The sequence below is a fragment of the Mchenga conophoros genome, linkage group LG1 (genome assembly GCF_057382185.1).
Source record: "Mchenga conophoros isolate Kocher_MC1m ecotype Shallow Benthic linkage group LG1, M_conophoros_male_GT1.1, whole genome shotgun sequence".
NCBI lineage: Eukaryota > Metazoa > Chordata > Actinopteri > Cichliformes > Cichlidae > Mchenga > Mchenga conophoros.
Genome location: NC_140526.1, coordinates 26,958,406 through 27,025,452, shown reverse-complemented (window position 1 = coordinate 27,025,452; position 67,047 = coordinate 26,958,406). Strand labels below are relative to the sequence as shown.

General features: G+C 38.2%; 1 protein-coding gene across 1 annotated transcript; it reads right to left on the bottom strand.

The window, feature by feature from the left end:
* Positions 1-23,263: 23,263 nt before the first annotated feature.
* On the bottom strand, positions 23,264-42,713 carry LOC146583482 (uncharacterized). The gene is made up of 6 exons (XM_085283052.1): positions 42,431-42,713; positions 39,417-39,596; positions 36,999-37,067; positions 30,120-31,120; positions 29,747-29,815; positions 23,264-23,428 (listed from the first exon to the last, which is right to left on the bottom strand). The coding sequence occupies exons 1-6, from the start codon at positions 42,711-42,713 to the stop codon at positions 23,264-23,266; spliced, it is 1,767 nt and encodes a 588-aa protein (XP_085139178.1).
* Between the last annotated feature and the right edge of the window lie 24,334 nt (positions 42,714-67,047).

Genomic DNA, 67,047 nt, shown 5'->3' with positions numbered 1-67,047 from the left:
TTAATGGGGAGAACTGTAGATTTTGGCCAGTTAATTGAATAATCTGAAACTCTTGAAAACCAGTTTATTAAAGTAATTACCTCAGAGAGGTTGGTTTGTGTGTTTTGCAGAAAAAGCAACACATCATCCGCATAGAGACTGATTTTATGTTCTATGTTCTTACATTTTATGCCCTTAATTGTTGTAGCCTGTCTAAATGCTGCTGCTAGAGGTTCGATAAAAATTGCAAAAAGTGAGGGGGAGAGTGGGCATCCCTGTCTGGTGCCCCTCAGGAGACAGAAGCTGGAGGATGTCTGGTCATTTGTTCTGATACGAGCCGTTGGGGAATTGTATAATATTCTTATCCAGTTTATGAAAGAGTTTCCAAAACCAAATTTGTGTAAAGTTGCGAATAAAAATTTCCAATTAACTCTGTCAAATGCTTTTTCTGCATCTAGAGATAATATTATGGCTTCGATGTTTTTATCGTATGAGTAGTCTATTAAATTAAGTAATCTACGAGTGTTTGTTGAGGAGTGCCGACCTTTTATGAAACCAGTTTGGTCAGGATGAATTAAGAGGGGGGTCATTTTCTCTAATCTCTTTGAGAGAGCTTTGCAGATTATTTTAAGGTCTACATTTAAAAGAGAAATTGGACGATAGCTTGAGGGAAATAAAGGGTCTTTGCCTGGTTTTAGCAGGAGACTAATGTTGGCAGAGTTCATATTTGGTGGTAGTCTGCCATTTTCCTCGATTTCCTGCAACATGCCGTGGAATACTGGTGCCAAAATTGTCCAGAATTCTTTGTAGAATTCTGCAGGGAAGCCGTCTGGACCTGGGGCCTTATTATTGGGCATACTTATCAGGGCTTCCTGGAGTTCACTTGGCGTCAGTGGCGAATCCAGTTCCATTGCTTGACTGTCTAGTAATTTTGGAAGAGTTACGTTGTCAAGAAACAGATCAATTTCATTTTTAGATGGGTTTATTTGTGGTGAGTATAAGGTTTCATAGAAATCCCTAAAAATGTTGTTTATTCTTCCAGGATCATATATTGTGTTCCCCGATAAATCTTTAGCAGCACATATAGTTGTTTTTTCTTTATTTATTTTTAGCTGGTTAGCTAGAAATCGACCTGATTTGTTACTGTGTTCAAAATTCTGCAAGCGTAGTCTTTGTATAAGGAATTGTGTTTTTTTATTAATAATTTCATTTAATTCTAGTTTTGTTTTGCATATTTTGTTCAATGTTTCCTGATCTTGGTTGCACGCGTAGGCTTCTTCTAGTGATTTGATGGTTTTTTCTAATTCCTGAATATTTTTGTTTTCTTCTTTCTTTTTGTGTGATGAGAAAGAAATTATTTTACCTCTCATCACAGCTTTCCCTGCTTCCCATAGAACAGAAGCAGATATTCCGGGAGTGTCATTAAAGTCTAAATATGAAGTCCATTCCTTTTCAAAAAATTTAATAAAGTCTTCATCTTTAAGTAGTGATATATTAAATCTCCAGTTTTTACTTGGCGCCCAAAATTTATAACATGTGCGTCTAGTTAGCCTTCCATTATCAGTAGCTATGCAGGCTATTGGCTACCTGCGAAAACTGAGACGGTAAAACTATTTCTGTCTTAGTGCATCTGCGCCTCTACGTGTTTTGGTGCTCTTCTTTTGCAGCTGGTTCAGTAAAGGTCGGAACATGGTGAAACTTGGTGTTTTGGAATCTGTGAGGTCTCTGCGAGTTAACAAGCCATTGTTTACCCAATTATATGAAGTCTGACAGGCTTGGTTGTTTGTGTTTAGCGGACTTTTGCGCATTTACGTTCCATAATTACGTTACCAGATTCTAAGGTTTCTTTGGATACTACACATGTTACATGTTGATATTTGCATAAAAGGCATGGTGGGTTACATAACTCTTGAACCAGTGCCCCCGGTACCAGGGGCATTGGGACTTAACTGCAACCAAATCACCAGAAAAAAATGCCTGTATTTCCTTCATGTCACCTTTCACCTTATTTTTTCTCAAAATATTATGAGTTAAGCAGCTGCGATCTAATGAAAAAAATAATTAGCTTTTTAAAACAAACAGCAGCCCTGGCAAGACCAACAACCATCTGAACAAGTCTAACTTGGTGGCAGTGTGAACTCTTACTATAGTTGTGCTGTGACTGGAAACATCTAAAAACAACTAAAAGTTCACTCAGTATCGGAAGTTATAGCACGCTGTTTACTGTGTACATATTTTACTCGGGGCATAATGACAGGGGGAGCAGTTACTACCTTTGTGTCTGTGTTTCAGCAGCAAAGGATAACATCTTTTTCAAGACGATTTTCCACTGAGTAGTGGACAGTTACATCAGCAGGTGGAGTTTTCTATCACTCCCAGGAGGGTCATTGCTGCTTGGATTAGGGCTTGCAGTGTAGCAGCATCAGCTTTCCTTTTCATGTGCAGCATGACCGGGGCATCTATATGTCTCAGGTAGATTGGTAACATATCCAGCATTCTGATCGCGTCCAGGTTGGAAAGTTGATGATGAATTCAGTAATGGCATCTGACTTTTTCTTCTTGAAATGGACTGCCAGCATGGCCCTACCTCTCTTGATACTATGTTATACTTTTATTTTGGACCAATTATAAATATTAACTGAATAAACAGTGCAGTTCAATAAAACTGGAATTGGATGCCTTTAACTGGGTTCTCCTCAAGAACATTTTTATTTTTAAAAGAGCAGAAGTAGAAAATAATACATGGAACGTCATTAGGAGGAACAAACTGATTGTCAAAGTAAAAAAATAAAATAAAATCGGATGACACATTTAAAAACACAGACTTATGTGCAAGAACCCCAGTTGTTAGGAAGAGGATTAAATTTATTTTTAATCAAACAGCATTTCAAGCATGCATTCTTTAACAAAATCACCTCGGTCCTCTGTTTCTTTTACATGCATTTATTTACAGTCAGTGACTAATGTACGCCTGTCACATTCAAACATCTACCAAGTTAGTTTACAAAACAAGAACAAACAATATGTCTTTGCGACCCAATGACATGACTGTCTTAGATCCTGTGAAATGATGTGCTCTGATGTAGTAAATTAATTTTGTGATGTTTTAGAATCCTATATAAAGTCCATTAATATCTCTAATCACTCACCCTTGGTTTTTCAAGAGTAATTTTTCATTTGTCAGTGAGATTAACAGGAATGAAAGGGAGATAGAGCCCAATAAATACAAAAGACAACTTCACATTTGTTTATGCTGTGAACGTGGGGTTGGGGAGGGGGTGTGCAATGACTAGTCACTGGGCCTAAAACCGACAATTAACACACAGTGACAATTCAAATAAGTCTCACAGGAACTTAACAAATTTGGATATTTTTAGGCACTAAAGACTACTTTGTTAGATTCAGGAAAACTGTGACTTGGGCAACATATTTCTGCAGAAAGTAAAAGAAAACATCACAATTGCAAAAACTCTAATACAGAAACTTAAACACAAAAGCTGAAGATTCATGAAACAACTTGGTAATGAAAAATGTAAACACCCATGTCTCCAATACGTTTGTAGTTATGCAAGTTCAATTTAATTATTTGATTCACAGTAGTTTAGTGCTGCAGCAGTCGTGGTAAACATCATAACTGTGGAGGACACTGAGTGGATGGGCCTAAGGGGAGCTACCCTTCACATCCCTTTGAAACTAAGGAAAGGTCATTCGTGCAGATAGTCTTAGCACTAAAAACACCAAGGGGGTCATTTTGACCCGTTGGCATTTTAAAAATCCCGTAACTGTGATGAATTAAAACCCCATCATTTCATATTTCATTACTTTTCCTAAAATGGGCAAAATGTGTAAAATGTCTTTACACACATTTGGAGTGAAAGCTGTTACATGACCGAAGCTAGCTAACCTTGAGTGATAAATAAATATACAGGTAATTGTACAAGATAAATAATTAATGCCGTGGTGATTTTGCTCTGGCTCAAAATCCCATCTTCAGGGGCATGTTCGACCAAACACTTGAACCAGGTGAACCAGGTAGGTAGCTGACTGTTCCAGTAGCTGGAGAACCATAGCTAGACTAAACAGAAAGTACATACTATGGAGAAGTAATCTAAGCAAATAAAAAATGAAATTCAGGGCATAGAACCCAAACAGGTTTTGGGCTAGAGCTTGTTTTTTCTAAGAAAAAACAAAACAAAACATTAATGATTTTTTCCACTTCTTTTATTTCACCTGATTGTCCATGTCCTTCAAGTGGGATGTAGACAACCAGCATCACAGTTTGAGAATCACTCACAGTTTTGAGAACCATTAATGGGACCAGAGAGTTGAATGAGTATGAATACCACAACTATCTCACTGCAAACTGTAATATAGAACTGCAATCTTATCTACTTAGCATTCACTTAACGACATTAAATTGCAAACATAATACTGTTTGAATAACACAAAATTATTACTTTAGTTTACTTTTAATGTTATTTTGTATAACGAAATAACCAACAACACATGATGTAGAAATCCACTGTCTGATTAAAAAACTGGAGTTAACAAATATCAAGATTTTCACAATGTTATTTAGCGAACAGTTATCTTCTAAAAACAAAAAACATCTCATCTTTCTCTGAGAGTGAACTGCACAAAACGAAATTTGTTTGTTGATATTGGTAAAGCTGTGTGAAACTTTGCATTAGAAATCACCTACCACTTTAAACACAGTTACACAGTTTATGCTCCCCACCATTTTGCTGCTGTATCATCATGCCTAAAGCAGAATTTCCATAACTACAACTTTATTGACATCCGCATGTGTTAATGCATAGCGGAGATGAGAAGCACAATAAAATGTGTAGCTGGTCCAATGAGATCATGGGAAGATTTTACTTTCTAACTTGTTAAGCCAGTAGCTTCATGGCATCAGCTGAAAGTACCACAAGACTGCAGCACACACAAGATGAACTCACTTGACAGTATTTTGTATATAGCTGCCAGATTTAATTACACACTAACAGAAAGTGCCAGAACACTGTTCCAGATTGTTCTGGCACATTTTAACCCCTGCTTTTGTCTGCTAAAATTACAATGGAGCAGTCTGCAGCATTTGTTAAGAGGTAAGTTGTGACCATTTTCTGAACTATCAATTTTCAGTTACTTTTCAGTTTTTGAATTTTTTTCTGGTTTTCTCTGCACACAGTTTATTAATAGTCATGCCTGGCCTATCGCAGTGCCTTGTTAACTTGCATCAGTCAAGTTTCTATGGCTCATTTCCAGTTTGCCCAAAATGCTACTCATAAAACCAATTATATGGTTCCTACTACTTTGACTTTTCACACCATCTAACTATGAGATCATTCTTTGACTTTTAAATTATTTAAACTGTGTCCAAAGTGCACTGGTCATGATCCCTGTTAAACAGTTTTTTTCTGAAATATTATATCTATTAAAAGCTGTTGTAAATATAGGGTCACAAACATGAGAAATTCCTTTACTCTTTGCTCTTCTTCACTGTTGCTGACAAAACATGAAAGAAGAACATATTTCCCCCCCCAAAACTGATTTATGAGATAATTCTAGTTTCCTTATTAGTGGGATTATTTTTCTATATGTCAGCATCATTGTTGACATGAGTTTTTCCTTGAGTTTCTTTCCTTTTTTCTAGGGTGACACATGCAGTTATGTGAGCAACACACAGACCTGTGTTGCAATCAAATGTGTGACCAACTGCAGACACACATTTGTAACTTGGATGTGGAGCAGAAGCACCATCTTAATGTCTGCAAAGATATTTATTAACAAGCCTGTGACTCAGTGGTCATGAGATTTGGGTTCATAGCTACAACTTTTAGACCAAACAGCAGTTCTTCCAAGTAAGAGAACCCACTGTCTTCTTAACATTCATAGTACAATGTGAATTCACTCATCAGATGTCATAAAGTGTGTAAAGGAGTGCCCACTATCAGAACTGTGGCACAATAGTAAATGGGTGCTCCAGCAAGATAGCCCATCATGACCGACTCGTAGCACCTTATATAGTCTGTGAAAATGAAAAAAATATACCTCAAACACTCTAAGAAAAAAATAACTTTTTGTGCTAACTGTCACATCTGTTTTATTTGTAACCTATAGCACATTAAAACAACAAAAGCTGACCCAAAGTGCTTTAGAGACAGACAAATTTACATTAGAAGAAATCTGTTTCAAAATACATGAAAAACTGACAGGTGTGTTTTACTGTATTAAATAATTATTATGGAAAGTAAAAATAAGTGATTCGGTGGTTGTTGAAATGTCTTCAGAATTTGCGAATTGATGATTCATCTCACAAATCATGACAAGGTGCTCTCCCCTACATAAGCTGCATTTATAGGTTAATTCGTTATCTGAGTAACACGAAAATTTGCATTATTGAACAGCACTAGCAAAAAGATGGTGGTCAATTTTAAATCAGGTACAGTTTTGTCACTAAGCTTTTGGATCTCAACTTACATTATGCTGATTTTCCACATTGCATGTTGAATGTTTTTTATTCCTGTCCTGTCTGGCAGCTTTTACAATCAGAGTTATGATCTGAACGCACTGTTGCGCCATAAACTGTGAGAAAGTGAGTGTCTGTGTATGTGTGTTTGTCATGAAATGTATTTGACAAGGGTGCGCAGTTGCAATAATGACCCCTAGGAGCCAGAGGCAGATGGAGATAGATCCAGGAGATTCAGGCCATCCACAGTCCCCAAGAGTACCTAAGACCATCTTGGTGCCACATCTTGGTGACAACTGTGCGTCCATCCCAGCAGGAGAAGTTTGGTGGCCCCAGATGGGGTGCCCACGGCCAAAGGACGAGAGCTCCAGAGAACCAACCCCAGAACCAACAAGTACCCACATCCCAGGGAGGAGGATTGGAATCAAGCGGAGAGAAGCGGTAACTCCACCCTCTATGAACATGTCCCACAGGGGCTAAAGCTCAGCAAGCCCCAGACCAAGGACCAGCCATGCACACAGGCACACACACATACGACACACAAAGAAAAACATGCACACACATCAACGCACTCCTTAGAGAACAGGGGGTGATTAACCTTTCTTGCTACTTTTTAAGTATATAGTGTTATTTTTATTGCTGTACTGTAAAGAAAGAAAATATTAAAACAGGACAGCTCATGGAAGTGTTGATAGAAAGTCCTGAGTATTTCATCAAGACTTAATGCCTTGGTAAAGATCAATGATCACTCTGCTTTATGGCGAGCCATTCCCTGGACCCTGAGGCCGTTTACAGAGAGATCTGATGGCTTCAGTCTGTCTTGGTCCTTCCAGAAGTCTGATCCACATGGGCACAAGAGACACATCTGTATGGATTACTCCCGCAAAGCCAATCAAGGAACAAACACTCTGCCAATATTCCCTCCAGATGAGTCCTGAGCTCTCAACAGAGGACTGAGATGAAAGAGAGAAACCAGAGAGGGATTGTTGATTAACCCCTCTAGTCAGAAGTAAATCTGTACACAGTAAAGGAGAACCCCAGTCACTGGTGCAGGACTCAAACATGTCCACCACAGCAATTTGAAAAAGGCTTCTTGTCAGCACCACTTGTTTTTAAGTACAGTGTTCAAAGCAGTTTCCTTTTCACTTGTTTAACTAAATTAAAATTTATCAAAAGAAAATTTGAATTTTCTTTTTGTGTGCTGAATGATCTCAAAATTTCAAGTGAGGGTATTTGACTAATCTAATCTGTGTACTGGTTTCATAAGACACAGAAGCATTGTCATGTGTGTCTTAGTGTGTTAGCCCCCTTTCCTCCACCACCAGCCTTTCAGTTGCATTTTGCAGATTTGTTGAGATTATTAGTTGAGTTGGGACTTACCAGCACTCCTGTTTTTTTTTTCTTTTCTTTCTGGGCTTCATTCGATTTGTTATTTTATTTATTTTATATTCGTTTAGTGTAGAAGTCTGAATTCAATAGTGATTGGTTAATCTTTAGAAAGAAACGAACTTGATTAGAAAATAAATTTATTTGGGTGAAATGTAGCAGTTGCCTGGATTTTCTTTGAAATCCACCACATTTGAAAACTTTGAGTACCACAAGCAGAGTACATCCTATTGGAATAAATTGGTTTCAAAGTCACAAAATGGACATTGTGTGCCCATTTACACAAGCAGTAGACTACGTTTTCATGACCACCTCAAGTTTTGCCATCAGACAGGAATGAAAATTTCTTTTTAACTGCTGTACACGTTGGCCTTTGCTCAACATTTTGAAGTGCTAAGTGCAAAATAATCTGGATGAGGGATCCTTGTAGCTCCTTCAGTTCTCATACTTAGATGTACATGAGAGTAGACAGCTTTGTGTGCAAGTTCAATAACCAAAATCTGACAAATACTGTAGGGTCTGTGAAAGAAAAATATTTGTATGAAGCCCCATTGGGTGATCATTGTGTATACGTTTAATTAATTATTGTAAAACCTTAAATAATAATACCAATACTATAACATTCTATGCAAAAAACACTATTAAATAACTATTAGTATATAGTCACCATGATAATAAATAAATACTATCATGGTTACTGATGGGATAAGGTCCGTTGTAATCTCCAAACACTATATCCCCACACACTCACCGTCCGTATAATTGAAACCAAAATTTCATTTTTAACCACCTGCCAACATTTGAAATGCTCACTGTCGCGTCACCTTTTGGCTGAATTAAAATGGAATTAGCTGTAATTGCGCTGGCTTTGGGGATTATTTTACTTAACGTAAGGTCCTTTGAACACCTGAAAGACAGGACATAGATAAGCGATTTCCATTAAAATTCTAATGAAAAGACGGTGGTGGAGTATTACCAGAAATAAGAGCGTTTAGTCATTCACTTGCTAGTAATTGGACAAGAAATTTTCAGTAAATTCCTCGGTGACATTTGATTTAGAAGAGATTGATCAATTAAGTTGCAATACATGAGGAATCCACAGTATTGAAGTATGGGATTGACTGCTGTGAAATATTTGATTCCTTCATGTGCATGTCATTGCAATGATGTGGTAGCTGTTTGTAGTTTTAAAATTCACTTTTTGCACTTCTAACAAAATGGTTTGAGGGTACATTAATTAACAACTTGAAACAATAAGCAAATAAGTCTTTCCTTTCAGACGGAAAGAGCCAATGGGATTTTATTGTAATGTTTACATTCACGTATCATTGCTCTCCTCATTATTTGGAACTAGAGCAAAGTAGGAAAACTTGGCTTACTTAACTCAGTAGAGATCAGCTTAGACACTGGACTGCAAAGGCCCTTTCTACTCATTCTACTTATAACAATTTTTTGCTTTTCTGTACCTCACAACTCTGCATAACTGATAGGATTTTTCTCACTTAGAATTTATCTTATATCAAGTCCCAGTAACATTTTATTAGCTTGTATTGAACTCAGTGTTAGACAACTTGAATGTTCAGACCCTGAACCAGAACTCAGTGTTACATAAAGCTTTTGTAAAACACACGTATCCACCACCCACTATCTTTCACGCACATGCATACATGCGTGCACACACCTGACAGAATGTATATAAAGGAGTCATCTATTCATCTGTATGATAAATAAGGACAAGATCCCAGCTGAATTCGAGAAATCTCATTTCTATACCCCACTGACGACGCACATCAGGTTATTGATTTGTATCCATGACCTGTAACAAATCAGTAATGTCGTGCTCCCATGACCCAGTGTTAAATAATGAATGTGCTTTTAGAGTTAGAACTTTGCCATTTAAAATGAAGTACATGACTCATCAAACCTTTCTCTGGAGGTTTATTCTTACAATTCAATGACAGCTACAGTACAGGAGCAGTTCTTATTGATGTTTCACTAGAGCAAAAAAAATAGGAAGCTTCCTTTACTAAAAACACTCGAATTAAGTGGATTGATAATATGGGGATTTCACTGACAGATGGCCCACGTTCCCTAAACACACAGCTAAATCACAACCTATGTGTTAAGGTGATTTAGAATGTAAATTTTCTGCATTTAGCCATTGAAATGCACATGGCAAAACTTGTATAAATGCCAGAAATCCATATAAGGATAAATGAAACAAGTGAATTGAAGATTTCTAAAAATCTGCAGGTGTTAGTGTATTTTCCCCTCGGTTCTTAAACATTTAAAGTTGGATCATAATGTTTTCAAAAGCAAAGGAAGGAAGATTTCCTAAAGCACACATATATATGTCAAATATATGACACACACATTTTTTGTGAGACTCTTTATAATTCCGATAAGACCCGGTTAGCCATCAGTTGCTGCTTAAACACAAATGGTTTACAAAGTTCAAATGAACTCGGTCCTTTCCTTCATGTTTTCATTAACATTATTAACATATAACTCAACAGCACTCACTCTTTTTCCCTTTATCCCATCTTCATACTTAAAATACATAATCTCCGAGGAGAGCCAATGAGCGCGAGTCATTTTCTGTGCAGCATCAGCATCATCATCCTAATTGTATGCAGAGAACAGAAAGGGCTTTTCCTGACCTTGTGCTTCGTTTGTAATCTCCTTTGTGGAAATTACACTCTCACTTTATGAATATATTGTAATTAGGCATATGTATTCTAACAGGCAGTAAGATATAGTTTCTGCCTAATCTCTCATTTATATGCAAAGGAGCACCAGTTAAAGAGCTTAGACTTTCTTCCGTCTTACTGATTCCTTTTTCCCCTAATCAAGTTACTTTTTTTTATTTCTCTTTTCTTGGGCTGCTGTATCCTTTGCCTTTTTTCTGCCAGCAGAGCAGCACCCATTACCAATTCTTCTGAGGTTATGTGAGAAAAATGTAGATGTCAAATGTTCCAGACGAAAGTCCAGGGGCATGGAAGCAATTACAGCCTAATGACGTTTTGTTTTGTTTTTGCTTTTATTTTGCTTTTTTTTTTAATCTAAAACTATAGCAATAAACATGTAGCCAAGCAAGGGTTACCTTTGTTAATTCAATGAGTGGAAATTACATTTTATACAAAATATTATTTTTAAAGTGTTAATTGTGCATTTTAAATAAATATCTGTTTTTAATGGATAACAGTGTATTGTATAAATATTATTAAGTTAATACAATTAATAAAATCCTGTGAGTGCATTTCTTCACAGAGAACTACTCTTCATGTGCAAAATCATGTAAAAGGGTTGAAGTTACTTCATATTCTAAGATTAAAGTTTAAAAAGAGTGAGTGCCTGAAGGGCAGCAGGCCAGCAGACATTTTTGCTTTGATCAAAAACCACGGCAAGGCTAAAACAGGAACAAGAGACATAACACGCATAGATGATGGCTTGTTGAAAGCTAAAACTATTCAAAGGATGAAAACAAGTGTGTAGTTTGCTTTTAATAAATCCAAAGTATTGTGCCTAATTGACTGATAACCTTACACAGATTGAAAAAGCTGTTTCTGTTTAGAAAATACATTTCATTACACACAGCAGCAAAAACTAATAATAAAATAAAAGGTAAAAATGCACCAATCAAGTATCAAATTAGGATTTCAATTAGGGGAAGAAAAATCTCTAGTAGTAACAAACATTTTAAGTATTAAATAGGTAGCGTAGGCTTGTTTAATTATTGACCTATTCACTGGAATAATATTTCTCTTTCAATTTTATTGTTTTATTTCATGTAAACTTCATATTCTGGCCTAAAGAAAAGAAAAGGCAAGCAAACACTTACTTATTCATTTTAAGAGTTCGTGATTCCATAAATGTCAATGAATTCTGAGGCTCAGTTATGAAACGCATATCCCTAAAAGAAAAAACTGAATGGTCCACCTGTTCTCATAAATATCTTGGTGAAAAGCCTTCAGTCACTTGGAAATTAAGCTCCAAACAAGTTCATTTACTCCCAGACGTGTTCAATTGATTTTGCACCTCAACTTCAAAGGAGTGCCAGTCAGTCTCTGTGGGGCATGGATGGAAAGGCAGAGGCTTCGGCCGGCTGGTTTTGCAGACCTGATCAAATTCCCACCTACTGGCTACACCTACTATCCCTGCAAACACAATTAGTATTCATGGAAATGCTATTGATTTATTGTACCATTGGGTGGATACTTGAGGCATAGAAAATGAAATAATTAAATTGAGCCTTTTATATCTTTGTACCACAAGTACTGATGAAAAATGTGCAAACTGTCTAGCCTTAGGTGCTATTTACTCTGGTAAAACATCAAGCAACACATCAGTTCATTGCTGGATAGATCCATGCAATTAGCATTTTAAAATCCCATTTAAGTTGCTGTTTACACTACTCCTGAGAATTTTAACGAGTACCGAGTTCAGACACTTCTATTAGCCTTAGCACCCGAGAGTAACAACATTTTTATATGCGCTGCTTAGACAAGGTTATTATTATTCGTTTTCAGACTCACAAATGACATCACATTTCCAATGCAAGAGTCTTGATGACTATGGAGACATTTGTAATGTTACAAATGGTAAAGTAGTAATTATTCCTGAATGTGAAAGAAAGAAAACTTTAGACACTCACACAGCAAAAAGAACTGAAGCATGTGGACACTAAATAAATAAATAACAACTTGAATGTTGAATGTCTTAACCTGGGATAAATGTGCAAATTTATTTTAAACCCTGATTATGTCTTCACTGACAAAGTGGGGCTAAACTGCATCATTTTAGAGATTACATTGACAAAAGGCTTTTTTAGGCAGGTTTGCAGAAAAAAAAAAATAGCTTAAGCCAATCCAAACCCCTAATTCTTTATAAACAGTCCTTCTTTTTATGTGTTTCATTTCACATCTTTGCGCTAAAGTCCTCTTTTTGTGTAATTGTTGTGACTAGGCCATGCAATGAATAAAACTGCTCCTCTGTGCTTAGTGATTGAAGTTTGTTTTTGTGTAGATGTCTGAAGATTCCAGCTGTTATTGTTCAGAAAGCCTCACATTTTTTTTTGTCGAGTACACCTTGAAATTTATCCGTCAGCTATTTAAAGTCTAAAATCGCTACAAAAAAGAACTTAGAAGTGAATTATTAATACAACAGGTGAAGGTCACACCATTTTTATTGCACCACATCTGGTATTATGGCTCAATGCGAGAGAGGTGTTCTATACAAAAATAAATGAACAAGATAGGGAAGTTGATGAGAGCAGATTTACTAGTTGCAGTAATATATTTAAATAAAATTGTGTATCCTGAACATAAAAAACTCCCTTAACTTCCAAGTGTCAACTTTGCCTCTATTTTTTTCAATTCCAACCAAGAGTTACAAGAGTCACTTGTAACATAAATATAATAACAATAATGGTCTATAATAAATTCTTCATGGCCCATATACATGTCATGGTGTGACAGATTAAAAGCATTTCAGCATACAGGCCACTTTCCTTTTTTTCAAATAAGGTGAAAGGAGGGCATTTCAGGTTCTAGTTACATGACAGATTACAACATTTCTAAGTAGTCTTTAAGTGTATGTAGGCGATGTATTCAAAGACACTGCATTATTTAATACTTGTTAATTTGTAAAACACATACACTATCACTCAAAAGTCACTTAGGTCACATAGAAATTGTCTTGTTTTTGGTAGAAAGGTCCATTTGCTTATCAATACTATACCACAAAATTGTCAGTTGTTGGGAATTCTTATTAAAAGAGGAACAAATTCCAGTAATTTGAGTAACTGGAGCATTAATTTTCGCTACTTTAACAAAAGGTTTGTTTTCTCATGTGACTCTGTGGGAAAATTAATTGCCCATCCCTGGTTTAAGAGGAATAGTGCTTCATTTCTGAGTGTGAGACAGAGATGCTTCACTGGCAGTTTGATTAAATGGCACCCAAAAAATACCTGTTGACAGAGAAGAGATGTTGGCCTTCTAGGCAGAATTAAAAAAAAAAAAAAAAAAAAAAGGACTGGAAAAGAAAAAGAGGAAAGATTAAGATGGCAAAAAAGTCCACTCTTTTTCTGCCTGTAATTGAGTCAGTCATTGGATCGTAACCCTATTGAGCTGTTAAGGGAACAGTTTGACCAAATGCTACATTGGAAGTGTCTATCAAACCAGTCCCACTTGTGGGAGGTAAGCACGGGGTGATATTTCTCCAGATTACCTCAACAAATTGATTTTGATTGCTGCAAATGGATGATCCCTTAACAAAACTTTGAAGGATAACATTATTCTTTCAATTAATGTCTAACCTTTTCAGTGCCTACACCATAGTCCCTTTTCACTTTAAAACAGATTTTATGAATCAAGGCATTTGGAGTCTATTTTTTGAGTAACTATTCAGCACTGGTGTGTAAATAATCAATCTCATAACAACTGGCAAGCTTACAAAAAAACTGAAAAAAAAAAAAGAATCATGGGCTCATTAACTCACAAACAACTATTTTATCAGCAACCAACAACTGTGTACAAAGTGCCAAGATACAGAGTTTGCTAAGCTAGAGAAAGACTTGAGCAAAAAGAGATAATTAGGTGAAGAGGTTGAAAGTTTAAAACTATTGATTCAAAACCCAATTTCTGGGGAAAGTTTCTCTTATACAGACAGTTTTTAGTTCAAGGTCAAAACAGAAACACTGGAGGTGAGATGCATGGGAGGTGGAGGATCAGCCACATGATAAAACATGGTCTAATTATTGCAGTGCATAATATTCTCAAGGTCCTTTTTTTTGGTGTGTCCTACTCTTTGACATAGATTTAGAAAATGAAGTACAAATCCTTTTCTGTAAGTTGACAAAACTCTGGCTTGAAAGTTGTATTTCATGGTAAACTGACACACTAGCAGCAGGCGAGTTTCTTTACTGCTTGTGCTTTCCCGCATTATTTTCTTGTTTGGGGACTGCATGAAACCAAAGTGGCCAATTAAATACATGACATATTTAGAGGATTGCGATGCTGCTTTATTTAATTGTATTTCCAGTTACTGCACAAACCCACGGTCTCTAACTAGATGATACTTTGAGCTTGGTCTACTCTTATTAAATACCCTTTTTCATAATATCTGGGGAGAGTTTTGTAAGCGAATGCAGCACTTAAGCCTCTGTTTGTCCTCACCTATAACTTGCTCCAGGCTCGTCTTGCTGTTTGTAAACCTTTTGGGAGGCAGAGCAAAATTTTCTCTGCAGTTTGTATGAAAGACAAGCGCCAGATATCATGAAATTAGTAAGTTGATAATAATATGAATAATTCATATCCCAGAGTGGGATGAGTCTCCGGCTCTCATGCCACTCTGGATTAATCACAGAATTAGCTCACAAAAACACACAAAGAAAAACAAACAAATTACTGAGAGAGAATAGGACTGACACAGGGGAGAATTCGAAGCTGGTCTCAAAGTTTCTATGACTATCAGAAATATTCGCTTCCTTTCCCTTCAGCCACTTCACATACCATGATGGAGGTTATGGTCTAATAATTTGCTACTAGGAAAAGCATCCATCCCCTGTGGTGGTGACTGAAATCTCTTGGCACTGGAGGGAGTCCCCGGAAGGCGTTGAAAAGGGGTTGTCAAAAGGCAGTGGGGAATATGGTGAAATTATTAGTGGTCTATTTCAGGCAGGTCTTATATGGATATGGATGTTTAAGGCTGTCCAGCTCACACTTGGACTGCTCAGTGTGCACACTGAAGATTTCGTGTGTTGGTTTCACCTGTAAATGATTTGTTCAGAATCTGCATTTCTTCATGTACTTTTTTAGACCAATAGAGAGACGTCCAGTGTCTTTAAATCATAGCTTGATTTTCTAATAAGCAATGAAAAAGTGAAGCTTTGGCTATTTTTGAAGTAGATGGGACACATACCGGAGTTTATATCTACTTTCTATTATTTCTCTGTTTCTCTATTATTTCTATTTATTTTAGGAGTCATACTTGTCACTGGGCCAAGCTTTCAAAACACTTTGGACTGCATTAGTTTTCTGATTATTTCAGATAAGAGTAAATCTTTACAGATGATGTAATCTATCTGTAAGATGTTTTGTTGATAGCAGCAAACGAATTTGGAAAGTCTCAAAGAACCTGTGTCTTTCATGCCTTTGATCATTAATGTATGTATAGGTTATTTTCATTTCATTAAGTGTGGGAGGGCTAAAGTGTAAATTACCTTAAGGACTGCCTGACCTCTTTCTTGACCACACACCATGACAGACAAAATTTTCACAGCTAATATATTTTGGTGTTTAGCAACATATAAGGTAGGCAGACAAAGGAGACTTTGTTTAGGTAAGGGGGAGTCTCCTTGCTGACAGTTTATGATTGTGTTTCCCATTATACAGCTTTTATGCATAATTAAGCATCTGTTAAAGGTTAAAATGCTCCTCCTGTGGCAAACACGGTTTAACTGTGTTCATTTGGTGGCTTTAGCTACCCTTCATTAACGCTTAACTCTTGCCATCTTTATTTCCATGTACCACATTCCACCCTTCTTTCATATCTAAATTATGTTTTATGTATATTGTTTGTTTATGTGAGTGCTTATAAAACAACTTGATTGTGTTAAACTTTGATTATTTAAATCGTTTTTGTTTTGCATGTACAGTGCATTGAAAAAGCAATGGCCCTTTTTCTAATTTCTTAGTTTTTGCACTTGTTCAATCAGAAATCTGCTAAATAGAACCTTTCTGACAAAGTGAAGTAGGCTAAAATATCTCAAAAATGTCTCGCCCTCTGTGTGTTTATAAATCACTTTGTATTATTAAAGTCTCTCTTTTGTCCTGTTTGACACACAAGTACTTTCTAGGTTTAGGAGGTGTTTCCTTTATCACATGGGCAAGGTAGGTTTTTTAGTCCCCCCCCCCCCCCTTAATAATGCAAGATAACTCAGGCTATCTAATATTAAAAACATGTTTGCTGATGTCAAACACTGAAAGTGTGAAAAATATGTAAGAAAACAAAAAAACAAAGAAATCCTGGCCCTGTATACTGTATATATTTATCAACTCAATCTTTGAAAGCAAGTGAGGTGGGGTTGTGTACTAAGACAACAGTCTCAAATTGAAAAAAGTTTGAGAATATCAAGCCTGAAAAACTGAAATGAACCGAGCGAAGAAATATTTTTTTGAGTTTCAATATAGACAGCACCACTTGTAAAATGTGAAACTTCTCTTTACACTGTTGGTGTTAAATGAAATCCCCTGAGCGGATACAAATATTGAAAAGCAGATGGTCTGACGCTAATCTGGATTTCATATTAATGCCTTAAGTCACTAAGAAATGTATACAACAGAGAGTTTTCTTGACAACTTAAAGAAAATCTGTTGGTGTCAGTTAAAATACTGATGCAGATTTACCCCTCACTCCACCCCACCCAACACACCCATTCCTGCTTATTTTTCTTGCTCTTCCGCCGTCTCTCCACCTCCATCATTCTTTTTTCCCTCTAAATCAACTTCCACTGTCCTGAAAAACGAGTTACCCTGAGGAGAAGGATAATTATTAACAATTAATATTCATAATGATGTCTCCGTCCCTGGACAGCCTTCGCCTAGTCTCAGTCAAATGGATTTAGAATTCAATTTTTATTTTACATAATCCAATCAAAAATGTGAATGCACCCCTCAAACACATCATTCCCTTGGTGCTTGCAAATCCAAATCTGGTATTCTCAAAGTTTGACATCTGCTAGGTTTAATATTCGCCACTATATACTGAAGAAGAAAAATGAGAATGTTCATTGTTAACTAATGCATTATCATACTTCGGTGAACACAACATCAAGAGTATATGCAATAAGTTACCAAGAACAAAAGGTTCTGTTCAGAAATTTCAGGCCAAGAGGTTAAAGGTCAAAGTGTTGTTAAGCTGGTACTCTCAAAAACTAAATGCCTACCTGCATTTACCTTACAGCACAAAGGTGTTGTGCAGCTTGAACTGTTATGTTGTGTTAAAATCCGCATGCAAATTAACATTCAATTCAAATGCTAGCCTAATTTAACCATCAGTGACAGGCTCTGCATGTTAATCACAAGCTAAAAAACACAATCACTGACAAAATTTTTGAACCTTTAGCTTTTCAGTCATCAGTGCACTTTGGAAGAAAAATGAAAAATACAGCTGAATCCATTTGAAAACATCCGGTATCATCACACGCATAGGTGTAGTACATTATAGCTGTAGTTATAAACCACGTTTAAAACTGAAGTACTGAGTCTGATGTCAGACCTGGTAAGCAATGGCAGAATATGTGTTTTTGTGCTTTCCAACCAAATAAAATCTCCAGAGATTTCACAGCTTAAAGCACACGTGTAAACGAAAGCAATCAATATAGTTTACTCGCAGTTCACTAAATATCCCTTTTTGTTTGCTTTAAACGCTCAGGTATTTCATCCAATTATCACCTTGTTTCTTCATTAGAAGTTGTATTATTTGTTTTGTTTTGAAGTAATTCACTGAGGCTTTCTAATACACCATGAGTGCTGTGCATGCTCTTTCCCTGCAATCACTGAGACTTCAGTTTTGTTTTCGACAGCTTTTAAATCACTGTTGCTTTGCACCTGCTTTTTAACAGGCATGAGAAATTGCGAAAGCACTTTATCAAATGTGCACACAGCACACTACACAGGAGGGCCAAGTGATATCCCAGGATGAAGTGTTGACAAAATGCTGCAGACTCATTTCAGAATATCATTTCAACATATTTAAAATGTCTTCTTTATTTCCATTGCATAAGAAGAGTGCAAAAAAAAAAAAGGAGGTGCTCTAGCAACTACACAGTGCCAGACCCCACCAGCCTCGTTGATGGCTGCTTCTGGCCCACATATTTGAAATACATAAAATGTGCTTTTGATGAGCCAAAAACATCACAGCATGGAATTAATACTTACAGCGTTTACAGCTTAAGAGACTGTATTCAAAACTCAGGATTACTCAGATTTTCTGCAATTCTATCAAAACTTTTCCCGGAACTCCATAAAAACAATAAAATCACACATTAAAAACATCTTTTAGGTGAAATTTGTACATTGGATTAGAGAATTATACTTATTATTGTTAAAAAGATTTGAGGCTCATTTATGTTCACTACTTATGGACTATGTAATTCTGTAGTAGTTTAATTTTAATGTAGATAAAGTGCTGTCAATAGATTAAAAAAAATTAACTAACTAATCTCACAATTTTCTGTTATTAATTGCGATTAATCTCAATTACTTTATTAATAGCCTGGCTCCAATTACATTTTTTTATTCTTTATATTTTAAGTAATTATCGTTGTTCACCGAAGTCCAGTGGTCTCCGGTGAGAGCGACACTCCTTACTTGCACAAGCTTGCTGGACTGCTGAGCCCTCTGGTCCCCATACAAAGTGTGCAGTCTCGACACAATGGTTCCTCTCGAGGGCAGATTGTAACACTCATCTCCTGATGCAGCACGAATGACTTCTCTCAGTCCATCATCTTCTACTATGCTAACTGGTCGGCAGTTTTTAGCTATCCAAACAACCAAGGAATTGGTTACCTTTTCTCTCACATTTTTTGTTATTCGTCCACAAGCACCATACTCCTGAAGCGTAGACTGGCGAGGTCCCGTAGAGGTGGATTCAGTTGGGTGTTTTGCTCTCAGGTGATACGCCAGTGATGAACTGCTTCTGTGGTACTTGAATTCAGCGTTGCAAATTGTGCATCTTACTCTCCTTTTGTCCAACAAGCCATCAGGCAACTTCTTAAAGAGAAACTTTCCACCCAAAAGTCTGCCCTCGTCCATGCTTGCGTGTGTTAGCTAGTGTTAGCTAGATAGTAGCATGGTGTCACTTCTTCTTCTTCTTCTAATCATTTCTGTCAGGCCAAACGCCAGCATAGCACACTGTTGCCCCCTCCTCCAGAGGTGCTCATGAATTTAAAGGTCTTAGATTACAGGAAATTAATAAAAAAAACAAAATCAGCGTTAAATTTTTTTAATGCATTAAACATTTCGCGTTGATCTTAACAATTAACGCGATAATTTTGACAGCACTAAGATAAACCTTTTTTTTTTTTTAGCAAAAGAGCAATCCCATTATCCTTCAATTAAAAAGAAAAATCGATTTGTGTGAGATGCATCATTGACTTGTCCTTGCTGCTTTGAGAACCAAATTATTCTATAATCAAACTCTTATTGTTGCTTTTTTTATTTGCATCTGTGTGTTTTTCTGCCATTTTTCCCTCGCTGCCCTCTTTGGGGTTGATTAGACAAGAGAGGGCAAAGTTTGAATATGCAGCAAGCCTCTGCTGTGTTTTGCATCAAACTTATATCAAGACATAATTGTGATAAATGATGCATGTAATCAGCCATTAAATAATGCTAGAATATGCAACCTCCAAAGTTAAACTGTGACCAGCATGTCTGTGTCCTTCGTCCCAAGTGGATAGGTACCATCTGGCTGCAGCCATTACCACTGACCCGAGTGCCAGACTCCTTAGTGTGCAAGGAAGCTCAACATCGACCGGTCAAGCCCCTGCACACCTGACCACATGGAAGCAACCTTGCCAGAAGTGTTAGGGGACAAATTACAGATTCAGGATGGTCATATCCTAAAGGTTCCATTCAAGTCTCTGTACAGCCTCATCCATACGAACAGTATTTTTTTCCTAAGCTGTGTGTTTTTCATTGTCTTTTTGAGCATAGTGAGACCAGCGACCTGTCCAGTCTGTACCTCACCTGCCCTGTGACAGCTGGGCTAGGCTGCGTTTTTGAAACTTCACTGAAATCACAGTTTAACTTGGCTTTACAAACTATGAGGTTAAACTCTTGGCCTTGTTAAAGTCAGGGGTGATCATCTTTTTTGTCAAAACATACCAACTTCTTTTATCTTTTACTAAACTTCAAAAATAGTTGGAATAAAACAAAACGAACTTTGAATTTATAATGGGCTAATCTGACGTGTAAACACGGGGGCGAGATATGAGCGCTTACAGTATGATACAGTGTCACTTGGTAAATGCTTGCTCTTGTGATTACATATTTTTCTGCTGGTCACACTGCATTGAAAGGGATTTATCCTGTGAGGTCTTTCTGATCAACATCTGTTAATCTTGAGCTGTTTGCTGCATGTGTATTTACCACGTCTTTTTTATTGTATCTGCTCAGTGGTCAACAAAGCTTTGTATTAGAAGTTTAGCCAGGGAGGTCATCATCCCAGCACTATTCATGCAGACCTCTTATCATTTCATTAAATCATTTAAAAGATGCGTTTCTATTTTTTAATTCCTAATAAGTCCTGACCTCTCAGTAAAATACTTCAGTGTTCATCATTTTTTCAGAGCACAAGAACATGCTTCTCCATTCTCCTTGGCCTTCTTGGGCTTTAGCAATTTGCTTGTAATACAACATACTCTATGTAAAACAAGACAGTGCAGACGAATTGTAGGTGGAGGGAACATAATGTAGATAATTCATTGGACTTTATGAATTATCCACATTGAGTGGATGGTGGAAGGGTACAACACTGAACTAAAACACAGAGATAAGAAGGTTATAAAAATTATTATACTCCATATTACTGGATATCTATCCATCCATGTTTAACCACTTCTCCAGTTCAGTCACCTGCATATTACCATCTTCATTTATTTATTCAAAACTTAAGGAAGAGCTTTAATTTTCTAAAACACATGAAAGAAATACAAACACAACTTAAATCAAACAGCAAATAAAAAGAACACGTTCAACACAAACATAATTCTGCTAAAAAGAAAATGAGCCATAACTTCAATGGGGCAGTGAAGTAACCAGACTAATAATAAAAAGAAAAACAATTCTTTTAAAAGGATATCTCAAGTGTAAGGGGAAAAAATAAAAAAAAGCAGATATTTGTAACTAGAAATTTTTAGCTGTTAGCTTTTATGACAGCATATTAAACATATTGATATTTAAATTGCCCAATTCACTCTCTATTATGGTAGTGAAAGTATGACATATATCTTAGATTTAAAAAAAACTGTATATTTTTGGGTTTTAATGTTTTTATCACAATAAAGTTTCAAAAATGAATATTTGCCATTGGCAGCAAGTAAAAAATTATCAGTCCAACAAACTTCACCCTATATTTGCCCTAATATATTTATATATTTTTGTCTGTCTGTATAATGAGGATTTTTGACACAGAAGAATGCTATAGCAAAAGGTTATTTGCCTCACAGAAAATTAAGTTTCTTAATTCAGCTACTCCATTTAAGTGTCATATTTTAGAAAGATGGAAGGAAATTGGAAATGTTTCAGTATTAGAATTACCAACAGTATATGAACCACTTCTGAATTCATAACTGCTACTTAAAATGCTTTTCTTCAAACACTAAGGGTTAGTGAATATGCTACCTATGTAAAAGATCCTAAAACTGGCATAGTAAAGCTTTTACTGCTAGTCAGAAAGAACATCTGTAGTTTTAAGATAACAATTCATGCCTTTCAAGGGAGAATTGTATTGTTAACCTCGAAGAATATTGTAATTGAACAAGAAAACTGAAGTTGCAGTCAAAACATGTAACAATCAAAAGCTGGGATAATTCATTGCAATGAATTGAATCAAGTTCACTTAATATTTAAAGTTTGATGGGTCTTTTCTATTTTAGAGTTTAGCTACTCTAAGTTGCTGTTATTACTCAATAATTTCCTTGAATCAGTATTACATGAATATAAGATGACAGCTACCATGCAACTGTATGTCAGTACAGATGCTTGAAAAAAATCTGCTGCTTCTTAATGTGAACAAGTATCCACACTGAAAAAACAGGCTGAACTGGGGGACAAGCACAGAGGCTGTATACAAAAATGGAATGAATGGGCTCTATTTCCTGCAGCTGAGATTTTCTCAGCTTTGTGCATCTAAATGTTGGAGATTTTCTATGACTCAGTTGTAGTGAGTGCGATGTACTTTTTTGTGGTCTGCTGGAGGAGGAACATTGGAGGTGGTGACACCAGCATACTGAATAAACTGATTAAGAAGGCTTGTTCTGTGATTAGCTACAAACTAGATACACTTGACTGTTATCCATCCGTCCATCCATCCATCCATCTTCTTCCGCTTATCCAGACCCGGGAAAGCAGCAGCCGAAGCAGAGAAGCCCAGACTTCCCTCTCCCTGCTCACCTCCTCCAGCCTATCCGGGGGAACACCAAGGCTTTCCCAGGCCAACAAAGAGATATAATCTCGCCAGCGTGCCCTGGGCCTGCCCTGGGGCCTCCTCGGGGTGGGAAATGCCCAGAACACCTCGCTTAGGTGACAGCCAGGAAGCATACCTACCAGATGCCTGAACCACCTCAACTGGCTCCTTTCGATGTGGAGGAGCAGCGGCTCTACTCTGAGCCCCTCCTGGATGGTTGAACGTCTCACCTTATCTCTAAGGGAGAGGCCAGTCACCCTTCAGAGAAAGCTCATTCCCACCGCTTGTATCCACGATCTGGGGAGGGTGCTCGAGGGTGAGCGTCTGGTGGCCCGGCAAAGCCCACCACCCGTAGGTGGCGCTGTAAGGGTCGGGTGCAATATGTGCTGGGTGGCTTGTCGGCTACCAAGATTCATTAATGTTAACATTTTAAAATTCTGTAAAGCTTTGTTGAGTTTCAAAATGTTTAATCATTATCATTATTATTGCTGTTGTTGTTATTATTATCATCAATACTAGTAGTTGTAGTAGTAGCCTTCCAGCTGCTGTAACAGAAGTTATATTTCCTAAATAGGGGATTTTCTTTGAATCTTATTTTATATTCTATGCATGCAGAATACAATGAAACCTGGGTATAATGCTGGTATCATTAGCTCAGCTAAATTAACTAGCAACAATTAATAAAGTTTATAAAAGAATAGTAACATTAGCTTACAACAGCACTAAGACTGCCAAATAACTGGGAGGTAGCAGCCCATCAGTGGTAGAAACCTTTAAGTTATCTGAGTAGAGAAAACACTGTACAGAACAGTTACAGACATGCTAAAAATACCCATATGTAGATTCTCCTAATTTACTTGTTTAAAAGGAATTAGTAAAATAGAGCAGAATACAGTCATTTAGCTGACTGATCAAGTTCACTGCTGACAGCAAAAGGGGAATTTACCAGTAGTCTTTGAGGAAGCCACTGATAAGTGTCTTTGGTATGTTTAGCCAGAGGGATTGCTTGGCTTCTGTAATAAAATCAGTCACAGAGTTCAACACCAACCAGCGAACTGAACTTGTTTTGTTCAGTTTTGTTCTTGTTTTTTTAATATATGTTAATTTTAAAGAGTTTCATTTTTGGATTGTGGATTTTTAGAGTGTAGTTTTCACTAAAATAAGAAATATTATGTAAAAAGATCTAGTCATTAAACATTCCACAACCTCCTCCAGGGGGGTAGCATTTACTCTATCTGCAATGGCAAATGTGCCATTTCTTGGAGAGGTTAATTTATCCATTTTCACCTTTTTTTGTATTATTATAGGTCAAACTTGACAAAATAACTATTCAAGGTTCAATTTAAGAGAATCATTAGTTTTAGTTTTTAAAAATATGCCCTTGGTGGTCTAAAAATATTTGTAAACTGATGAATAAGCTAAACCTAGGAAAAGTCGGGAAAAAGCCAGATGATGGGTATGTATTTAAAAGACACAAAGGTCTATGTACTTAAAACATCAGAGGTGGAATTGACATCAGTGGTGTTTCTAGTGCTCAGTGTTTCTAAGTGTTATTTCATCTTTTTCACATTTTTAATACATAGAAAAAGACCAAAAAAGACCCAAATGCACAATATTTCTCTGGCCTGTTTGATAAGCTAAAATATTTTGAGCTTGATATGGTGGGCTCATTAAAGCTAAGACAACCCAAATGAGAAATAAGCTACAATTGCAGTTGAGTAGAAATTCTTTAAGATTATTTGATGTCAGTGTAAGCTGACCTTAATTGAATCCACTTCTTGATCAACGAATTGTGCAGTTATTTCAGTCAATCTTTACAGGGGCTCTCAAGAGGCAGAAAAAGACTTGAAGTCACTGTTTAATATTTATGGACTGTTATTATTAGACATCAAACATCAATTTTCAAAGAAATAAATTCAATATATTACAAAACTGTGACTGAAGTTATCCCAATAAAGCAAGAGATGAATTGTCAGCACTGAAAATAGTAAATAAACAAACAGCAGTTTGTAGTAGTAGGTCTGGCAAATACGAATACCTAATCATAAGAGGCCACTTTTAATGGAGTCTTTAAAGTGTATGATTTTCTTTAAAATAGAGTCTTTAGTGACAAGTTATAAAGTAATTCATCTTCAGGATGTCGAGCTACATGCTCTAGATTTTGTTTTGCAAATATAATAGAATATGTACCCGTATAAGAGATTTTCATAGGTATGTTGAAAATGTCTTTGTTTGTTACAACTCCAAAGAGAAACGCTGTAACCTGTGTGTGGTGGGGCGTGGTCTGCGGGGTCATGCACCTGCACAGCATCCGCAATCACGACCCGCCCATGCGGAAGCAGGGATTGGGGAGTGTTGTAAGGTGTGTGGAATGTGGTGTGTTGTGCAATAATAACAACCTCTGGACCCGACGTGTCTCAATTACACCAAACTGTGTTTTTTTTAATAGATTGGTCATTTAAAATCATAAACGGTATAGGATGGTCTACCTCATGTCTCTGAGGAACATCTGAAAGGATTGTTTAACTTAATAATCTGGAAGATAAAATGGGTGGAGACCTTTTCTACCAAAAAGTTTTCCCCATCCCCAGAAGATGTTCAAATAATTGATATTGTTTTAAGACACATGAGTAGAGGAGAGCTGGGAGCTCAGATAAGCGGCCTATTGAAATGTTCCAATCCACAACTTGGCAGAAGTGGGAAGTGGTTGAGAAATATATACTGTATTCTTTAATATATTGACTGTATTCAGGACTGTTGCATATTGTCATTTGTGTCAACATGAATCGTATTCATGTATACTTCTCAGTTGCAGTTTATTATATCTGGGACACTGCAATGTCAAATTCTTTGGCACCAGGATAGCAGAGAGTGCAAGGCCTTTTAACTCAAGCATTTTTTATTATGGAGTCTGCAATAATATTTGTGCTCACACGTTTATTGTGAGGTTGTAAAAAACTGGCATTGGCAGCAGCCTGCCGGCCAACAGCAGTATCCTGCTGAGTCATTGATAGCTACCCTCCCCAAGTCTAGATGCTCCCCTGAGGCTGGACCAGAAATGTAGACAGTGTATTCTGTACCAGCCAATGGTTTATGACACCTATACAGCTTTTCTCTTCACTTGGATTGCACAAAAGCACTACAGCATCAGGTGCAGAGCCGACAGTGGGGAGCAGATTGTCAGCCCCAGGAATCAATGTGCAGCTGGAATAAGTGTCTTGGGTGGTTGGGATCAAAAGGCCAGTGAAGGGAACTCATGAAGATCCAGGATGTTGAGTATCACGACCACCTGCCACTGCGTTTTATTTTCCCATGACAGACAGCAAGCTTGATATGGTTATAAGATTTTATTTTTCTTCATATCCCTGGATGATCCTGGGATGCGCACCATAACCCAGCAGGCTCCAGAGCTCTGAGTTCTGGTGGCAGGACCAGGTAATCTTGATATTGCTATTCTTACCATTGTGGTGAGAGGAATCCAGGGCAAATTGCTGTTTCAATAGCTGAGGACTCTCCAAGTTCACTCTCTAGACTGAATCTGAAATAAAAGTCAACATAGGACTGAAAAAGCAGAGTTTTAGCTTTAATCCATCCATTCATCCTTTTTTGCTCAATCCAGGGTACCAGGGGGCCTATCCCAGGCAACATTAATACTCACACCTATTGGCAATTTAATATCACATATCACCCAACCCCATTAATTGTATGTCATTGGAGTGTGGGAGGGAGCCAGAGTACCCAGAGAGAACCGACACAGAAAAGCTCCACAAAGAAAGGTCCCAGTCAGATGGTAAATTGGAGCTGCTTGCTATGAGGCAATCGCTCTAACCACCGTGCCACTGTGCTGCCCCAGCTCTAACCCAGAGAGTTTTAATATATTATTATATGGACATGCTAACATCATTTTAAATATGAGGATTGTTTTTAATATTTGGATGAACATTTTTCCACTCAATGACTGCATTAAGTTTAGAACCAGCCCATGGACAGAACCAAATACTGTATTTCTTCCTTTGATGCTCAGCTAGACCTTTACTGCAGCCACCTTCAGTTGCTGCTGGTTTGTGAGTTTTTCTGCTTTCCATTTTGTCTTCGGTAATTGAAAAGCATGCTCTATTGGGCTGAGATCAGGTGAGTGACTTGCCCATTGAAGAATATCCCTTTTCTCTACTTTGAGAAACTCTTAGATTGCTTTTGCAGTAATGCTTTGGGTCATTATCCATTTGCACTGTGAGGGACTGTCTGATCAGTTTCTGCAATTTTGCCTGTGTACTTCAAAATTCATCCTGCTACTTCTATCAGCAGTCACATCTGCAGTAAACACTAGTGACCCAGTTCCACTGGCAGCCATTCACGACCAGATAATGCCTCCAACCCCTTTGACAGATGACATGGTATGCTTCGGATCATGAACAGTTTCTTTCCTTCTCCATAGTTTTGTCTTCATGCCTCATCATTCCAGTGAAATTAATTTTGGTTTTAATCTATTGATTTTCTTCACCAGAACTGTGCATGTGCAGGTTTGTTAGGTGTCTTACATAAACACCAAAACAAAAATCTAAACCGCACCTTCCTGTTTCTGAGTGTAAATGGGGGTTTGGCTCTTGTTATGAATGCCCTGCATTTCTATTCATCGTGACTCTTGACTGAATTTAACTATGGGTATCTAGCTCCTAAAGAGTGTCCTTGATTTAAATAGATAATATCAAGGTATTTTTCTCAACCAAGAAAAGATTTTGCATCATCCACTGAAATTATCTTCATAACTCTTCGGGTCTTTTGGCATTTCTAAGCTGACTAATGCTTTCCTTGTTTAAAGAATGTTCAATCCTAAACGGTTTTTGCTGTCTCTAGGTTTGTTTTGGTTTTTCAGCCTGGTGATGGCCCCCCTTTAAATGCACTGATATAGCATTCATCTGTTGATTTATCATGGATTAAGGAGAGAAAAGGCCTCACTGGGCCATGGCATTGCTTGTCAGTAAATTGTCAAAAAAAGGTCTGCTCTTCAGTCACTTTTAATAGTGTGGTTAATGAACACACACACCTTGTCATTTAATGGTTTTTCTTTATTTTTACTACTTTCGACATTGTAGATACATAATGAAGACATCAGATATATGAAGCAATGGAATTATGTAGAAAGGAGAAAAAAAAGATAAATTACTCTAAATAGGTCTTATATTTTAGATTCCTCAAATAGGAAGTAGCGCTGCAAACTCTTGGCCTTCTCTCAATGAACTTTGTTACGACCCGGCTCAAAGCCGCAACATAAAAAAAATAAAGATGAATACCAGAGTGTTAGTGAGAAGAGGTTTTATCTAAAAATGGAATAGCAGGTTGGCTAAAATGGTTGGTGCCACCAAGGCAAAGGCAAGTGAGCTCCCAGGAAGCTTGCCTCAGGTATGCTTTTATCCACACCTGACTAGTTGTGGCCAATTAGCACCAGCTGAACACATTGAGATGATTAGGGGCTGCAGAGGGACGTAACACCTCCTCCCTCAAAAGGGTTCCTCTAGGACCCCTAAACAAATTAAAAGCCCCTCTGAAGCCTTGATCCCTCAAAAATAAGCTTTTAAACAGGGATGCCCCTGCATGAGGATTTGAAGTTGCCACACTGAACACACAAAAAGTAACATGTGACCAACACAAAGGGGTACAACAGTCAAACCCAAAATGATTATTCAACCTGCTACAACACAAAATGAGAGCAGCCACGAATAATAACACAAGTGATCTGTGGTCTCCACCACACAAACGGTCACATATAATTGGCCTCATACCACAACAAGTTATTTTAATCCACAAGGTTCAGTAAAGCAAGCATACTAGTGACCAACCACAAATTGGAGTTATGGCCACACAATGATCACATCAAGGGTGGCTCAGCACCCCACAGTGTTATTGCCATCACCTGGCCAACAACACTCACAAGTGACCTAACAAAGGTAGCCATATTCCCCACAACACTAAAGGTCACAGCACAAAACACGCACCACACGAGGATCTCATTAGCATATATCAACACTGACATATTAGATGCACACACGGTGTACACACTATGCCAACATAAAAACGACCTACCCGCCTCAGCTACAGACCATAATTAATGAATGGTCTCAAACCTCCTACCAAGTTTGGTGCCACTGATTTACTATGTGTAACTCCCAGCCTAAAATGCTAAAAACAATAAAAACCTAACTTTACCTACCTAGTCTTCAGTGGTGTACCAGGCTCGAGGCAACTTTAAATGCGAACTCGAGAGCAGGCAGTGGACCAGAGATATGGTCTCCTACCAAACTCCGAAGCATACCCCCACCCAGGATAACCACCAAACACAACAAATTAAAACAACAAACAAGTGCTTCGATGGAAGGGCAGCACAGCACCCAGCTGAAACACACTTACTAAAGGGACGTTGCTCAATCACAGTGAGCACCATCACTCACCCACTTTAAAGTAAAACAAACTGATATTCAGTCTCCACTAAAATGTCCAAAGATCCCGGACGAGCCCCCACTTATGTTACAACTCGGCTCAAAGCCACAACATAAAAAAAATAAAGATGAATACCAGAGTGTTAGTGAGAAGAGGTTTTATCTTAAAATGGAATAGCAGGTTGGTTAAAATGGCTGGTGCCACCAAGGCAAAGGCAAGTGAGCTCCCAGGAAGCTTGCCTCAGGTATGCTTTTATCCACAGTCCCTAAAACTATCAAGCGTTACCTTGAAACATGAGGACCGCTCCAGGAAAGGAAGACCAAGAGTCACCTCTGCTGCTGAGGATAAACTCATCTGAGTCACCAACCCCAGAAATCACAAGTTAACAGCACCTCGGGGTCAAAGGAGCTTGGAAAGAAAAGCGTCTGGACTTCTTTAAGTTGCTTGAAGACGTTTCACCTCTCATCCGAGAAGCTTCTTCAGTTATAAGGTCAAATGGTGGAGAGTCCCAGATATAAACCTAGTGGGAGTAACCCCCCACGGAGGGACAAAAGGACCCCCTGATGATCCTCTAATCGCCTGAGCCAAGGTGGGAAACTGGGTGTGGGTCCCAATCAGCCAGAGTTTCGGGTGTGTTCATTGTGAAACCTGGCCCCACCTTATCATGCGAATTCCTGAGGTCAGATGGCCCAGGATGTGAGTGGGCGTTAAGGCGTCTGGGAAGGGATCTCAAAACTGGATTATAGATGGCAGAGAGTTGGTGTCGTAAACCCCCGCCTCTGTTCAAAGATGGTCGCTCACAGTGGACATAGATGGCTTCTTTCACTCCTCTTTCAAACCATCTGTCCTCTCTGTCCAAAATGTGAACATTGGCATCCTCGAAAGAGTGTCCTTTATCCTTAAGATGCAGATGGACTGCTGAGTCTTGTCCTGTGGAGGTGGCTCTTCTGTGTTGTGCCATGCGCTTGTGAAGTGGCTGTTTGGTCTCTCCAATGTAGAGGTCTGGGCATTCCTCGCTGCACTGTACAGCATACACCACATTGTTAAGTCTGTGTTTTGGCGTTTTGTCTTTCGGGTGAACCAGCTTTTGTCTGAGCGTGTTGCTGGGTCTGAAATACACCGGGATGTCGTGCTTGGAGAAAACTCTCCTGAGTTTTTCTGATACACCGGCTACATAGGGGATGATAATGTTGTTGCGTCTGTCCTTCTTATCCTCCCTCGCTGGTGTCTGGTCTTCTTTTCTGTGCTTCTTTGCTGACTTTAAGAACGCCCGTTTAGGATAGCTGCACATTTTGAGTGCTTCCTTTACATGTGTGTGTTCCTTCTTTTTTCCTTCAGGCTTAGAGGGAACATGTTCTGCCCGGTGGTGTAGGGTCCTAATTACTCCAAGTTTGTGTTCCAAAGGGTGATGGGAGTCAAAGAGGAGGTACTGGTCCGTGTGTGTGGGCTTCCGGTAAACTTCGATGTTGAGTTTGTCGTTCTCTTCAATGTGCACAGCGCAGTCCAGGAAAGGCAAACAGTTGTCCTTTGTGTCTTCCCTGGTGAACTTGATGTTTTTATCCACAGCGTTAATGTGCGCAGTGAAGGATTCCACTTCGTGTGTCTTGATTTTGACCCAGGTGTCATCCACATATCTGTACCAGTGGCTGGGTACTCTTCCTTTGAAAGAGCCAAGAAACAGCACCTCATTTATCTGAGCTCTAGGCCAGATAAATGCCACACAGAGTTCCAGTAGCAGACACATCTCTACATCAACTGTTCAGAGGAGACTGTGCAAATCAGGCCTTTATGGTCAAACTGCTGCTGAGAAACGATTACTAAGGAAAAGCAACAAGAGGGGAGATTTGTTTGAACAAAGAAACGCAAGGAATGGACATTAGACCATTGGAAATCTGTGCTTTAGTCTAATGAGTCTAAGATTTGAGAGCTAAGAGCTAAGATTTGAGAACCTTCACAGACATTTTGAGAGCTTTGGTTCCACCCGCTGTAACTTTGTGTGACACAGAAAAGGTGAACGGACGGTCTCTACATGAATGGTTCCCACCGTGAAGCATGGACAAGGAGGTGTGATGGTGTGGGGGGTGCTTTGCTAGTAACACTGTTGGGATTTATTCAAAACTGAAGACACACTGATCACGCCTTCTACGTTCAGTCAATCCCATTATCAGCAACTCTGCTCTAGATCTGTGCGTGGTAAATCACTGAGTTGGAATTTAGTGGCCTGGACTAGTAAGTCCCAAGAATTAGTTACACATTAATTACACGTTATTATTATTATTTTAAGATTATCATATTAAACAAGTTACCTGATTTTAACTCATTTGTTTTGTTTTTGTTTTTTCAAATGACGGACAGAGAGCCTAAAAGGTTAGTCAGAGTAAACCATTAGTATCATGATATGATTTGATACTTGATACTTGATTTGGCATTGTTAGGAGTCAGATATGCGCAGGAAATGTATCTAGTCCAGGTTTGTCAGCTTGCAACATTTCTTCACTTTTCTCAGACTGAGAAAACTACATCAAGACACCCTTAGCAACCAATCAGTTAAACCTAGATACTTTGTGACTGTGACATGAGTCTGATAAACCCATGGTCTTCACTAATATAGTCATTATGTTAATTTTATTCTGAGGGATTTGGTGTAAAAGATTGATTTTGACAGGAAGAAGATCTCCATTTCAGCAATTTGTTGCTGAGCATCTGAGTGTTCAGACAATTTGCAAGTCCTCGAAAATGCAACACAGAGGAAAAAAAGACAAAGCTGCACAATGTAGTGCAGGAAAATTAAACCTACAATGCGACGCAATCTAAGCACTGTTTTTATATATCTTTTGACAAAAAAGATAAATCAATTTTCTTGGTTTTAACTTACATAACCACTCTGTTATAGGAAAGTCTGCAATTGTCTTTTTTTCCCCTCATTTAAAGATTTTCCATGTGTGCTTTTTGTCTGTTCAAAGCCTATTCTTGCTCTCAGAAACTGAAAGGAAACACATTTAAAACATGCAGAGTTCACCATGTGTTTAAACATTGCAAAGTGTATATTAATCTTTATATATACTTTGTATATCTATATTTTATTATCAAAGCTATAAGATTACTGATGAATGTTAGACATCATTTTTATTTCCCCGGAACAATATTAGTGCTTGTTTGCAGGACTATGGTATTGCATTTAATGTATGGTCTTCTTTTTCTTATAGCCAGTGATCCACTCCATGAACTGCCATCTTATCATGGCCCATCACTGTGGCTAAGGCTACCAAGGTAGCTTAACAATTCTCTGGTGGCCCCTAGGATTTCTGGGATTCACATAGTACTGTACTGGTTAACATGCCTCTGCAATTTTATTTGGAAGTTGAGTTGATAAACTGGGGGACGAAACAGTATATTCTAACTTCAAGGGGACCACAAACTGCATCCCTGAGAAGGTTCGTGCCACAGTACTGGAAAAAGAATTGAGCTCATTAGTTAAACCTTGTTTTCAGGAGAAACAGTGCAGTTTTAATCTTGGCTGCAGAACACTGGAAATGCGCTTTATCTTCTCTACGATATCCAAGGATGAATTTGTCCAAACACTCTACCTAAGAATTGTGCTTGATGGTTTGTTGTAGCTATGCCTGTAATCCTTACCTTTGCTAACAATGGAGAATTTCTTGTTCTTTACCTCCCACATGGTGACATTATTATTATTTACACATGTAATTGTGTGTACTTTGAAACCTTTCATCTTGGCAGCAGTGTAAGGTGAGCAATTCTCTACAATGTGCTCGTAGAATACGTTACAGATAACTACACAGACACATAGAGCTCAAGGAGAGACTTAGCCAGTTTCAGGGATTTAAATAAAGCTGCTGGGGCAAAATATGGATCACAAACCCCCAAAATTCGCAATTTGCCTTTACATCTTTGTTTTTCTTCCATGGATAGATGATCCAAGTTGTCTTCGCTTGAGACAGGTGAACAAAACAACACTTTTGTCCTGCAGTACTACTGACTTTCCACTATTACAGAACTTTTTCATTGGGGTGGCCATATGAAGGCCACTAAAAACAGGAGTGTGGCTCAGCAAAAACTGAATTTCCAGTTTTATTGTGCTGTTGTCAAATATAGGTTACTTGTAAAATATGGCAAAAAAGAGAGAAAGAATTGCATGCCTGGTTAGTTTCCAGAAACAGAATTAGAATACTTTATTAATCCCTATGGAAATTATGCTATTAAAGTTGATATCACTGAAAATAGGCACATATGAAAACCAAATAAGATTTTTAAATCCAGAATATTCTGTTTGAATTGATTGAATGATTTACTGGAAGCCCCAGCCATCACTGTAATGATTCTTAGCAGCTTAAGATTCAGTCTCCCAGAATGCAGTTGTTCAAGAAAGACAAATAAGTATTAGATCATGTAAGAGTGTGAAGTGTTGCCTGTCTCTGTGTTGGCCATAAAATGCACCAGTGATCAGTCCAGGGATTGGCAACAGCTTTTCTGCAGCCTAATATGGATAAAATACCTGAAAATAATAACACCACACAAAGACCTCCATGTGTTTCAAAACCAACTATTTACTGGTACAGAACAAAATAATCTTCTGGCATCACATTTATTCAGAACAGTTGTTTCTGTCCGTCACATTTATTAGAGTTATTACTTAAAGGACAGTCTTGTCAGGGGGGGACAATGTAACAAATTTGTGGGGGTGGCCAATGCCCCCCTGTGCTCATCTCACGTGACTGGAAACAATGGATACTGGAAAGACCACAATTCCAAACTTCCTAGAATGTCTTGGTTGTTCATTTTGATCCCATCCCACAACAGAAGTATTGACAAACAGGTTTTTGCTTGAACAAGTTAATTTGTTAATTTGGATATTCTTTTTAATGTAAGTAAGATTAGACAAAAGTACTTTAGATTTAAGGTTTTCAGGTTTTATTATTATAATAATTTTGTAAGTAAATATTAGAATAAAGATAACAAATAAGCAGCACGGTGGCACGGTGGTTAGCACTGTTGCCGCACAGCAAGAAGGTCCTGAGTTCAATTCCAACATCAGGCCGGGGTCTTTCTGTGTGGAGTTTGCATGTTCTCCCCGTGTTTGCGTGGGTTCCCTCCGGGTACTCCGGCTTCCTCCCACCATCCAAAGACATGCAGCTTGTGGGGATAGGTTAATTGGATAATCCAAACGGCCCTGCGACAGACTGGCAACCTGTCCAGGGTGTACCCCGCCTCTCGCCCTATGACAGCTGGGATAGGCTCCAGCGCCCCCCGCGACCCTGAAAAAGGATAAGCGGAAGCGAATAGATGGATGGATGGAGATAACAAATAAAGATTACAACAATAAGTAACATCTGCATAATTTAAATAATGTATAAGAAAATCATGGGTATTACCTGGGCTAAAAAAAAAAAGAGTTGCGCTTCACCGGATCTGCAGCCATTCATTCACAGTCCATGCTGTTCTTCCTCAGTCTGCAGGCCTCAGCTCTACTTCTTAGGCCTGAACAGTCTGATTTGGGTGCTCTGCTCTGGATGTCATGGTCCTGCGACCATGACTCAGTGACTTTATGTTTATGTTCTTTATTGTTATTACTTTCATTATTATTCATGGCTGTTTTGGGATGGTTTGTGTTTGGGATTTTAGACACTGGGTTCTGGGTTTGTGCTCCCTCTGTTGGTCCCTGGTGTTAGTGTTCCCCTGTCTCGTCAGGTTAATCAGGTCTAGCTGTTTCCCCCACCTGTGTGTGATTTCCCAGTGTCTCTTTGTGTACTTATAGTGTGTGATTTCCTCTGCTCCTCGTCGCGTCGTCTGTGTTCATACCCAGTGAATCCCCTGCGTGCTCTCCCTGCTGTTCTCCCTTCATGTTCAGGTTTGCCACTCCCTTTGAGTAGTTTCTCCCACTTTAGTTCGTCCTTAGTTCTGTTTTGCCATCTCCACTTTATGTTCAGTATTGTCAATAAATCACCTTCACATCTGAGTAAGTGCTGCATCTGAGTCCTCTTTTCCACTCTTCACACGGCCGCTGCCCCGGACCGTGACACTGGATTTCACTCTTTATTTACTCAGATTAGTTCTCCATGATCAAGGCTCTCTGCTTAATTCAGTTTTGGTTCAACATTCAGTCTGCGACCCATTCAGTCCTGCAGTAATTATTAAACTTTAACTAACTACAGTCCCTGATATATATATTTATTTATTATCATGTACTTTCATATCAAAATATGCGTGAACAGTTTTATTGTTATCTCACTGTATTATAAATAACTCAATTTTAGGAAAAGTCGTAGAATATCAGATGATTTTTAAAATGTTAAGGTGTCAAAATGAGTTCCTTAGTGGTTCTAATGTTAAAGAGTAGGAAGTATTGGGCCAGTTGTTCCAGGTCATATGATTCCTGTAGAACCATGGTGAAGATCTGGTTCACATTACTGAGAATAAGTGACTCATTCTGGGATAAATGGCTGTTTGACTACTTTAGTAAGAAAATAAATTATAATTACATATCCTTATAAGGTGACAGATTTAGTTGGTGGTGAAGCAACAATACACAGACACTGGCTCTGCCTTTAAAGATTAGCTACTTCAGGAACATCAAATTACAGCCCTCTCTTACTTTAGACTGCTGCAATGACTGGTACAAAGAGTACCAAAAATATGACATAAGATTTTTTGTGTAACGATCAAAATAAAATGTGTGAAAGGAGATTTTATTGGCAAAAGCATTAAAGGAATTTATAGGACATATGACACTTGTGATTCTTATCCATCACGATTCATAGGATTTAATTAGAATTACTGCCCCACTATTAAGATCTGAATAAATGTACTCAGTCAATGTTTGTGCAGTAACCTTAACTAAAGCTAAGTGTTGTCCTGCACTAATATATAGCAACTAATTTCTGATGCAACATGGATCCTCAGTGCAGCTTGACATTACAGTCATTTGGACTTGGCATATGTGTTAAAGACTAATTAGTGAGGAAAACACTGTCAAGATGCCATATGGTGGCAAAGACAAAGCAGCTTGCAGAGGTCTGGTGCCATCCAGTACACTTAAGAAATTTAAATGCTAGAAAGGCAGCCTGTGTCTACAATCGAGGTACACCATATGGAAATGAGGTCAAATATTATCAAAAAATTGACATTTTGTATTTCACATGCACAAAGAAGAAAAGTGTGTGAGTGTGTGTGTCTCTTTGTGTGGTGGTGGTGGTGGTGGTGGTGGGGGGGGGGGGGGGGGGGGGGGTTGTATGATAGACCAGTGGGCTCGGTGTGAATTGTAAGGTTAAAACAAATTTAAAACTGATGTAACTATCTAAATTACAGTAAGAACTACTAGCAACTCACATGCTCAATAATCTTAACCGTCAAAGCATGCAGTCATTTCTTAGAGCTGCTCTATAGATGAGAGGGCACAGCATTGGGTCAAATGGATCACAGGAGATTATGCTAATATTGAAAGACGGAGCACAGAGTCTTGTCCTCATTCAGCTGAGACAAATCCTTGTGCAATGCGACATTATATAACAATTCTTACCTCGTTGACTATCTCTACAATTGTCTTGTAGGAACACTGACAGAAGTGTGAAGATAATGTGGTTGGGATCTAAAGAAAAGGAGAAATGTAAGCATAAAAGATGTTTACATCATTTTTTTTCAAAGGGGATTGTTGACATGTAGATATGAGGAAATTTTCAAATGTTTGCTACTGTTAGAGTTATTTACCCTGATACTAAAATAGATTAGATTTAGGATGTTTCACAAATTTCCCATGTAAGGGGACATCATTAGCATTACATTGGGAAGATTTGCAGCTCAAATATTGCTTATATTTCTGGTTTGTGCAAGATTTTTGCTGTCATCAAGCTTAAACGCTAATCAAAAGTTAAAGTCCATCTTCAGTCACTTTCTACTAAAGTGATTAATCTGTTAATAATAGGTGGGCAGACTCTAGCATAGCTGAATGCAGGCTGCACTATTTTAAGTACAGGCTTAATTAAAAGTGTAATTTTAGTATAAGTCATTAATGTTCGAGAATCATTTTCATCAATTCAAACTTTTTTTTTTCCAAATAATTCTTCTTTTTAAAAGTTCGATGTATGAGATCCCTTTCTTAATAAAAAGTCTAATACTGTTAGTGAATACCAACACAGTATGTAGTATAGTAAGTGAATCAGTCTATAGAGGATATTTTTTTCTTTCAAACAACTTTACATACATTCTATCAGTACTCAATATAACAAGAAGCCTTTACAGTAAGGTGCAAAGAAAATACAGCCTGTTTAAATTCTAAGGTTTTACATATCAGGACATAACAATATTATTGTCCTTAGTAGTGCTTACAACTTGCGTAAATACAACTGCAGATGAATGACTGAACATGATGTTTTGTCATGACATGTCCTCCTCCTATGCATTTCCTGTGCCACTATGTACTTTGTAAAAATTAAGGGAAAATGAAGAAACAGTGTGTGAAAACTATTGAAAGCAGACAGTTACTGTTTCCATAGGTAAATGAAAGCCAAGTCTTGTCATCAGCAAGTGTGACTATCTCTAAAAGAGCATACGCTTTGTTACTTTGCTGGTGTGGATATGTGTTTTAACATAATATCATGGAGGAAAGACAGTTATCTAAGAGATGTGGCTCCCCTACCATCTGGGAAGGGTTATAAGGTCATTTAAAAATAATTTGAAGTCCATCATTCAGGAGCAGATATATGAGGTGCCGTAAGGGACATTATTACTGAAACACTCTCACACACACTATTGAAATTTTATCTCTCACACACACTAGTGAAACGCTCCCACACACACTAGTGAAACTCTCTCACACACTCCACTGAAAAACCAAGGCATTTCAGTTGAACAGGAAGGCATGAAAGTGGTCCTGTTGCTGAGGTTGGGGTCATCCTGTAATCTCTTACGCACTACCTCCAATGCTTCCTGTTGGGTCTGTGTTTCCACAAGCCCCGCTAATTCTAGAGACGTATTCATCATGAAGAAAACAAGACAGTCGATCGATCGATTATTTGCGCAAGGGAGGCCTCGTCTGTGTCCACCACGAGAATGACCTCCAGATCTGACCTCCTCCTGCTACCTTTTATTGAGAGACAGTTCACACAAAACACGTCAGAACAAAGCCACGCCTCCTTGGTTCTAAGACAGGCATTGTATGTATATGTGTGAACTTCTGTAAGAATGCGAGAATGTGTGTGTGTGTGTGTGTGTGTGTGTGTGTGTGTGTGTGTGTGTGTGTGTGTGTGTGTGTGTGTGTGTGTCAGACCTCCTGCTGACCAAAGGGTCGTAAACGCAGGAAGCTTACATCAAAAGAAGCAGATCTTCCGGATGTATCTGCAATAAAACATTACAGCCCCCCCATCCAGAACCTCAAGAATCTGGGGGGAAGGACAATGGAATTTCTTTCATCAGAGTTGGCAAGCATAGAAATGACAACATTTAACAATTCACTCTAATTGTCACGGGTAATGGGGAAATACAGACTCAGTCGCGGAGCTCTGGATGCGAAGCAAACAGTGCGTTTATTTACAGTGCTCAAAAACAGTCTCAAAACACAAAGCGAAGTGCAAAAATTCAACGGTGATCATCTCCAAATTCCCAGTGGTGTGCAGGTGAGTCTCCCAAGTGATTATCCGAGTGTGTTTCTCCTCCGAGAGCTTAATCCAGCGGGCTCCTTCTCTCCAACCTTCTGCTCCGTATCACTTCCTCCTACAAACAAGTGACAACAACAGGTGAGAAGGGTGGCCGGCTAAAGCTATGTTACAAGTAACAAACACTCTTTACTACCGAGCTTCCAGTACAATCCAGCGTCGACTGCCATCCGGACACACAGTTAAATACCTCAGCCCACGATGATCAGTGACAGCTGGGTGGAAAATTAGGTGCAGGTGTGTCAGCCACTGGGTGGAGGAGGAGAGAGAGAGAAGCACACACATACACACAGGCAGGTCGCCCCGGGAAGGACCGTCCGACCATGACACTAATACTTCCGTGACTGGGATGCAAGTGAAGAGAGATGTAACGTCGTACGAGACCATGGTCTCATCTGCCTCCATAATGACATCTCTCACCTTCTCAACAAAATCCAAAGTGTTCTGAATGTGGTGTTCAGAGCTGCCTACCAATGGGTTGAGGATTGAAGTCAGAAGGGTGCATCTTTCGCCATCTTACAATGCTGTGATTGCAGCCATTCCCCAACTCTCTGTGAATGGTACTCATGGCCATTGATTAGTGGGCTTTGATCAGTGGGTTTTGGTCAGTGGCTGTTGATCAATGGTCATGAGAATTTTCATAATTAAGATTAAGGAAATGAATATAATAGAATAGAATAGAATAGAATAGCCTTTATTGTCATTCTACAGAGTACAACGAAATTGGAGTGCCACTCCACAAATGACCTCCCAGCCCATTGTTCCTTCAGTGGGCTGGGTTCAGTCATTATGCAAATGTACTGTTTATAAGATCGGGGAAACCTGCAGTCAGCTGAGACTGAAGAAGTCACTTGGATGAGTGACGAAACGTTTCTCCCACAAAACGCTACATCCAGATGAACAGAATCAACTTTTGGAGATTTAATTACCTGGATGATTGAGCATGCATCAAGACTTCTTCAGAGAAAACAACATTGTAGCATGACTTAGCCCAGACAGTTGATTCTTTTTATCTGGATGTAGTGCTTTCATTGGGAGAAAATGTCCGGATGAATAGAATCATATTTGTGGGATTTTCTTACCTGGGTGATGAGCATGCATTAAGACAGCACAGTTTACATTCGCAAAGTTGCTTCTGAACAAACCATAAAACTTGTGGAATAATGTCCTTTGAACAGACCAAAGTGGAGATATTGGGCTATAAGCACAGCTCCACATTTGAAATAAACCAAACACCTCACAGAAGCTGTTAAGCACAGTAGTGCAGGTGTGATGGTTTTTGGGGCTTGTTTTGCAGCCCCAGGAACAGGGCACCTTGTAGTCACTGAGTCAGCCGTGAAATCCTCTGTATACTAGTATTCTAGACTCAAGTGCAAGGTTGGTCTAACAGCTAAAGTCTGGATGAAACTGGTTCATAGAGCAGGGCAATAATCCCAAGCACAGCAACTAAAGAAAAGAATCAAGGTGCTGCAATACTACAGTGAAATTCCAGACATCAAGTCAATTGAAATGCTGTAAACAAAGTCCCATAACTCAACGAACTGAAGCCACACTGTAAAAGAAGAGTGAGCCAAAATTCTTCAATGTGAGTGACAATGTGAGAGGCAGATAAAGTCATGCAGAAAATGATTACTTCAGCTTGTTGCAGCTCAGTGGTTCTACTGGCTATTAAATAGTTTCACCATTTCGTTTCTGTGAAATAAATAATGACATTGATGTATTTTAAGACCTGACAATGACCACACAAGAGGTTTTCAGTCATAAAACAACATATGTGATATGCAGTGCTTAGTACTGGTACTTACTATAGTGCAATAACAGTCCCAGACAGTTCTGCTAATGTCAAATCACAGCTTTGGCAAAGAGTTTTTAAAAATTTCAAGGATTTTCTTAAATGCACACAGCGAAAAAGAAAAAGAGAGAAAAATAATAGGCCACTATCCCTCAAACCACATCCCCACCCACAAATGTTTCTATGTACTGCTGGTCAGTGAGAAAGGAAAAATGAAAGTCAAGAGAAGAAAAGCGTCATGCTGTGGGCTGTGCAAATGACACGGACGTAGAGGGGACCCCCTGCCAGTGTGGACTACTGTGATGACAGGAGACATGAGAGAGGACCAGCAGGCCTTTCAAGTTTTGAAGGGAGAGTTGTTGCAGCTACTTGCTGTGGGCAATTGTACCATCTTCGGATCTCAGCTGCACTGTTCTCTCTCTTTCACGTTCACAAGACAGAGGGTGCATGCATATCTATGAGAAATGCTTACTTTGCCTTTGGAAAGCAGCTATTTCATTTTATTTCTCCTATAAGTCCTAGCTCAAGCTTTCCTAACCTTGGGATCAAGATCCCATAAGGCCTTTTTGATAAAAGCGAGGGAGGCTGCTTTATAAACAAGTACTGAACTGTTTGTTTAAACTATTCATTTGCCCACTGAGTCCAGAGAACCTTTTGAAAAAAACATCTTTTTCACTGCCAATCCATAGTCAGTATGTTGCATACTTTGATAAGATTGGTTTGGAATGTGTACAGCCCAAGACTGTAATACTCTGCAGCAGGTGATTGAAACGAATGCAAACGACATCATCAGTACCCATCTACTAAATATCTGTGATATCATTGAGGTGATTTTTACAAGAAAATAACTTCCTGAGCCACAGCATGTTCACCCTACAGATGTCTTACAGGCAATACAGAACTGTGGTAGCATTCAATCTTTGGAGCAGTTTATGTCCTCAGGCTTGGGAGGCTGAATTCCTCCATCAAATTCAACCACACTCTGCTGTATATATATATATATATTTATTGCTATCATTTTGCATGTGTACTTATGATTTTGTCAGTCATTCTCAACACACTGAAGTCATTCACTGTCTTTGTGGCGTAAGGTACCAGGCTTAAACTTGCACAGAAAAAACAAGTTTAGCACAGTGCCACTGATCGGCAACAAACTGACAATCACTTGATCTGAAATTTAAAAAGAATGTACTTAAATTAGAAGTTTTATATATAGAAGAGGTCCACTAACCTAATGACTTTGAGCTGAAAGTCTTTGACTTTGATTTTACTTGTAACGCTTTCAGACCATGTTCATTAAATATAAGTACACATTTTTCTACTTGAACATTTGAAGGGTGGAAGCAAGGAAAAATTAGGTTTTAGGAATATGTTTAACTAAAAATACAACTACATAATTTTTTTTTGTTTTGCTGTTTGTAATGTAGCCTCTGAATCACACTTTTTCTTTATCTGACTTGGAGAGTTGGACAAATGACAATTTTGCTATGTTTGTTATTGACACACTACGGCAGGGAGTGGTCTGATGCTCGGCCAGGCCCGGGTCCGAACTGCCAGACCCTCGTTCACCTCCTTCAGACTCTCGGTCTGGGTGTACAGCTCTTCCTGCCAGCGGTGTAACACTGCTGCCTGCTCCTATTGTGCGAGCTCGGCCACCACCTGGGCCAGCGCCTTCCCTGGCTGGCCCAGTCCTCGGTCTGCTGTGACCCCCTACTAGGTTTTGGCACCACTGTAAACAAACCACGACAGATCCCACCACATTTCCATGCTTTTCTGCATACTTTATTCTCATGGTTGCTGTTTTAACAATACTCAGCTACTGCTTTGCAGCTCGCAGCCACACACATCACCAACTACTACCAAGACAGGTCCTAGTTCACCCTTTTAAAGCAGGCACGGCATGATCGTTGATCAGGTACATCCACCTCGCCGCACCCGCACCACCAACCATGTCCCGCCACACACACATACTTGTTCTTTTATATTTATATTTATAGGTGTATTTACATCTATACCTACATCCATAGATGTTTTTCTGCTTATCTTGGTTGTAATGTATTTACATTATTATTACTGTAATATTTTAGTTCCTAATGCCTTCATATACGTTCAAACCAGGCTGGTCACTCTCCTCTGGTATGAACAGGGCATTTTCTCTCTGGGAACTGCGCTCACTGGACATTTTCTCTTTTTACTGATACTCTCTCTAGACCCTTGAGACACTTTTAAATAAGACTCTTGGTACGTTCTCTCACATTCATTCCAATACTCGGGAACCTCTCTCCAGTAATTTGTTCACATCTCTGAGTCTTTATATTGAGGCAATGTTTATTGTTCCTCATTACTGAGGTGATGATTATTGTTCCCCCTATTCCATTCAAAAACTGTGATGGAAAGTCACCAGAAACACAAAGCAAGAACTGAACAGGCCAATCCCAACAGATGTGCACTGCATACGTGATGTGTAGTTACGTTTTCAGGGAGGTGCACATCAAGTTTCGGTGTATGTATTCAAAATGGTTTGTGGTTATGGAACAGTTATTCATCTGGGAAGATTTATTTCACCACCTGACATATACCAGTTTTTTTCTGTCAGGCAGTGAAAAAACACAGCAGAGGGAATAATGGTTCGATGAGTCTCAGTGTAATAATTGTATAAAAGAACTGCAACATATTTACAGTGGAATCTGAAATATTTGGAAAACACTGAAATAAGCATTTTGATTTTGATTAAAATAAAAAAGCAAATAGGAAATAACACAAATGGTCGCTGAAATAAAAAAAAAATCATTCAGACTTAAGCTCTTTGACAGCACAGTGTCTGAACTAATTTGATCTGAGTCATTTTGACTTGTTATGATTTATTTGAATTGTAATGTCTCCTATTAACACATGAATATTGAAATGTTCATATTCTAAGAGAGTGCTAAAATAGGGATGGAAATAGCAGACGAAAGAACATTTATATGTAGAAAGCCACACATTATAAAGACAAATTCACTGGCAGACTAATTGAGGCAATGTAATTTGTCAATTAAAGATAATTTATTTTCCAAGGCACCGCTTTCTTCCTCTGATTCAAATATAGTTCTTTATGATAAATTCAATCAAATGGTACTTTGCAGTTAAACACTAGATATAATGCTCTAATAAAAAATTTAAAAGACAAGAAATTTGTCATTTACACATTCATCTTAGTGACCAAATATGGTTACACAATTAAGCCATGCTATTAGTGATTAATGAGACTTGGTAGAGCACCCATTCCTTCATGCAGGAGATACTGTGGGATCTACATTGGCACTTAACAAAACACAATGTATGCTAAACATGACACACATCCTAAATATGTACTTTTCTGGTCTACATGTGTGATAAAGTGGTAGCGCTTAGCCGACTTATTGGCATTAGAAAAAGGATCTGAAGTTTGTCCAGATGAACAGAATCAACTTTTGGAGATTTGTCAATGCTCGTGTCTTCTCATCAGAGATGAATGTCAGTGAGCCTTATAATATTTCTAAAGCTATGTCATGCAGTGCCATGCAAGAGTCAAATCTTGTAGTTTTTTCAGCTGACTGTCTGAGGCAGATGGTGAAACTAACAGTGATTTATAGCAGCTATTTGTCATAGCTTAAACATGTTTACCTTACAGAATAAATTCTTATGATTTTCTTGTAAGAGTATAACACAGCCTTAGTTTAAAAAATCAAGATCGGTATATCTCAGTGAACAACAGGGACATAATTAATGTACTGAATGAGGTCTTCAGAGCTCGCAAAATAAGCCTCTTATGAACTTATGTAAATGAATAGTGTATGTCTGCAGAGGATAGAGACTGAAATTCTTCATTTGTATTAGTCATTTTTTGGTTTGGGGTGTATTATAGGCTGAAGAATTTCATCCTTTTTAACTTTTTCAGTTTTCAAATATTTCCTGAAGTTTCACAGCTTATCTCTAATGTTTAATCACAGCTTCCGAAAAATAGGCTTTGTTTCTTTTAGGAAGAGTTTCATGCTAACAAAAATTCAACTTTTTTGTTTATTTCATTTTTGTAAAATTTAATTAACATCTTAATTTATTGTACACAACCTCTGGAGGAGCAAAAAAGTGAAATAAATTTCATTAGAGAAGAGAAAAAAACAAAAGTGGTATGATTAGATGAGGACAGTCAGGGACATGGCATGGAGCCAGTGATCCTCAATACTCCCAGTTGTATATCAGCTTCCAAACTAGATCCCATCGGACAGCAATGATCCGACCACAGAATGGTAACAAATCTGCTCATCTGGGAGTCTCTCATGGTGACCTGTGAGCTAGGTGACCTGCAGAGTCAATGGATCAAGGTCAAGAGAGAAGATGAGGAGTGCAAAGAAGTAAACCAGGAGGTAAGCTTGGATCTGGATGTGTGTCTATTTGCGAGCAGTAGGTAGGTACTAAAGAGACAAAGCAGAGAAATACATTTTAAGAGAAAAGTATTTTATTAAGATCCCTGGAACAGGGATACAGTTGACCCAAATCTTGTGTGTTAATATAATCTTATATGATTTTGTAACACATGTGTGATTTGCTATAAATTACTTGCTTATGACGCACATAATACAATAAGCTTTACTTTTTTTGAAGCAGCAGAGACTAAATTCTTTTGACATTAACAAATGCCATTTACTACAGACCAGTCAATTACTGAGCTCTCAATAAAACTACTAACAGAAAGTGAGCAGTGTTTTAGCTAGTTATGAGCTGGTTGTTAGCTTCCTATATCGTACTGTCCCCATGTATGGAGTATATGCACACGTTATGAAGCCATAGTGAAATCACAGCTGTTTTGAAACTTAAAATAAAAACAGAGTATCATAATTCCATGGCTATATAAATTATTAAACATTTTTGCTTGTTTTTGTCATTCTTCTACAACAGGTGCTCATTATCATATTGATGTTTTGCTGTGTTTCCCAACAGTGTATCAAAACAATGACCCTCATTTGTTTAGACACCCATTGTACCATCCAATTTGTACTGTAAATGAAACTCGTAGACACACACACACACACACACACACACACACACACACACACACACACACACACACACACACACACACACACAATAATAATAATAATCTCACTAGTTATTTTGGAAGTGATCAACTGAAATGGGAGATGAGGTTATTTCAGTCAATTTCATTCATATACTGCCAATTCACAACATCACTTATCTCAGCTCACTTGACATTGAAAGTTAAAGTTAATATCTGTCACAATATTTCACAATTATGTCACAATAACATCATTACAGCAGTTATACTGACAGTATATTCTACAACACAAGAAGCAGAAACTGTGGTGATGATTGGTAACTACAACTGCTAAAAGCAGCTTCAAATTCACGAGTTACAGTCAATGGACCAGTTTATTGCAAGTCGCTCCTTCATACTTACAAGATACTTAAAACTTGGTCAGCACTTCGTAGTAAAGCTTTACACTTAACGTGTGTGCTTGCGTGTGTTTCCATCCATCACTGTGTTGTTCATAGAGAAACTGCTATGTTCACTTTGCTGCATACTTCCCAAACATAGGACAGTTAGGATCTGGAGACCACAGCTGTTGAATGATAAAACCAATCAAAAACAAAATGCTATGACTACAACAAAATATTTTTCATTAAGACTGACTGTGTCAGAGATGGTAAGTCTTAGAAAAAACAGATATTATCTTTAGAAATATTTTTAGGGTGACACATTATAAGATATCTGGGATTATTTCATGCACGTTCTTATTTCAAAATGTTTTTCTCTCTTCACTTTTGGTACTGAAAGCCTAGCAAATGTTGGAGAGAACTATCTATGCCACAAAGGCACAAAGCTTTCCAATTCACTCTTACTTCTGTGCTGATCCTCAAGTACTGCTGACATGCGTCTTCACCATTTTATCAGAGTCTGACATTTTCTATTGAACTGGTACAAATGGCATTTCCCCAGACAACTTGTTAACTTTTAAAGGTTGATAGATTCGATACACACCCGCATCAAATAGGCAGTGGATCACGCTGAAAAACAAAGCTTTGAGATTAGCTGCTGTCAACTTGAGGATGAGATGTGCGAGTTTGAGTAGCAAAATGTGAAAACTATTCATAAGGTGACATGGAACATATCGATCCAGAAGCATTTATTGGAAAGAAGACCCTAATTTGCAGTTCCCAACTGCACCTGCTTCTGTCTTTGTCCTGTGACTGAAGTCTACAAGCACTCTGACATTACTGTTTTCCCAAGTGACTTTGATTAGTATAGTGTCAAACTATACTGTAGGATAGGAAAGTGTGTCAGCTTGAAAAAATGATGCAAACATAAGCTCACCTACAGGAAGGACACAATTGCTTCTTTATATTCTCAAAATGATTAGCAATGAAATAATTTACCCTTCAAGAATACATTAAAGATGATTACAACTTTTATGGTTCTAGAGAGAGAGCAGTGTCATTAGGGAGCCATATGGAAAGTCATTCTCCTTGAGGTTCTAAGGTCATTTCATGTACAGTACAAGTCTAGGTGTACACGTTGGGTATGAGCACAAAAATAATTGCAAACCCAAAGGTCAAAAAAGGGTCAAATTAACTTTCCTAGCAAGAATTAAAAGTGAACAACTTCATACAGTGGGCCGTCCCTAGCTTTTAACTTGAGATTATAGTGTAGAGGAGAAATTAATTTTTTACCTTATTGCAAGACTGTTATGACCCTGCTTGGAATGACCGTAACAAGAGCGGGGTGTCCCGCGATTTCCCACGCCCAAACAGACACAGCCACAGCATTGGACGTTTAACAATGATTTATTTACGGCAATGGCACTCAGTACAACGGTAGTGGGAGTGTATGATTTCAGGGTGAGCTAAGGCCAACACAACAAACAAAACCCAACCTAGGCTTCTGTTCCCCTTTGACCTCTTCAAGAAAAAAACAAAAGAAATGACACAGTCGGACCTCCCTGGTCTAACAACACAGGAGAAAACAAAGCTTCCCAAAATAATTGTCAGCTCACCCCTACTTGCTCCGCACTTCACACACATGCCCAAATTTAACTAAGTAGATATGGCTGCGGCTGCTCCATCTGGACCTGAGACAAGTGCACGGCAAGTTTTCCACAGCCCACACACCGCGGCTCTTCCGTCGTCTTTTTATTGCCTACGTCCACAGCGGGAGCCAGTTACATCAGACCATTCCTTCCGTCCACCAATCACAGTCGAGCCACTGCACAGGTGAATTGGCATACACACATTCAGAAACAACCAAACAACATATGCACGAAACAAAGACTTATCTGAAAGTGTTCATAATCTGCCACTGCTGATAGTTTGGTAAGGCTTTCTGTACTGAAGATAATGATAGCATATGAATATAAAACATAGTACAAACAAATTACCAAAGTAATGTATTGTTAGGTTTCCTAAAAAAAATTTCACATTGTTTCATGAAGTTGAGGAACATTTTTGTTGCAGACTAATTAGAAATACAAGGATGTAGTCAATCCCTTTTTTTAAATTGCAGGGAAATTTATACTGCTAAATGAAAGAAATCATGCAAAATATCTTAATAGGTTAAAAAAGTGTGGTTTATGATTAGCTTAAATTTGGAAATATGCTGATTACAGCCAGAAAGTTCCAAAATTGGTGTTGCTAAACACACGAACAAGAGAAGTGTGAAAGTATAAAAATAACTGATTGGAGAAACTGAACGAGGTAAGAGTACATTTTAATGGCTAATAGCAAAGATTGGGGCTAAAAGTGATAGTTAAAGAATCAGTCACCAGAAATTAAATTTCAGCTAAGCCAATAAAACAACTCAGTTATTTCAGTGATAAATGGAAACAACAACTGAGAATACCCGTGAAGTAAACACAGTGCTTGAGTGCAGCCCTTGTTTATCCCAGTAATGTGCATCAGTTTGCGGTGACTAAGGTCAACATGTAATTACAGTACTGTAAGCCAATCGGGTACATGAGCTGTAAAAGTAGTTTTCATGATTACTTTAAATCTTAATTTGTTGTGGTCAGGGTTCAGGGTTGCAATCTCCATATGTTAACCCCAGCAACCACCACCCAGGAGCTGCAATAACTAAAAAGTGCTACCTATCATCACAAACGATTCATTTAGCCATGTGAAATTGTATATTTGTGGCCACAGAATACAATTAAACTCTTGTCAGCAAGGCAATAGATGAACAAGCCCCATGTTAACAATGTTTTAACTGAGGATTTTACATTTGGAAAAACTTATTATGCTATGAAAATCTTATGAGACTATGTTCACTCTTTCAGTAAAACCAGTCAGGTCATTTAAACTTCATAATAAGAAACAGAGAGAACTGAATTAACATTCTATTGCCGAGACGTTCATACAGTTTCATACAGTGCTTCCTTTTAATAAAACAATGGGATTCATGTGGATTACACTGATACTGCGCCAACTGCAAGCCACCAGCTGAGCTGACCTGCCTAGACACTGGTCAGGTGATTCATGAGAAGGGTTCACTGTACATCTCACAGTGCTGCTGGCTTATGTGAAGACAAGGTTTCCAGGCCAACTTCAAGTAATTATTCAAGGATCTGCAGCTTCTGACACTTCCATGCTGGTTGCATGTTGAAGTTATCTCCTTCGACATTATCACTCAGAAAAACATCCACACATTGCTCAGGAGCAAAAAAAATACAAAATATATTTAAAACAATTTAATTGATGTACTAAACAAACAAAAGATGCTACATTGAACACAAAATGTAATAAGAATAATATATTACACAGAACATTATAATTTGAATTCATTAATTAAAACACTTTCTGGCAGTTACAGAGAAGATTCTCACAAAATTCTCATTCTTAAGACAGGATCCTAATTTTCGCTTTCTAAAATATGACAGGCATTGCAAAACTGAGAGGAATCTCAAACAAAAAGGGCATTTTGCTAGATTTCAGATGCATGACATTGGGGAAAATAATAGCCCAAAAAAAAAAAAAAAAAGAACGAAAGGGAAGACAAGCTTCTTGTTTATTTTACTTTACTAGATTCAAGGGCAAACTGACAAATAAGGATGAACTGAAACAATGGGATGACACTGACATAAGAGCCCAATTAAGCCTCTCACTTCTTTGCTCTCATCAGTATGATAACTATGGTTTTCATCACTTTAAAAGTCTATGCACCCTTCTAAGAGGAAGAAGACAAGGAGGAGAAGAAGTATGCAGTTAGGCAGATCTGACAAGTACACAACCAAAAGCAACCCAAAATTAAGTAACAACACTACAATTAAATGAAAAGAAACAAGAATAAAGTTAACATAACAGTGATCAATAAATAAGCAGCAAAAAACAGACGTGTGAATTAAACCAGTCTGAATTAAACTGTTGAATGAAACTGTGTATTTTTTTAAATAGTTGTGTTGTGTTTTTGACAAAGGTTCCCTTTTTAAAATCTCTTTTTTATTCTCTTTTCCAGTCCATGATCTTTCTTTAAACCGAGCTAAGTTAACCAAAGGCTTTTTTTTTATTGCTGATATGGTCTTAGTATATAAGAGTGTGAGGACTAACTTTCACTTTAAGTAGCACTAAAAGTAAAGTAGGTGATATCATTTCAAACTGAGTGAATAAATAGTACATACAATTTGCATAGTTTCAATTTGAAGTTTCCTCTTTTATATGCTTGTGGAGAAACTGTTAGCCTTTTGTGATTAAGGAGTCATGATAATATGACATCTCCTTGCATGCCTAATTATGAGGCTTTGCTTTAATTAAGACAGAGCATAAAAAAAGAAGATCTAATCAGCATGGCCTTAAGATGCTTTGGATCAACAGGGTCTAAATAATATACTTTCCTTTCTTTCTTGCCAATTTTTCAGTCTTCCTTTAGGTAGTTTCTCAATATGACAAAAAACATTAGTTTTCTTCTGACTTCTGAACTGTTTATGCTTTCACAATGGTAATGGAAAGGCAATCAAAAGGTGTGCATTTCCTGGGGTAGAATAAAATGGCTCTATTAACTTCCCACTATGAACCACCACCCACACAAAGATAAAGTAGTGAATAAACCATGCTGGGATTTCCAATAATCCAGCAGCAGGTGTACATATGTTGGTAAGGTGAACTTCCATGTGTCTTTTTTAAAAGAGTACACATTTTTAGCAGCACAGTTAAACTGGAAACTGTTCTCCCGTTTAAAAATATCATGATTTTCTTGTGTAAGATGCTTATCACCACCAATATTTTCATTTTGTTTTTATAACTCTAGTGCCTGTGTATTTTAAGCAACCCAAAAATAAAATATTATGTTCAGGGAATTTGTAAATAGGAAAGAATGTCTGCTACATGAGAGGTTCATTTTGAAATAGTGCCTGATGAATTGGGCCCTACGGAGGTGCAGCCTTTATGAAGTAAACTCTGTATGTTACGCTCAATTTTCATTGTCATTTAATAATTTTTTTTAATTCTTCACACACACAATGAGCGGCAACTGCCACCTGAAAACAGTCGCTGTTGACCACCATGTATGAATAATCGGCAGAACACAATCCTCACAGATGAGACAACAGACTCTGCGAAGTCCTTGATCAATAGACCGTCAACCAGCTCTCTGATCGAGGCAGGGGGCCAGCTGTGACCCCAGATTCACCAAGACAATGAGGTGTGAACACCAGAGGGGCCCTCGAAGAACTGGCATCTTCAAGGTGCACTACCATCAGACACCTTCAAGCACGAGTTCTGTAAAGTCTGCTGGGCATGCTGGTTTCCTTCAAGCTGTCTGCACTCTCATCCTGTTATCACTACGTTGGATCCCGAAAGGTTCTGATTCCCCCTTTTTCTGGTAAATCTCTTCTCCCCAAATATCAATTTCATTCTGGTCAGCTCCTCCTTATTTCTACCACCTACATATGGTTCTTTGTGCTTTGTGCTAATTTGCTAATAATAATAATAATAATAATGATAATGACAATAATATCAAGTAATTGGTTTTCACAATATTTTATGGACTCTTCAAGAGTAAATAGACGTGGATGTTTCACACTATGGTCTTTGACAGCTGCGGTACACAGTGACAGCCTACTCACATTTTTAAACACAGACACTGGTAGAAATCTTCCAGCTGTTCGGGGCCATTTTACAGAGAAATCTTTCTCCTTATAAGTAACGTGTAATATATCACTTTTTCCATTATATCATTTCAACCCCATCACTGATCACAACAAAGGGGAAAAATACCTCCCACGTGCACAAGCATTTAAACACACAGAATGCAGTTAATTTGCATGAATGTGTTTGATATGCTGCTTAGTGATGACTCTCCAAGTGGAGCCAATGAGCCAATAAGGAATCAAATCGCCAAGTAACATCGATAATGGAGCTGCACTTGCTAAATTTATAAATTCCCATCCGTACATGTAACCATGGTTGTAATATGTAAACACAAGTGTGCTGCATTCAGTCACTACTGATTGCAACAGGCTTGTATTTTATTAGCAACTTTCATTTGGGAAACATGAAAAGAAATTAGTATTTTATCAGTTTGGTTGTGGTATGTAATTAACTGCCTTTTGTATATTGCAGCTCTCACAGAGGTAAACCGCCCAGTTGATCTCATAGACCTCCTAGTCTCCAAGCAGGGGTCAGTAAGCCTCGCAGCCTTTCAGCTCCAAAGCTGCTGACAGCTGGATTTAGCAGGATGCATAGACCCCTCCTTAGCCCCCCAGCATCCACCAGCCCAGTCAGGCTGCTCTCCTCAGGCTGCAGCCTCCGGACTGGAGTCTATCAGCCTATTTTCTTAGACTCAAGCCTAGAGCCATCATTTCTTTTGCACTGTGATACATTGTCCTTATGCAGCTGATGAATGTACAACTTACTTCTCAAAATCCAGGGTTTTTATTTTAGAAAAATTACCATCCTTATTTGGATATCTCATACTTAACTTACCATCCAGATCATACAGAGTGATCCGTTCCATGCCAGGCTCATAACAGCGCCCTTTAATGTTACTACAGATCATTTTAATAAGTGCTTAGGCAGTACTATTACAGTCACTCTCAACAGTTTATTAAATATTTGTGGAATTTACCATGACTGTGTGTGACAAACTTTATTACGGTGTTAGAGAAAATGTGCATTTAAAAAAAGTTTCTATATTTGAAGCATATGTTGTTTGGCTACTTATATCTCATATTAAATATATAACACACAAGTCTCTCCTAGAGTAGACTGGCATTAATCTAATGTTGAGACATCAGGTGTACCTGGATCTGTTCCTTGCAACGCGAGGGAGCTTCCACATTGACTGAGCTGTAACTCCTGCATAGTTAATATGAGAGGCATCCTTGTTTTGAGTAAATGCTGAGGAGCAGTAATGTGAGACGATCACCACACAGTTTTTCTGCTACTGTTAAAAAGTTAAATACACATGCCACACTGATTATTAATTGGTTCAACATGTATTTAATATCACTTTTGTTTTCAGTTCAGTTCATTTTATTTCAAACATGTGCCTTCACAATCATTACAAGATATCATCCCATTATTTGTTTGAAAAGGAGTAGGCAGAAGTATTTACTTATTTGTCCCTACCCCCTCAAGTTTTACCTCTCATTCATTTAATTTTCTTTTAGTCTTAAATTAAACAAACAACATATGAAACAAAAGTAAAGCAAAACAAAACAAACATACATAAATCAAAAACAAGAAATAAGCAAGCCCCACCACAGTATAGTTTCTTTCATATGAAAAATACAGATTGTGTAAATTTGCAGATTCACAAGTTATGGAAAAACAACCAAACAAAAGTTTTCCTTCAACATGTACTGGAATTGTTCAGGAGATACTGCTCGTTTGCACTTTGGTGGCAGCTTTTGTTGGTGGCCATTTATTTTCCCTGCATTTCAACTATGGTGGAGATTCTCTTCCTCCCAAAGGAATGTGTGAATTCTAGCATTAGCGCTTAATGCGCTGACATTTTTGCCACTCCAACATACTAATCTGGTGCCCTTGATTCTCAAGCTTTACAAATAAAACCTGAAACCTGAAAAGAATGTCTCATATCCGTGCAGCTTGGTGCCAAAAATCCAACTGGCTTGACTAGAAGGTCACGCAGTAATGACACAGAAAAGCATGGCCATGAACATTCTTTGATTAGTGACTACTCAACTATAATATAGGAGAGCAGCTCTTTTACTCTTACTTGACAAAATTCTGCTTAAATCTGGTGTTAAGTATTAATAAAACAGTTATTGTATTTCATAAAAATTACATTGTTAACCTCTATAAAGGTGCATTAAACTTCAATCAGTGAAGAGTCAAATGTTTTTAAGGGGGAATACATGCTCTCAAAGGAGAGAGAGGAAAACCACTCTCTCTCTCTCTATCTTTATATATGTATATGTATACATATAGAAAAGGAAAAAATATATATAGTACCATTCAAATGTTTCAGACATAACTTGAATGATCTTTTATTTGTGGTTTATCCCACTAGAGTTGTTATTTTATTATTGCCTGTCACACAGTGTGCTGTAATACACTGAGGGACATGCGTATTGTTTGCAAAGGGAATAGACTAATTATTTTGATCACTAATCTAGTATTCCCAGGGACTTTCTTTAATTTTTTTAAATCAATCCCTGCAGTTCTGTTGACTTGCTCTGCTGATACACAGCTGGAAGTGAATTAAAAATCCATGTTTTCTACCCATCTGTTTTAATCCTAGATAATGCATAGTGTCTTTCAGGATGGCTATGCTCATTGAATAGTCCAATCCATCTCATTTCAACTGATAATAAACCTAATTTTAGAGACAGACATCACACTCCTAAACCATCGTCAAAACACCAAAGGAGGAAATATTTTTCTGGAGGAATGATGTCTCGCCCCTCCAGTAGAGTCACACAGAACAGAATCAATCCCAAAGCGTGCTGAAGAACACCGGTGGCAATTACCTTACTAAGAGAATGTTTTTTTTTCTTTTTATTTGTTACTCATTTCTTTGCTTTTGATATTTAATTATCTGCAAAGAAGTGTCATATCAAAGAAATAAACTTTATCTGAGATGTAGTTTTTTTTGTTTGTTTGTTTTTTTACACCACTGGCTCAGAAAAAGTACTGGTGAAGATTCAGGAGCTCCATCCTAAAAAGAAAGCTCTGTTGATAAAGGCTGAAAAACTGAATTGTGTCTATGTTTACCAATATCAGCGGTCTCATCTGAGTGACCATTCTCCAACTTGCAGCTATAAAAAACAAGGTTACGACCCTCCATGATGCAGAATAAACACACTCTCTTGTCCCTCATGAGTGTCCACACAGACATTTTAAGTACTTTTGGGCTCCAATCCCCTACCTCCTAAACTCCTGAGTGCCAAGGCACATTTGAAGAATTGTACCTGGAGCACCCAGATGAAGGTAAAGCTTTGGCTTATTATGAGCTGCCTCAGAGCAGTTTTACATTATCATAAAGCAGTAATTTCACACTAATTCCTTTGGTGCAAAACAGTATTTGACTATGTTTCAGGCTGTGTAAATTGGGTTTTGTGCCTGTTAAAATACTGTTCTAGTCAACTATGCACGTTAGACTTATAGTATGTTCTTGACTGCTGTGTATAACAGGGCCTAGTAACTGCAAGACTGGCATAGCTTTATAGTTTTTCCTGGTTTCATAATAAATTTGCTCACCTGTGTGTGCTCCTGGCATGTGCACCTTCTCACAGAGCAGAGGTTTAATTAATGTTGTATCTGTGCTGTTAAAATATTATGCATAATTTGGCATGTTTTTTCTTGGCTATGTTCATCTAGGTTTTGGCTGTTTATCTGCTGTGAGCAGCAGGGTCTGGTTGTTGCAAGACTGTTGTACTTTGATTAATTTAAACAAGTCAAATTTGTCAAATAAAAAGTAAGTACTGTATACCTTAGCCCTGTGCCACCCACTTCAACACCCCGAGCTTCCCACTTCAAGGGCCCACCCATGGCAGTCAAGTTACTTTTCACAGCAAGCCAAACAAGTTGAAGTGTTTCAGGTATTTACTCACATTTCTACATATAGATCAGTAGATAATGAACACATGTCTGCATGTTTTTTACATTTGTCTAGGAGTTGAGCTATCACATGCCATATCAAAATGTCTGTTAAAATGCATCTAGCATATTGTGTGAATGTTACAATAAATTATATCAACTTTAATAAATACCTGCAATATCACAAAATTAGCTAAATAAAAGGAGGGATACATTATTTATGAAAATTTTACAGTAACAATATCTTAATTATCACACAACCTGGTAGGTAGTCTAAGGAGCTTGGGAAGAAAAGTGAATCGACTTCTTTAAATTTCCCGTCTCATCTGAGAAGTGTCATGTGTGGCTGTGGCAGGCAGGAAGTGGACCCAAATGCAGATACTCCTGCACTGAAAATAAACTTCGAATGGCAGGTTTATTCGCTGGAAATATCCTTCATAAAATAAACTCACAGAAAACAAACCAAAACCTGGAGTATAAAAGTAAGAACAAAACACTGGGAAACTAGAATCGTGGAACTAAAAGTGAAACCAGAAACACGGAGAGACTTACAGCACATGAGGAGGTACGACGCAACAAAAGGCAAAGGAAAACACTGGGCTTAAATACACAAGGGAGTAATGCGTGAATGGGAAACAGGAGGAGAGCACAGCTAAGACGCAAAACTTAAAATACTGGCTACAGGACACAAGACTATCAAAGTAAAACAGGAAACAGGAAACGAGAGACATTCACAAAGACACGCCCATATGGGAAAGATATATAAATCTTATAAAGTTTGTATCTGTCTTGTGTGAAACTTTTATGAAAAGCATATAAGTGTGAAAACAGATGTAAGATCCCTTGAAAAATTATACAATGAAACTTGTATGTTTTGGATACTTACTAAAACAATGTATGAAAGTAATGTGAAAGTGGCCACTTTCATGAGTAATCACATATAAGTTTTTGCTATTTCTTTTCCGTATGGGCGTACTTGACACTGAAACGTAGAGATATGACTGGCTGGGGAGATAATGGGAACATGGAGTGAATAGACGTGGAACACGGGGAAGGCAAAGTAACAGAAAACTAAATCCTAGGAACTAAGAATATAACATAAGCAGAAAACAATAAAGAGAACCAAACCCATGAATAACAATAATCAAAGAATATAAATTAACCAACAAACACAAAACCCTGGGTGACAAAGCCATGACAAGAAACCTCTTTACCTAAATTGCCATTCTGTTTTTAGAGAGACACATATGCACAAATCTGCTTGTTTTTGACCGACTAAATTCTGCTTCTCTTGCTAGACTGCTTGTCATCGGTGAAATGAACCATCTGCTTTCGTGTTTTTGTTTTTTAATTTTAATATAAATTAACATATTGTTAGTTAAGCACCCAGGAAACATTTTAGTAACAGTGGCCAGTGCTTACCTTGAGCAAAATGATGAGACACTTCTAGATGTATCCAGATGTAATAGGTGGAGTCGAACTGTTTCTTACTGGCATTAAAAACCTCATAATACCTCTTCCCCCAACAGAGAACTTTACTCTCAGACTGCTGGTTTTCTTGTGGTTCCTAAAGGATTTAAAAAGTAGAGGGAGAGCCTTCAGCTTTCAGGTCCTTCTTTTGTGGAACCAGTTTGGGAGACAGATGCTCCCTCTACTTTTAAGATTAGGCTTAAAACTTTCCTTTCTGATAAAGCAGATGACCCTGAATCATCCCTTAATTACACTGCACTAGGTTTAGGCTGCTGGGGGCTGGCTTCCCTTGATACACTCAGTGTTTCTTCTTCAGTCACCCTTTGTTTCACTCACACTGTGTTCATACACCACTCTGAGTTTAATCATTATTTATTATTAATCTCTGGCTCTCTTCAATAGCATGTCTTTGTCCTGTTTTCCTCCCCTAATCCCCAACCAGTCAAGACATATGGCTGATCACTGGGCTTGGTTCTGATGGAGGTTTCTTATTGTTAAAACAGATTTTTCCTTCCCACTGTGGCCAAAGCGCTTGATCATAGAGGGTCATCTGATTATTGGGGTTTTGTCTGTATTTCTTTTTAAAGCGCTAACAATATAAAGCACCGTAAGCCAATAGTTGTTATGATTTGGCACTCTATAAATTGAACTAAATTGAACATAATTGTGACCAGTGACCAGTTTAAGTCATTTGGACATCTCAGGATGACTTATGGATTTTTTGTGGGGGTGAAATCTGCCTAGAAAAGGACACTGAGGCCGACCCAGATCCAAATACTGCAGCGTGCTCCACTTTGCCTTTTATCACCCTGGACAAACTAGATGATGTCACCGGCCTTACTTCTCACTGCTATTCAGGAAAAGACATACGTATTTCTAATGTCTTGATGCATTCTCAATCATCCAGGTAATTAAATCTCCAAAAGTTGATTCTGTTCATCTGGACGTAGCATTTTGTGGGAGAAACGTTTCGTCACTCATCCAAGTGACTTCTTCAGTCTCAGCTGACTGCAGGTTTCCCCGATCTTATAAACAGTACATTTGCATAATGACTGAAACCAGCCCAGTGAAGGAACAATGGGCTGGGAGGTCAGTTCCTTCATCATAATTATGCAAATTCTCATGCCATTGATCAACAACCACTTATCAAAGCCCACTGATATTGATCAGTGGGCCATTGGGCCATGAGTACCATTCACAGAGAGTTGGGGAATGGCTGCAATCACAGCATTGTAAGATGGTGACAGATGTACCCTTAGGCCCCCTCCTCGATTCAGAGATGGTCTTTTCATTTTCACGTGAATGGCCTCTTTGTCTCTGCGCTCAAACCAGCTTTCCTCCCTGTCCAGGATGTGTACATCCTCATCATTGAAAGAGTGTCTACTGGCCTGTAGGTGTGAATAGACTGCAGAGTCCTGGCCTGACGAGGTAGCTCTTCTGTGTTGTGCCATCCGCTTTGCCAGAGGATGTTTGGTTTCCCGATGCATAAATCCTGGGAATCCTCCTGGCACTTAACAGCGTGCACTATGTTACTCTGTTTGTCCAATCTTTGGCGCAGCGTGTTTTGGGGTTTAAAAGCCACAGAGACCCGGTGTTTAGAAAAAATGTGTCTCAACTGCTCTGATACTACTGACACATACGACACGTACGGGATCACTACAAGTTTTCGCTTAGGCAGTGGTTGTCCTTCTCTCCTGGATCGGCTGGAGCTTTCTTTTTGCGCCTTCCCAGCTTTGACAAAAATCCAGCTGGGATAACCACATTTACTCAGGGTCTTCTTGATGTGATGTTCTTCTGCTTCTCTGGCCGCTGTGTCTGGATGGTGTTCGCTCTGTGTTGGAGCATCCTGATAACACCCAGTTTGTGCTCCAGTGGATGATGAGAGTCAAACCTTAAATATTGATCCGTATGTGTAGGTTTCCGGTACACATCAGCTTTTAGATGTCCCCCATTGCTGATGGAAATCTCACAGTCTAAGAAGGCTAACCTCCTGCCTGACCTCCCAGCCCATTGTTCCTTCAGTGGGCTGGTTTCAGTCATTATGCAAATGTACTGTTTATAAGATTGGGGAAACCTGCAGTCAGCTGAGACTGAAGAAGTCACTTGGATGAGTAATGAATGTGTCTCCCACTGATGAACAGAATAAACAGAATAAACTTTTGGAGACAAATTTCTAATCTTTTGCATTTTCAAAATAATTTTAAATCCACTGATTTGACACCATTTGTTCTCTTATATACTGTACATGTATCATCACAATTATATTTTGACAACAATACTTTTTCAGATGTCTAAATAACTCTATTCCATTTTAGATGTATATGTTATTAAAACAGCTTTCTTTGTGGGGCATATATTGCTGCTAGCTTTGGACAGAAGGAAATGAATGCAGGAGCTAGGCTTAAGCTAAACAACCTTATTGCATCTTGATTAGACTTATCTGTATCTGCACACACTTTATCTCTTTGCGCTTCATATCCCAAACTTAACAACTAATAATACTGTAATGAAGCCTTGTTTAAATTAGTATTACATTAGCATCTAAGCTTCCACTCAGCTGCAATAATTTCCCCCAGACAGCCTTCCTTTGTTTAGTGTTAACCATGGATTACACTTTTGCCCTCCCATCTGTCTTTTAATAAAGCCCTGTAATGAGAAACTGTGTGTATCATTGTAGGGAATGTCCAGACTCAATCAGTTACAAGAGACTCTGGTGCCTCTTTCCCATGTCACAGATGTATTTATGCTACTCTTTCTTGGATCACCAGTTTTATTTTACGTACTGTATGATGGTAGAGTATTGAATGCTGTATCTTTTCAAGGAGCACTGCATGCTGTGGATGGCAATCTGTAACACGAGATGAGAATGTAGTGGCTACCCGTGAGTGAGATCTCTTTTGTGTCTGCTCTGTCTTCTTCTCTGCTTTACAACACTCAGGATAAATTAAACCACTACAGATAAGAGGACTGTCTGCTGTCCTATGAAAGAAAACAGAAAAACAAAAATACTAAGATTTTTGTTCCTGCCCTTGAAGTGGTATTAAGGCCAAATTCTTACCACAGTTGCTCAGGTTAAATTCTACCACTGGCCCTTTCAAGTATGTCGTCTTCCTCTATCAGTCAAAAACCCCCAAAACAAAACGAAAAACAACAACTTTCCATCGAAGTTGTGCTTTGTAAATCAGATGTATATTTGTATGAACTGATGAAACAGAAATGACGATGAGGAGTTTATTTAGAAATTTGTTGATAATGATTTCCCAAAATGCCTCCATAATTTTACTGTTCAATTGGCCTTGCAGCAGCTTGGGTTGTAGCATTTACTGGATCCACCAGATGGAGATCTAATGAGGCTTTTTTCAGGAGCATTACACAGATGGAGACAATATACTGTATGTATTCACACTAGCGTGTACCCCTATCAATAGATGAAAGCATGACTTCTCTGCATGTGTCCACCCACCCACACACAGGCATAGAGACAAACAAACAATTTTTATTAGTTTAAAATATTTTTCTGTATTTGTCCACAATAGCTACTTGATGTTATATCAGACACCCCACTGCCAAACTATGTATCCTTGTAATAAATTCAGCTAAAGGACGTAGTTATTGTTATTATATTCAACAGTCTACTACCAAGCAATGTAGTATGGTCTGTTGGTGTAGATATACTGTCATGAGTCACCCTGCTGTTGTGACATTCCAACCACATCTTCAGTACATGCAACCATGAGCATTACTAGGATCTAGAAACACTAAGTGCTCGTCCCAACCCAGACTCTCAAAGTAGGGTAGTTTATAAGTGTGACATCAGTGAGTACAGATTGACCGTGAAGTAGCATGTTTTCACTAAAGACTGTCCTCACAACGTCCTCTTGAATATCTTTCAGTGTAATGATATATTTCAGAAAAATCAGACTGAGCAAAAAGAACAAAAGTGGTGTCTGGACTCCAACAGCCAGACTGCCTTATTTGATGAAAATGTGGTAAAGAATTGGTCTGTTTAAATAAGATTATGAAATCTACACACGGTAAGAAAACTAAAGCTAACTTGCTAACCCTGAGACAACTGATTGTTGACTTATGCACCTTTGGACATATATCTGCAGGGCAAAGGCATCACACCAGTGGAGTCCATTACGGTTCTTCAATGACTAACAAAAAAGAAGAAAAAAAAAATCAAAGAGGTATGCCTTTCAGAGACCAGCATTTTAATATAGAGGCTGGATTTTACCAAAGAACTGGATAAGCAGTTGAAATACACGAGTGCATTAGGAATCCAGGCTAAATCCAACAACCTCTGTGTAGCACAAAATGAGTCAATATATGACAAAGAAGTTTGTGGATTTAGCAGCAATAGTGCCAGATGTGCCTTTCTCAAAGAGCCTGACTGAGGTCTGTCTCTTTGAGCTTTGCTTTTTAATTACATAGTCCTCTTTGTCCTGTGCTGGAAATAAGGCTGCAAGCTAAAGCTGTGTGCATTTACCTAATAACTGAAGAGGACACTAAAGCCCGTTTCTACACTAAAGCATGAAACAGCTGTCAGTGTATGCAGCACAGGAGAAAATTCAAGGGCAAAGTGAAAAGCAAGATGAAGTTAGAAAATCCAGTAACAATGAGTTCAAATTGAAAAAATTGTAACCCCCCCCCCCCCCCCAAAAAAAAAAAACCTAGCTAAACCAAGACAATGTATAACTTGAACTACAATCTTCAAAAGCAGTGTAAATTTGCGAAACGCTATATATCAGTGTTTCCCAAAAGATCAGGTGTGCCGTGGAAGCTGTTGAGCGATTGACGTGAGCAGAACAATTACATCCCCTTCCACTAGAGGGCAGTACAACTACCTGCTCTAATTAAATGTGTTGCCAACTACCAGCACAACAGAAGACGACAAGAAGAAATTACATAATAGTTGACATAATAAATGCTGTGAGATGACGCAGCACATAATAGCAATAGATAAATATTTGAAAATAAAAAGTAGTCAATCTGAACTGGATCCTGGAGAAAATTTCGACCCATATGAAGGCCCTAGCATGAGTAGTGGTCAGAAGAAAGCAAAAAAGATATACTGGGGACAAACCGAGCATTTGTCCCCAGTATATCTTTTTTTGCTAGCCTTCGGTTGTAAATGCAAACAACGCATTTACAACCGAAGGCTTGCAATTATATGATGATGATATGAACTTAGTGCATGCTAATAATGGCAATCATCTAAAAGAAGATTATTGCAGATTATTGCTAGTTAATAATAAAATATTAAATGTGGACACATGGGCCAAAATAATGTTATCTCCTTGGCTTGTCCAGTTTTTCTGTCATGACACAGACAGAAGTGTACAAGCCACAGAAGCAGGTTAAGCTCGTTGACTTTAGCAAATGATCAAACGTATTGGTGAAGTGACAGTACATTGCAGGCTAGCTCAGCAGACATACAAACTACAGTTCTGAATTGTAAATGAAAGTATACAGTCATACAGAACAAAATACTCACCGTATAGAAACTGATCAAACAGTGTTGGAAAAATATGTAGATGAATTCAGAATTCCAACTGATGCTTACCTGTAACATACAAAATTAAGTCAGTAGAACTCAGCACATGAATTACAGTCTTGAAGATTTTGCTACGACTTGATACTTCCACAGTCCAATGGTGTCAGTGAGTACGTTGTACAAAGACCAGAAAAATTATTTGAAATAACAAAAAGTGGTAGAACAGAGTTTATTTGAATATGCTGTAAGGGGTGATCCTGGGTTCACACACGCAAACACTTATTTCAGATTCCTTTATTTGTGATTTTTATGCTTCACATAAAAATGAAATTGTATTAGATAAAAAATAAATTGTGCCACATAAAAATGAAATTGTGTTCCACACAGACACAAAAACTCCTGCCCAAAGGCAGATGAAATTTGCAGCAGAAAACAGAAGCCAACACTAAAGCCCGACTCACAAAGAAAAGTCGAATCAAGGACGACGTGAAGAAGATCGAAGCCGATCTGACCGACGCCCTTGACCGACCCAAGTGGAGACGACTTTGCAGAAAAGCGGACCCTGCAACCGAGCGGGAAAAACGCTAGGAGGAAGATGTAGAGGCTTCTGCAAAAATAGACCAAGAGCCTGGCTCAATGAAATATTTCTGTGTATTACACTAGATTTGGTAGAATTTCCAAGCTAAACACAGGTATCTTAGATAGATGGCAAACAAAGAATATGTGAACATGGAGACATAATTTGATAATGCTGCCCAGACAAATCCAAGTGTTAACAAGAAATTAACAAGCACTAAAAGTGATTTTTAGATTATCTTAAAGTCGTAAAGTTTCAAGGTGGCCCCGATACCTGTCTATCTTAGTGGCTGTCTATATTGTTTTTACCAGTGTCTGCAACAACACGAAGGTCAGAAAGATGAGCCAAAGCAAAATATTATAAAATACCATATTGAATGAAAGGATGAACAGAATGCTCTCACTGGAAGGATATCCTCAGAAATGTGGTGATAATAAAATCTGAAGGATGTGTGCTTGGCCTGTTCAACTTGTTCTCAGAGATACAAACATCCACACAAGCATCTTATTGACCATTTTACATAAGAAGTGAAAAATGTTCTACCATTTAGGTCTGATTAGGCTTGCCACATAAAAGAAAAAAATGTAATAAAAATATAGAATAAAATACTAATTTAAAAAAATAAAATACAATTTTTCTGAGTACACCTTCCAGAGGATCTGTCCTGGACCACACATATCTCCGCTGTCACTGGCAAGGCTCAACAATGCCTATACTTCCTTAGGAAGTTGGGGAAGGTTGGGGTACATCAAAAGCTCCTAACTAGCTTCTGTCTGTTTACAGTAGAAAGCATACTGACTGCTTTACTGCACACTGGATGTTGCAAGCTATCTCAGAAGGCACTACAGAGAGTCACAAGGAGACCCAGAAAAACACTTGGATCCAGCTATCAGCTGTCTTTAATGCCTGCTGTTTAACCAGGGCCACCAATATAATCTCTGGCCCAACCCACCCTGCACACCACATCTTTAAATTCTTGCTGTCAGTGGGAGATTCAGAATCAAACAATCAGGCTGAAAAACAGCTTCTTTCAGAGAGAACTGAAACTGCTAAATGGCTCAAGGTTTTATTTGTAGAACTCATACTGTACACACACACACACACACACACACACACACACACACACACACACACACACACACACACACACACACACATGTATTCCTATGTTACAATACTTAAGACATTTGTATTTATACATTTATTATTTAAGATTTTTTGTTGTTTTGTTTTTTTAGTCAGTGCAAATTAATTTCGTTGTGATGCTAAGACATTCACACAATGACACTAAACTCCCTTTGCTTTGTCTGTCATTAGATTGTATAGTTTGTTACTAATAAAAGCTGAAAACCTGTAAAATGTAATGTTTTGATTGCATCCCATGTTTCTATCTGCCTCTTTCGTTTTCTTCATCTCTCCAGTAGTTCTTTTGGTGTCCCATCTGTCACACTCCTTATCCCACCACCATGTTCTCTCCGAGTGGTTCACTCACATCCTCACTTATCTGCTGCTACAGCACCAAGAGACAAGCAATCATCTTCTACTGGTCTTGCCTGTGCCTCATAGCCTTCAAACTTCTTCTTTATAAAAATGTGACCTATATCCATAGTCTTGATTGAAGTCTTGCCTTAGTTAATTAGATAGCTAGATGCCAAGAGTGATAAGCCCTGTAACCGGAGCACTCTGTTTCTGTGTCTTTGCATTGTGCACTTGCACCAAAAGCAGATCTGCAGATTGAATGACACACAGAAGACCCTAATAAATGGGAAAGGTGAAAGCTCTGTCACAAAAAAGTATGTTGGCTCATATGAACTATAGATGATGAAACCCCAGGAAGAAACTTTTTTCTTGAAATGTTGAACTGTTATTTTTCCACCCAGACCTTCATAAAGTGTTAGTAGTCTCACTTTTGTAAAAATAAATAAAAAATCACACTTGCTTTTTTTTTTTATTTTGCTTTTTTTCATGTGTGTTGTTGTTTCACATGAGCAAAATGAGATCTCATTATACCATCATATCTGCATTTATTTTAGATTCAGGATCCTTATTGTATCAGATTGTATTATATTGGGAGGGGAGAGGAGGTGGAGGTGGTCAACACATACAAGTACCTCGGGCTGTGGGTGGACAGCAAACTGGACTGGTCATGCAACACGCAGCACCTGTATAAAAAAGGCCAAAGCCGACTGTACTTCCTCAGGAGGCTGAGGTCTTTCAACATCTGCAGGAAGCTCCTGAGGATGTTTTACCAGTCAGCGGTCGCATAGAGTCCTTTTCTATGGCGTGGTGTGCTGGGGGAGCAGCACAGCAAAGAAGGACTCATCCAGGCTGGAGAAACTAATCAGGAAGGCGGGCTCTGTGGTCGGCATCAAGTTGGACACTCTGGTGACAGTGGCAGAGAAGAGGACCTTAAAGAAACTGATGGACATTATGAACAATGCCGGGCATCCTCTGCACACGGTCGTAAACAATCAGAGGAGCCTATTCAGTGACAGGTTGCTTCTCCCAAAGTCAAAAACCAACAGACTTAAAAACTCCTTTGTCCCACACGCCATCAGACTGTTTAACTCCTCACTGGAGGGGAGAGGGAGGAGAAACAGGGGGACAAGGGAGAGCGGGAACAACTGAGCTGTAGGTGCTTTTCTACACTGTGCAATATTTGCAATATTTGTTTTTTGTTTTTGTTTTGTCTTTTTTCTTATATTTGACTGTGCAATAATCACTGTGCAATATATTCACTGAAATGAGCAATCCTATTTATCCATATTGTATATTCTGTATCTATATATGTGTATATGGTGTATTTATGCTTATATCCTTGCTCTCATTCCCCTTAATGTATCTATAACATGCAACTTCTTTCAGTGCTTTGCTACTGGAAACTGAATTTTCCGGAGGAACCCACCCGAGGGATTAATAAAGTTTCATCTAATCTAATCTAATCTAATCTAATCTAAGATGTAGTTTAAAAAAAACAACAATTCGTTTAAACGTTCTGTTTATCTCATCTCCTGCTTTTGTTTTTGTTTTGTTGTTTACCTATTCCAACTTTTTTCCCCCATTGCATTGTATTTTTTTTATATTAAGCAAAGTATTTTATAATGTTTTGACCACCTTAATTTTGAAACAAACAAAATATGTGTTGTTTTCATTATTATGGTAAATAAATAAATAAAGAATGAAATAAAATTAAAATTATGTTGTATTCACTGGATTTTGTTTTTACAAACAATTATTTTTTCTTTTTTTTTTGGAAACCCAGTTAAAGTAGTATCTGTAAAACATCAAACATTTTGTATTGCCATGATTATTTTTCTGTTTGCCTAGTGTGATCAAATATCTACTATTTGAAAGATAAGTTCAGCTTCACTTCAGGGAGTTATGCTTTTCTCAAAAATAAAACAGAAATTTCTTTCCTTATTCATGAAGAGTTCAATTTAAAATAAAATGTCACTCTGGATGTAGAAATTTCTCGTGAACTCAGTAAAACTGATAGAAAAATGGTAATATTAGCAATATATATTTGTACTGTAAATGAGTTCACTTTTTTATCTTCAA

Coding starts and splice junctions, on each gene's coding strand:
- LOC146583482 (XM_085283052.1), bottom strand. CDS start 42,713: ATGAGAATAAAGTATGCAGAAAAGCATGGAAATGTGGTGGGATCTGTC. Junction 39,597..42,430: donor GCATCAGACCACTCCCTGCC/GTAGTGTGTCAA, acceptor ACCCATTGGTAG/GCAGCTCTGAACACCACATT. Junction 37,068..39,416: donor CCGGGGCGACCTGCCTGTGT/GTATGTGTGTGC, acceptor CCTTTTCTTTAG/ATCCCAACCACATTATCTTC.